Source organism: Arachis stenosperma, chromosome 3 (genome assembly GCF_014773155.1).
Source record: "Arachis stenosperma cultivar V10309 chromosome 3, arast.V10309.gnm1.PFL2, whole genome shotgun sequence".
Lineage (NCBI taxonomy): Eukaryota > Viridiplantae > Streptophyta > Magnoliopsida > Fabales > Fabaceae > Arachis > Arachis stenosperma.
Genome location: NC_080379.1, coordinates 143,054,249 through 143,115,196, shown reverse-complemented (window position 1 = coordinate 143,115,196; position 60,948 = coordinate 143,054,249). Strand labels below are relative to the sequence as shown.

General features: G+C 35.0%; 1 protein-coding gene and 1 non-coding gene across 2 annotated transcripts; one reads left to right on the top strand and one right to left on the bottom strand.

Moving 5' to 3' along the window:
* Positions 1 to 10,299: 10,299 nt before the first annotated feature.
* LOC130970359 (oxysterol-binding protein-related protein 1B-like) lies at positions 10,300 to 14,105 on the bottom strand. The gene is made up of 10 exons (XM_057896426.1): positions 13,675 to 14,105; positions 13,272 to 13,601; positions 13,089 to 13,188; positions 12,552 to 12,877; positions 12,288 to 12,443; positions 11,908 to 12,075; positions 11,655 to 11,795; positions 11,229 to 11,465; positions 11,013 to 11,120; positions 10,300 to 10,698 (listed from the first exon to the last, which is right to left on the bottom strand). Exons 1-10 carry the CDS (start codon positions 14,068 to 14,070, stop codon positions 10,519 to 10,521), a joined length of 2,142 nt encoding a protein of 713 aa, XP_057752409.1. The 5' UTR covers positions 14,071 to 14,105; the 3' UTR covers positions 10,300 to 10,518.
* A 19,669-nt stretch (positions 14,106 to 33,774) lies between these two features.
* LOC130971658 (small nucleolar RNA R71) lies at positions 33,775 to 33,882 on the top strand. The gene has a single exon (XR_009082868.1). It is a non-coding gene; the product is annotated as a small nucleolar RNA R71 (small nucleolar RNA).
* The last annotated feature ends 27,066 nt before the right edge of the window (positions 33,883 to 60,948 follow it).

Below are 60,948 nucleotides of genomic sequence, written 5' to 3'. Positions count from 1 at the left end.
GGAGTAAGTCGGGTTTGGCACCGACTTCTTAGTGTGAAGGTTGGTGCTTAGTAAGGCTCAATCCTCTGGACTAGGCCTTTTATTTGGACCTGGGCCTTTATTATTGGGCCAGGGTATGAACAATAATATATAATGGAAATATAGAAAAGAGTTGGTATATAAATTCTTTTTCTTAAAATATCATCTATTATATATAATTCATAAAAACTTAATTGTACTGCTTGATCAGAATGGAACTCCTTAAATTCCCAGACCCAGGTTCTGAATCTAATGGCCAAGTAGAAGAGCTGGTGATCTGGGTCTTCCTGATGGCTATTTTGTAATGTCTGATTAAGAGGGTATTATGTTCTAGTGGAAAATATAAAATATAAAATAAAAATAAAAATTACTATATAAATAATAATATCATCGTACCATATTTTGGGTCAATGATTTCTGGGCCAGATGGTGATCTCAAACGACAATAATCCAAATCATCCACCAGCCGAATTCCAAAGATAACAAATTTGTGTTCTTTTTTTATTTCCCAGGAATTTTGTTTCTATTATATATTTGTTAGCTATCACATGGGTATTACTACTAATAGGTTTAATATATAACTTTCTTGAGATTTTATAATAGCTTAGCCCTTTGATCCGAATTGGAAGAAGAAATCGTTGTTCCATACTTCCATAAATACTTTATTTTTGCCTCTTATACCAAATAACATGCTTGATTGCTTCATAATACATGTTTTTATATTTGCGTAAGAGAATTATATTATCCTTGTTCAAATTAGACGATTATGAAAGTTATAAAAATTATATTTTAATCAGAAATATTTTCCCATATAGCATAAATTAATATAATTTGTAATGATTTATGTCGTTTAAAGTCATTGTTAGATGAGTGCTAAGAACTATTTTTAGTCTGTTGCATATCTTTATAAAACATATTTAAATATAATTGTGGTTACTTTATTGGTTGTATTTCGTGATCAACGGAGTAAAATTTTAAACATTTTTAAACATAGTATATTACTATATATTAGATTATTACATGCATTATACGGTGATATAGCATATCGTTGAATAGATCATCATCATCATCCTTTGTTCTTTGCTATGAACACAACTAAAGTAATTACAACTAGACTTAATTAAATAAAAAATCTCTGGGTGTCACGGGGAGAACCACACAATTTTCTGGCCTCTAGTACATGGAAGCCACTCTTATTCTTCTTAATGGAGTTGATGCTAATTAAATATTTTTCACCTACTCCGTACTAACTAATAATAATACCATATTTCCTTCAATTGTAACTTGAATGCAAACAAGATTCTAGTCAATGGAAGAGGTTTCCTCTTTAAAAACAAATTAGAGTTGGATCAATGTGGAGTCCCTCTTCTATGCATTCTCGGGTGCTACTGTGCTAGTATCTATTTTATATATCAAGAAATTAAATACAACAAGTTGGAATTAGTGCGTGATAAATTAAGATAATCCAGGTTATATAAATCTAATTAAAATTATTAAGATTTACTTAATATGCATCCTAACAGTACAAGTTAAGATTATTATTATTAGAAAATTTTTTAAATTTTTTATTTTAATAAATGCATAATAATTACATCAGGAATTAAATTTTATGCATATTTTTTATAATAAATTTTTTATTAATAATTTTAATTTATATCTTTAAGACATATATTAGCTAAATTTAAATTATTAATATGCAACTGTGTTATAATTTGTACTATTCTGTGATGTAAGGACACTGATACAGATACAAGACACGATATAATACGAGACATGTTGATACGTGAATTTTAAAATCTTATAAGATACGGAAACACGTATACATATAAAATATAAAGTATTTTTTAGATAAATTGTAATGATATTTTGATATTTTATTAATATTAAAATATAAATTAATTTTTTAATTATTTTTTTATTATACCAAGTATTTAAAATATTTTTTATTTTAATAAATAATAATATATACTATATCTAAATTTATTTAAAAAATATATATTAAAAATAAGACTGAAAATACTGACATGTGATGATATTTAAGTGTATCTAAATGTATTTAAAAAATAAATTTTTATTTTTTATTAAGAGCAAACATGCATGTTGGACGAATATTAGTGAGTATCATATCTAAAATATATTCAATACATAAATACGATAACTCAGCGAAGTATGCGTGTTTCATAAATACTATCTAATTTTATTATGTTAATTAGTGCATACTATAATATCCTGCTTTGAGATATATGTATATACGTGGTGTGTCCCACTTCTAAAATTTTTCGAACTTTATACTTTCGAAAAATATAATTATATCATCAGTATTTGATAAATAAAAAAATATATTTTTATATATGTAGGTTTAAAAGTTAACATTGTTTAAAAAAATTATTTATAAAATTAATTTATGCATTAAATTAAAATATTTAATATAATTTTTTATACTAATAAATACTTATATTTTGTGTTTTTATGATGTTTACATTTAAATTTAAAAAAAAATTATTAAAAAAATATTGTGAATTGTATTTATTAAAAGTCAATTTTATTTTTGTTTATGTACCAAACATAGTTACTATTTTTTTTTTAATTGAACACTCAATATGATTATTGTCCAATTTTAATTTATTTGTAATATATGTGTTTTTAATTCTCATAAATTATTAATAAATTTATTTTTAAAAATTTGGTAATGATTTGGTAGAGAAGGATCATTCTAAAAGTGATGTTGCAAAAGAAAAAAGTAAGTAAAATAAAAAGATCTTTTAAAAAGGAAAAAAATGTCAAACAAAAAAATAAGAAAAAAAAATTGTATGTTAGTGATGACAAAGAAGATAATAATAGTAACAAAGTAAGTGACATAACAAAAACAGTAAAAATATATAGAAGTTATATTATCCAATTTTTTTTTTGAAGAATAGCATTATCTTTGGTATAAATAGACGAGAACTAAATTGAGTATTCAATCTTTTAAAAATTATAAAAGAGAAAATTTTCTGGTACTAACGCTGGCATAGTAAGAAAGTGACGCGTGAAAATCGAAAAGTGACTACTGATACGTGAGTCATGTTTAACCATTTTTTAATTTATTTATTAACTATGTTTACAAAATTTAAATATTTTCAACCCTATTCTTAAAATATTTATTTCATTGTACCTCTATTACTTCAATTTGAATTTTAAATCCTAATGTTCTTAAAATTTTTTCCACCACCATCTGCTAATACTTGTGCTTAACCAATCTTTTTTTAATCAATTTGTTAACAAAGTTAACGGAAATTTAACATATTTTAACCCTAATCTCAAGTATTTTTAAATTTATTGAATCTTTAGTGGTACATTTTAATTTTAAATTTTTAAACTTAATTTCCAAAAAAAAAATTTTAGCACAATCTATTTTCATATGGCTTCTTATGACGTTAGAGAATTGGCACATAAATTGTAATACATAGTATTTTATTAACATCAAATATAATCTAATTACAACATAAAATTCAGCAAAATACACATAACATCCGCTTCTAATAAGCACATTAGCCACCTAAACTCCTAGACTATTATTATAACCCGCAAACTCATTAACTAGCAGTGCTAAGAACAGTCTATTTATATGAGAAAGAATTAGCTAATCATAAATCTACTCTTATCATGAAGAACCATTTTTTTAAATTTTTTTCACTCACCTAATAAATCATTACTACTCCAAACTTTAGTCCAAAAATACACCTAAGGTAGTGATTGTCAAAAATAAATGCTCAATATTTTTTATTTTTTATTATTTTAAAAAATATTTCTTGCATTCTCGACCTCTAATCATATCTATTTTGTATTACAAAACAATAAATATCATCATCGAGCTCATAGGAAACAAATGCCCAAAATTCACCTATTCTTAACCAACACTTAACTCTGACCCAATATCAAGCTACCTTCCACATGTCACCTTCTCATTGACACACCTTAAAAGCATACCATACTGATAACCAGCGTCAGCACCAGAGAATCATCCTTATAAAAGTTACCTTCAATAGCTTAATGCTGAGTGCTTCTTACATGTCATTGTAAAGCTATATTTCTACCGAATAGAGCTTCTAGGGGGTGTCGTTGGAGAGAATATAAGTATATTTTTAGAAATTTTGAGATATGATGTCTTATTCTTATGTTTGGTTTAAGATTTAAAAAATTATTTTTGGGTATATTTTATTTTAAGGAATTAAATTGCCACCAATTTAATTCTCATTTCTCTCCTGATTATCTTTAATTCCAATGGAAATAGAATGTAAATAATAAAATAAAAAGACTAAATTATTCCTATTGTTTAATACTAGATTTCACCTTCTTCTTTATTTTTCTTTAAAGAACAAAACCTTAGCAGAGCGTCCCCCATCTCCCCCCCCCAAAATCAGTGAGTTTCATCACCAATGTCACTGCTACCGGAGTCGGCACCGACGTCGCCGTTACTCTAAACAGAAGATTTGTCTCCTTCTCTTCTCCGATTCATGTTCGCACTGCTTCTTTCTGTGAATTTTCTTCCAATCTCATGTTAAGGTTTGAATTTTTCTCCAAATCAGTGGAGGTTTCACCAACGCCACGGCCATTGGAGTTGCGGCGGCGCCAACGTTACCCTAAACAGAAGACTGGTCTCCTTCTCTTTTTCGAGTTCATGTTCGCATTGCTTCTCTTTGCGAATTCTTTTTGAATCTCTCATTAAGGTTTGGGTTTTTTTATACTTTCTACATCATATTACACTAATTTTCTGTAATAGACTGCTAATTTGATTAATTAATTTTTTATTTTGTTTGATTTCTTATATGCTCTCTGTGATTATGTTGTATGTAAACAACATGTTTGATGATTTACCTCAATAAAGAGTTCAAACTTATGGTTTCTTTTCTTGAATCTGACAAAAATATATTTTTACATGCTTAATTTGTCTTGAATAACTGCTCAATCTTCTTCGTTTCCCCTTTATTTACTACTCTGTTGCCTCCTCTATCTGTTTAAGGCTTTACTTGTTTTCTCATTTAGAATCTTCTTATATAATTTGCAAAGCATTTTATTTCATTCTTATCTTGTTGCATGTTAAGGATCTTGTTTAGTTTTATGTTGGTTGAAATGAAGTAGTTGTAGCTTAGGAACTTATGATATTAGCATAATAATAGTAGTAGTAAAGTTTCTAATTGCTACTTCGTTTTTATTTATGCCTGAAATTAATCTTTTTAAAAGCATGCTAATTTTTGTTTCGTTTTTCTTCCTTCTTTTATTATTATCTTTAATTTTAGATATAAGATAATTACTTTATTGTTACTTGCTAAATGGCTAAGCTCGTAAACTTTTTTTAAAAGCAAACAGGGCGCTGAAAAAATTGAGTTATTTTCATTTTAAAATGAAAGGGAAGGGAGTTCATTTCATTTCAAACAATAATAATGATAATGAGTTGCATTCATTTCAAGGAACTAGAATCAATAAGCTATTAACTTCTAATTTTGGGTGCTGCATCTGACTACTAATAATATGTATTGTATACTTGAATTGATTTACAAAATTTAAATGTCTTCTAGCTAAATATAGTTGTTGTTTGAATTGATACATTATAATTCATTTTTTATGACATATAGATGCTAATTTATTTTTTAGTGACAATATTTGTTTAACTCTGTGGTTTGAATTATGTTTATTTTATTTCTCAAATAAATTATTTAACTCTATGGGTTAAACTCTATTTTTTTTTTGGCTAAAACTTTGGTTTAAATTATATTTATTTTATTTTTTAAATAAATTGAGGATTTTTTAATTGAGTGCATTAAAAACGATTTTAGTAGAAAGACCCATCTTTTAAATCTCCTTATTTAATAATTTTTCCTCATTTTAAATAGATTGGTACATTCACTTTTTTCCACAAAAACTAGAATTTAAAGGCCGAGGAGTGGTTAATTCCACAATTAGAGAGACTTCATATTTGTCCAGCATCATCGATATGTATCTCTTCATACTAGATTTTTGTTCTTTTTAACCTATTCTGTTATTCCATATGCACACTATATATATACCACTAACAACATTTATTTTTCTCTTAATAATTTTATTTTTAATTCAATTTCGATATTATTAGACCCACCAAATGGTTGTTATTATCAGGCATTTTGTATGTTACATAATAATAAAATATGTATTTTTGACTTAATGTCATAATAAAAAATACATGTTTATAACTAATAACAACTAATAACAATCATTTGGTAGGTTCAATAATATAGGAATTGAATTAAAAAATAAAATTATTAAGAGAAAAATAAATGTTGTTAGTGGTATATATGTGGTTTGCATATGAAATAATAGAGTAGGCTAAAAAAACAGAACAAAAGTCTAATATGAAGGAATACATACCGATAATGTTGGAAGAATATGAAGTCTCTCTAATTGTGGAATGTAACCACTCCTGGGTCTTTAAATTCTGGTTATTGTGGAAAAAATGATTGTATCAATCTATTTAAAGTGAAGAAAAATTATTAAATAAAGAGATTTAAAAGATAGGTCCTTCTACTAAAATTGTTTTTAATGCACTCAATTAAAAAATCCTCAATTTATTTGAAAAATAAAATAAACATAGTTCAAACTAGAATTTCAACAAAAAAAAATAAACAGAGTTCAACCCACAGAGTTAAACAATTTATTTGAAAAATAAAATAAACATAGTTCAAACCACACAGTTAAGCAAATATTGTCACTGTAAAAACAAATCAGTATCTATATGTCATGAAAAAAGAATTAGAATGTATCAATTAAAACAACAATCATATTTAACTAGAAGACATTCAAATTTTGCAAATCAATTCAAGTATGCAATACATATTATTAGTAGTGAGATGCAGCAGCCAAAAATCAGAAGTTAATAGCTTATTGATTTTAGTTTCTTGAAATGAATGCAACTCATCATCATCATTATTGTTTGAAATGAAATGAACTCCCTTTCCTTTTATTTTAAAATGAAAATAACTCAATTTTTTCAGTGTCCTGTTTACTTTTAAAAAAAGTTCACGAACTTAGCCATTTAGCAAGTAACAGAGAAATAATGATCCTATATCTAAAATTAAAGATAATAATAAAAGAAGGCAGAGAAACGGAACAAAAATTAGCATGTCTTTAAAGAAATTGATTTCAGGCATCAATGAAAACGAAGTAGCAATTAGGAACTTTACTACTACTACTACTATTATGCTAATATCATAAGTTCCTAAGCTACAACTACTTCATTTCAACCAACATAAAATCGAACAAGATCCTTAATATGCAATAAGATAAGAAATGAAATTAAATGCTCTGCAAATTATATAAGAAGATTCTAAATGAAAAAAGAAGTGAAACCTTAAACAGAGGAGGCAGTAGAGCAACAAACAAAGGGGAGATGAGGAAGATTGAGCAGTCATTCAAGCCAAATTAAGCATGTAAAAATATGTTTTTGTCAGATTCAAGAAAAGAAACCATAAGCTTAAACTCTTCATTGAGACAAATTAAACATGTAAAAATATGTTTATATCATATTCAAGCCAAATTAAGCATGTAAAAATATGTCACAAGTTTAAACTTTTTATTGAGACAAATCATCAAACACGTTATTTGCAGGCAACATAATCCCAGAGAGCACATAAGAAATCAAGCAAAATAAAAAACTAACTAATCAAATTAGCAGTCTATTGCAGAAAATTAGTGTAATATGATGTAGAAAGCATAAAAAATTCAAACATTAATGAGAGATTCGAAAAGAATTCGCAGGAAAAAGCAATGCGAACATGAACTTGAAGAAGAGAAGGAGACCAGTCTTCTGTTTAGGGCAATGTTGGCGCCAGCACAGTTCCAATGGCGGTGGCGTTGGTGAAGCCTCCACTTGATTTAGGAAAAAACTCAAACCTTAACGTGAAATTGGAAGAAAATTCATAGAGAGAAACAGTGCGAACATGAATTGGAAAAGAAAAAGAGACAAATCTTCTATTTAGAGTAACGGGGGCTCCGGTGCCGACTCCGGTAGAGGTGGCATTGGTGAAGCTCACTGATTTGGAGGAAAAAACGCTCTGTTAGGATTTCGTTCTTTAGAGAAAAATAAAAAAAGGTAAAATTTAGTATTAAATAACAGAAATAATTTAATCTTTTTATTTCATTATTTACATTTCATTTTCATTTGAATTAAAGATAAATAGGAGAGAAATAAAAATTAAATTAGTAGTAATTTAATTTTTTAAAATAAAATATACTCAAAAATAATTTTTTAAATCTTAAACCAAACATAAAAATAAAATATTTCTATCTTAAAATTCATGAGAATTCACTTATATTCCCTCCAACCACATACTCCTAAGACAATCAAGATTCATGTTAATCCAGTTTCTTATTGGACAGGTTTACATATAATAAGAGAAAATAAAACAAAAATGCTTGATTCATGAACGTCAAGTCTTTGGATTTTCTTCGTTGTTATTTATTTACGTGTATACTTTGATCCCTATTATTTTTGTTCATATTAGTTGCCTAACTTGTCATATTCAATGTTTTTAATGTATGGTGATTCTTAATCATAATAAAACTATTAAATGGTGACGTATCGATTATTATTACATTTGGATTCCATTTTCTTTTAGATTTCGATGTTTAATTTTTTGGATAAATATACCTACGCATTTTTTTTGACTGACTGTATACGTGACTAATTTTTTTTGTTATGGAAGTAGAAGTGGTGATATACTTTAACATTGTAATTTTTGGTGTTTTTTAAAACTGTGAAAGTACAGAAATCGGAGGGTCCGATTTCTGTACCTTAAAATTTTTTTTTTACCACAAATCGGACGGTCCGATTTTTGCACCTCCCACAAATCGGACGTTCCGATTTCTGTACCTCTACAAATCGGACGGTCCGATTTCTGCATCTCCCGCAAATCGGACGGTCCGATTTCTGCACCTCTACAAATCGAACGGTCCGATTTCTGCTTCTCTAATTAAACGATCCCACATTTAAGTATAACACCCCAACAATCCACATTTTAAAAAAACACCACTACCACTCCAATATTAAAAATAAAAAATTCTGTATACGTACGCCTTTAACTCCAAAGTCCAAACTAACTTTATCGTTATATATGTGAGGGTAGAGACTCTGACAAAAATATTTAAAAAGTTTTTAAATAAAAAACATTTACTCTTATTTATTGAATAAATTATTATATTAAATTTTTGACCCATAATATATATTAAAAATATTGTTATATTCTTAAAATTGTTAATTTAATTTTAATACTAATTTTTAATTTATTTAAAATTTAAATTTTTAACCAAAAATATATCAGAAAATTATTTTATTTTTATTAATTTTATAAATTTTATAATATTATTTTTCTTCTTTCATTTCATTATCATTTTAATACTTTTTTTCATTTTACGAATTTTAATTTTTTTTATGAATTGGGTTTTTATTTATAATTCTTTTAATATTTTTTATTTTTAAAGATCTATATTTTAATCTACCAATTTTTATTAATAATTGTTCTATTTTTAGTTTAATAATTCTTATTTATTTTTAAGTTCTTTGAATAAAATTTATCCTAAAATTGAGATTTTAAAAAATTATTTTATATTAATTTAAAAAATTTGAATTAATATTAGTTATAATTATTAATATAATTATTTTTTTCTCTTACATATTTAATTTTATTCATACTTTATATTTTATTTGTTAATTTATGTTTTTAGAGTATGTTTTTTAATTGTGACTAAATAAATAACTTTTTTAAAAAAATATTTTTGTCATTTTTATATGAGTGGTGTCCATTCCGAGGACGTGTTAATCGGCTTCAATAAGCATAAGGCAACATAAATATATGAATGAATAGAAAAATGTTCTGAACCCAGGTATAGATAAAAAGATTGAGTGGAGTTTTATTCTATTGAAGAAACTGAAAAGGCGCATCTATGTTAAAATGACAAGAGTAAGGATTATAATAAATACAATCATTAAATAAATTTTACATTTATCAATCATCAACCACTTCCAATCTTGCACCGAAAGGTAAAACTTTAATAATGAAAGACCACCCCATATATTACGTTTCGCCCAACAAAACTTCAGAAACAGATCACTTCCATGGCTCATTAGAATAAACATTAAGAAAAGAAAGATAAAAAAAAGTGCATATATACGTTAGATTCTCCTTTAATTTCCTACAAGGTATATCTAGCTTTATCTTGGTTAAATACTGTGTTTCTCCAAGTTAAACTCAATCCAAAACCCAACTTTGATTTGAGCTTTTGACTGCGAAAAAAGTTGCAGTTGGAATTGATTAGCCACTATATATATGTGCACTCAAAATTACCTATATTCATAGCTAGGCATTAATCAATCATGCCTCTTTAAATTACTAAAGCAATGATTATAAATATGCCTAGGATTAAGGAAGGTAGAGTAGGGAAGGATCACAGGAAAATTGACTTGGGAATTAGTGTTTCGGGTCATGATTATCACTTATCAATATCAGTATCAGTATCATTAGTAGGTAGTTGGCCAAAAATGTCATGGCATGCTTCCCAGTTGCCCTTTTCTCTAGCTTCCCAGTATCCACCAACATAACAGTATGTATGGCTATTTTTGTCCATAGCAAACCACCTTGGCTTCCAACCCTTTTCTTGCACCTTCCTTGCCTGCCAATACAGTAGTGACGCTTTTGTTACTCAACTATCAAAAACCACCAAATTCATCTCATTCACTACATATATTAAAGATATATAGATATTATATTAGAATGTTTGCTAGATATTTCCGAAACTAATCACCATATTTACCATCCTATATAAAAGCATAATTCAATTGTAATCAGCCGTTTCCACTATTTAGCAAATTTTTTAATTCTTGATTTTTCTCTCAGCTATATTTTATTCACAAACCACCATGATTCTCAACAGTGTGATCCAATGAGTTTCAAATATTTGATTTGATTAAGTTGCACCAATGATACCTGCCGTTGTCTTTGTTCCAAACGCAACTTCTCAGCATTGGCCTTTTCATACTCTCCGTTCTCCAAACACCTTTGGTCAGGTCTTAATCTTGAATCGGTTGGTGGCAACTTCTCCTGTTTGTCAACTCGAATGTAATTAAGCACTAATCATCAATGAGGATTTGTTCTAGGATTTTTTCAACGAAAGAGAATATTACATAGAATCACATTGTTTACCTTTAGTTCAGGTGTGATTTCATTTAGTGTAATAGCAAACTTGGTAAGGTTATATCTTGTTTGGTACTCGGAAGGCTCACTCTTCTTCCATATTAGATGTGATTTTGATGACTCATTAGACCCTTCTACTTCTCCTTTTCTAGAATTCTCTAAAATTTCATACTGCAAGCTTTCATTCCATTTTCCATACACAGTTGCCACTTTTTTGCCTTCCTTATCTTCCACTACTCCTCGTACCTGCAGCAAAACTTAATTACAAAGCATGAGAAATATTACATGTCTACGGACTATGAACTAGAACAAAAGTTATTCAACTCATCATTTTGTGAGAAATAAAATCTGCATACATCAACCCTTCCATATGGTTGCTAGGGGTAAAACCAAAAGCATTACTGTTGCTACCACATAAATATATAGAAGAAGCACCTGGTGCGGGTTTCTCTCAATGATTGATTGCTCCTTGAATTTAAGCATACAAGAATAATCGCGGTTCCCCTTTATCCTCATTGTACCATAATGGTCACAATAGAGTTTTCCTAATATGAGGTTGTAAATTGCTGTTGTTACCTGATGGTAGAAATGTTGAAGTAAATATCTTAAACAGAAAACTGGCAATCTTTTGGAAGAGACATTGTTAAACTAACAGTAACAAATGCACATCAATCAAATCCACATATACCTTGCTCCACTGAAAGACGTCACCATCATCAAACTGCAAAGTTATTACACCAACAGGATCAAGATGAATTGAACGACCCCAAAATTTACTTTTTAAATTGCTGTCACCCCAAATTGTCCATCCTCTTCCCTCACAATGGCATGCTAATATCATTGGGTGATGACTGACCTATCTCAACATGAGCACCGTAAGTATTTTATTTCCAGCCACCAGTTATTTTCAAAACTAGGGGGAAAAAAATGCCTTTAGCATGATGTTGAGACAATGATATATCCTTGCAAATGAACTTTTAACAATAAGATATAGAGTATATACACATATCCAGTACGTATAACTACAATGCAGTACTAATTGTTAATGCCAAAGTGAGTATAGGATACCTTCTCAGATATAAAGCGAATGCCTTTTTCTGGGTACAATGCCTCATATGTCTCACCCAAGAGTGGATTGAATGGTTTGCAAGTCCTGCCATCAGTGCAAGCATACCCTGAAACCGCAAATGCAGCCACACATATCATCCTCATGACATTGTTACCCTGTATACCATGTAGAATGGTAATAAGAATCAGTTATAGACAACAATTGCCCCCAAGAGAATTTTGTATTAACTATGTCTATGGCATATCTTGCAAGAAGGAAATAACCATTTTGCCCCAAGCATATGCTTGGTCTAGAAGGTAAGAATACTCCAAATCTTCAAGACATTTCTGCAATGAAGAGAGGGGTTCATTGAAATAAACCGGCAGACAGATTCTTGTAAGGTCCTTCCCGATATTATCCTTTATTATTGACCACAAACTGACTCCTTTATCTTTTTCAACAGGATCAGGTAACTTCTTTCGTCGACTAACATCCTCATGTTCCAAATCAAGGCTGAATCTATAAGGCCGAAATCCAGTGCTACTCTCAGAACATGTTGAAAGAATATCAAACGTATCAAAGAATGCATCACGGTCACTAACACTTCCTTCTGTAATATATCAAAACAGTTAAAAAAATTTAAAACCTGCTGTATGGATCCTAGAGAGATCAACATGATAGCTTGATCAATTTAGAATAACAAGGACCTGGCCATATACTAAATCAGAAAGAATGTCACTATTCTCAACTAAAAGCATTATCATTACCAACACTTTACAGTCATAAGTATATTGTACAGCTAATTCAAGATATATACGCACCACTGTTATTGTCATATGTGGTTCGATAGGAATTGGCATCATCCCTTGAGTTCTGACTTTTGCTTTTAATGTGTGGGTTTTCCAAGTCAATATCTTCTGTCTAGAAAAGACACAGGTGGTTGAAGTGAATACAATAGTACACACTAATTGATGGTTAACATAATCAGAAATAATGACATGTACCGTGTCCAATACATGCAAGTGATTGTTATTGAGAACATGTGATAGCTCAGTTCTCATAATGTCCTCACTGTCCTGGATAGCAGCCTCAGTAAGACCCTCCTCCAAGAGGCGCTGCCTCAACCTGTGGGTGGTAACCACCACTGACGAAGAAGAACGAGGAGAAAAAAAAGTATTACTATTATGAATGGTGCTGTTCTTGACGACCTGCAGGGCCTCGAGCCAGGTTGCACGGTCCTCCTTGTTTTCTGCCTTCAAATGGATCTTTTTCTTTGTCCCCGTGTACACACAAAACCTCTTCCCATCTGATTTGTTCTCTCGTGCCGTACACACCTGCATCATTATGAACAATTTTCATGTAACGATATAGTATATTCTTGCAAGAGAAATGCTGATAATAGCGTACCCTGAGATGGAACTGGCCAAGGGGTTGTTCCGGTTGGGGTTGGGATTGGCGGGAAGTGCAACGGATATCGGCGGGGAAGCGACGGAGAGACTCTTGGCCGACGATCTTGGCGGCGGAGGGGGTGAGAAGCAGGTTATGTGTCTCCATCTTGTAATAAGACAAGACACCATCCTCGAGAATGAACCACCGTGGCCTCCACCCTCGAGCGTAGTTCACCCATTTGTACAGCATTCCAGATATTGTTATTCCATTATCATAATTATTATTATTTTCAATGATCTCGCCCAAACGGTATTCATCGGCGGCTATCGTGTTGCTGCGGGAGAACCGCGCCGAATCGATGCGGTCGCTGCTGAAGCTGCCAAGGGATCGGAACGACGCCGTTGAGGTTTCCATGTGTCCGCTGATTGTGGATTGATGAAGCGTCGACCGTTAAAGGAGCAGAAGAAAAGAAACGAAAGCGATGCATAGCAGCAAAATGCAGTTGGACGCGCCAATGGGAGAGGAAGAGGAACATAACTAGCAGCTACTTCCTCCGCATCTATTTCATAGGGACAGCGTTCTTGGCGCCCTGCCATCAACTCTTTTTTGTTTCTCCTTTGAGTCATGCTCGTATTGACCAATAACAGATGGGCTTAGGACCAATATTAATAATTGGACTCCTTATGATTGCTGCTATATGCCCCAAAACGTTTCAAGACCAAAGCCCCCATGACCAAAGCCCCAATCCCCGCTTTGCGTATTCTTGACTTGTTGCGCCAGCTATTGCTGTTGACTTCCTGACAAAAAACAAATGATGTGACTTTAATGATTATTAGACCTGAGTGTATTTTTCGGTGTCTAAATGAGAGTTAAAGTTTATTTTCGCCCTTAAAATTTTACTTCAGCCTCAATTTTAATTCTGAAATTCTAAGTTATTTAATTGAAATTCTCAAATATTAAATTGTGACTCATATTTATTTTTATAGTGATCTTTGTTAATAGAATGCTGATATGACACATTAAGTTATTACATCAAAATTATCAAAATGGCACCTTTTTAAAAGTACGCTCAATTTTCACTAAAAATTATGTCGTTTTAGAGTTTGAAAGGTTAAATACATTTGGTCTACACTATGATAATCAAAACAAACTATATTTAACCCTTTTTCTTCTTCCACTCGCATGCGTAACTTTTACAAAGAAAAATCAGTCGCGACGAGTATTTATCTTTTTTCAAACTGTTCGAAGAGGTTGTTAAAGAACTAGTATCTACACGCGCACAACAACAAAAGCCGAAGAACAGGTTAGGAACAAAAAAATTTTATGATTTTTTTAAACTCTATTCTATGTTTATCTGTTGGTTTGAGATTTACATTATGTGTTGGTTTATGTTATAGTCTAGGTTAGGGTTTTGTTAATTTGTGGATTTTAAATATGTTAGGATTTTTTTTGCTGAACTTAAAAATGGTAATCATTGTTTAAATATTTTGTTTTATATTTCTATAGACAAGAAAAAAAAAATGGATAACAAACTTAAAGAAGATTGTATTTATTTTGTATAGGTATTATTTGTTCTTTGTTTTTAGCTCATACAAGTGAAGATATATATAGTACAAATTAGAAAAAGAAAAGCAGTGATTGTTATCATTGCTATATAAGTAAAAGCAGTTATTTTAAATTGTTTCTTATTATAACTACAAGCTCTTTAATTTTATTACTCTATCTTAAACAAAATATAAATCTAATTCGAAGTATTTGGTTTAGTTCAATTGTGTATTATTGGATTGTAGAGTATTAATATTATTGACATATGATTTAAAAATATAACTGATGTCACTGTCATTGATTTTGCATTACAGATGGATGAGGAATAACAATTATTTTTTTGTCATGGAAGACAATTTGAAACCAATCAAGATGAAAATGTGATTTATATCAGATACCACATTGATAACTTAGTTGGGCTGAATGAGGACACGATGGATATCTTCTCAATAAGGAATTACTACAAGGTGCTAGGACACGACAAGTTGAAAGAGTACTGGTGACTAGCTCCTAGGAGGTCATTAAAGAGTGGATTGAGAGCACTCTCAAGTGACAATGAACTATTTGAGTCTTTGAGATGTGCTTTTATGTCACGAATAAGTATGGAGTTGTGCATATCTATCTTGAGAATGGAGTATCTGAACCTGAGGCTGAAGAGGTTCCAGAATTGATTGAGATGACTCCCATTATAGAAGAATCTGAAATTGACTCCAACTTAAACACCTCATATATCCAAACACATCTCTTCCCTAAAACACCCACATATGCTGACCAATTCACATCCAATCCCCTATGGATCCCACCTTCACTTTTTCTGTCCAGCCTACCTCTGTGAATCCAGTCCAGCCCACAATTACACCTCCAGGTTCCAGTCCAACCCATACAATCACCTCCAACCCAGCCCTCTCTTAAACTCTAGCCCAGATCACCTCTTCACCACCAATTCAAACCACATTTAAACCCCATGATAAACACCCTACCAATCCAGCTTCTAAAGCAAAACCCAATCTTATTAAGAACTATACACCAACCACTATCACTATTAAAAATTTCACTCCAACTATAATTAAGAAATTTAAGTCCACTCCAAAAATAAGTGCCACAAAAAAAAACACTATATCACTACTTAAAAGAGTGACAAGATCAACTTCTAGATTTGTTCCGAAAAGGAAGAATGTTACTGGTGAGGTGGTTACAGTGACATACTCGAGTAGTGAGAGCAGTGATTCTTATGAGAGTGCAAAAAATGAGCTTTATAGGCTTGGACCCGAGGCTTTTGAGAACTCGAGTGACTATGATTCTGATTGTGAGGTGGCTATGACAAGGATTAGGAAGTGTAAAAATAAGAAAGGTGAGGAAAAATCCAAGTTATGCCTCGATAATTTCTATGATGAGGATGAGGTCATTGTGCAGAATTCAAATGACTCTTTCTAAGACTCTTATTGATAATGTTAAAGATGCTGTTACTAATGATGTTTCTAAAGATGCTGTCACTCCTTCAAAGATTGTGCTAACCTAACCACCTAACTCACAACCAGAAGATAGAGATCAAGCGATTTCACCCTAACTTCATTTCATTTGTATTTATGATTATATACTTGCTATATACTTGCTGTTGGTGTCGTTTTTTGGCAACAATTTTAATATCATTGCCATTTTGTAGTCGTCTAATACAACGATTTTAAAGCATTACCGTTGGTGTCGTCTTTTGGCAATGGTTTTAATACCATTGCCATTTTGTAATCGTCTTTGACAACGGTTTTAACACCATTGCCTTATGTGACTTTTGACGTTTTTTTGTAATATATAATTCTTTATTTGCAATAGTTTTCTTATGAATGAAATTAGTTCCAATTTTTTTATTTAGTGTTAATAAATAATTTAAACTATTTGAATCAAATTACTAAAGAAAAATAATTGAATATTTCCCATCAAATTTGACTTATAAAAATTATTGTAAGATCCACAATCACATTATATCATCATTGCAAGATAACATAATACTAATCTAGGTCATAACTACTTGTACTTATATCATCATCATTTTTCAAAATACCATAATACTATAGCCTAAGTCATGACAATCTCGAACTATATCATCTAATTTTGCAAAAAATATAATAACAAAAAAGAGTTGAAATAGCTAAGTAGCAAATAGGTTTATCACTATGTCCACAAGTTCATGACTTTTACTGTGTAACATTTGCTCTTAAAAATTTGACCTTAATTAAGTTCGATTTTTCCTTCAACATAGTTTTCCTGTAAAGAAAAAAAAATCAAATATAAAACTACACATCTCTAATACTAATAATGTTTACTAAAAATGTTTGAGAGAGAGAGAGGACAAAGATATATAATAATATTCTTCTATTTGGATACACAAAACAATTGAATTAACATCAACATAATCAACCATTATTTAAGATATGATAACTTATAGAAACTTTAACCATAAATAATACTTTCTCATTCGCATCATTGTTCGGATTACCTAAAGTGATTCCTAGTTGAGCAGCTAACATCTCAAGGTTCACTCCTTAGCTTTTTTGTTGCAGCATCATCTTAATAAGCGATTTTAATTCATCTACTTCATTTTGCATCACATCAATCTTACCCTCTAATGTTGCTTTCTCAGCTGCATGCTGCTACTTAAAGGTGGCAATTTCTTCATTTTTCTTCAACAAAGTTGATGTGGTGACTCTTCCGTGACATCGCACTCTCCCTGTCTTCTCTTTCCCAAATATAAATTGGAAAGCTCTAATTGCTTATTTTTTAGACTTTTTATTCTCAACTTGCAGATGTGCCTATAATAATAATAATAATAATAATAATAATAATAATAATAATAATAATAATAATAATAATAATAATAATAATAAAAAAAGAGTAACTACACAATTAGACTAAAAACATATATTATTTGACAACATCAAAGCAAATAATAGAAATTAAGAATAATATCAAGATTCTTTAACTCAATTGTAAGCATAAAAATAACAACAAGTGATGAAAAAATTGCTAAGACACAAGAAATACAAAACCTATTTTAACCAAATTAACACCCAATACTTACAATAACATCCAAAGTGTCTTCATCCAATGATTTTTCCTTTGTACTTTGGCGAGTCTCAACAAATATTTCTGCTTGAGTAGGTGGTTCATTATTTTCCTTAGAAACAGCCTGTAAGCCCAGTTCAAATAGCATTCATATAGAGTTAAAATAAGTTTATTTTCTAAAATCAACACATACTTGATACTCAAAGACACACACCACACGTACACATACAAATGCACAACGATTAAAAATTGTACTAACTTTGCACATATTCTTGCAAAATTTATTGGTCCCTTTTGATGCCTAAATTTTTGTTGTGTCCTATTTTTCTTATTATGCGCAGACATTTTTTACATAGCAAGAGACAAGTATTATCAAAAAGTCATTATATTTCACTCAATGTATATAATATAATTGCATAAACAATTACACTAAGTTTCACAAGTCTTACCTTAACTTTCTAAGTTCTTCAATAAGCAATTAACTTTTGAAAATGGCTCTCAGGTATGCTTTTAGAACGATTTTTTAGCATCTCATTCATACATTTGTGTGACAGAAAATGAGTTTGCTTGATTGTGGTCTTATACCGTCTCCAATTGTCATTGATACGAGCAACGACCATCATTTTTCCTTGATTTAGAATAATGAATTTAGCCTATAAAATACAAATATTATTTGCTAGTAAGAATAAATATATGTGTACGTTTCCTTAAGTTTCTAAAAGAAACAAGACTAATATTCTCACTTGAACATATTCCCAAATAGCCTCTTTATCTTTAATCCCCTTCTAGTTTGTGTAAATTAATAGATAAAATCTGAATTCCTTGCCACTGTGCCAAAAAATTTGCTCAAGTTGTTTACAGCTTCATCAGTAGGACCAATTGCCTCTCCTTCAATATCTAGAGTAATTTCACCTCTATCCTTCCAACTGTCTTGCATGAATCTTCAAGCACTATGTAGGTCCTCGTATTTTCTTCACTGTTGTCTCTATACAAAGAGACTAATTAAAATTACAACAATAATATATTCAAAAGAACTAAAATACCACAACATATTTAAAGAGACAAAATTTACCTTTCAATGAAGTATAAACAAGAGCTAAAACCTACTTCATGTATACTCTTCAGTTTGTAAAGAGTTTAAACAAAATTAACTAAAATATATTCTTTATAACCATATATACTAAATGATTGAGTGATCCAACTAAGAATTAATTTGATCGGTATTTAACATTCAACTTGAAACATCATCGTAATATAACCTTGACATACTTATAAACTATACATTATTGCATCGAATCCAACTCAATTATGTCATTTATTGCACCAAAATATGTTACGACTTTTATCATTGGGTTGTTGTCCTTGGCACTAGCAAAGCTTGGTGTTTCGCACACCAAAGTCACACCACTGTTTTGAGTTGTGTGGCTAGCATCATGTTCTTGAGTTTAAAATTTGTTGTTATTGATTACATAACTAGAAAATCATTTTGCAATTGTGTTTGGGCCTCTAGACAAATCTTTGAGTTGCTTCAGAACATTTTATGAGAGGCACGCTCTTTGAACCATTCATTAAAATCGTGGCTTAGAGTTTTTGCCTTCTTCCATTTTCTACCTTTAGTTTAACTGTAGACATGTTCCTCATACTCTCTAAAATAACTAAAAAGTGTGTTAGTTATATTTCCTAATAGAGAATTGGTAGTTAGAAAATATATAAGAAAAATACCTAATGTAGTCTTTAACTTTATCACAATTGAATAAGATGTAGCGATGAGCTTGGTTTTTTGAGTTGGTATCTAGAGAAAAAGGCTGCCCTTTCCTCTTCCTACCAATTGGTCGTCCCAAGCATGCAAAATAGCTATCATGACATACTTCGGCTTCACTGCAATGATAATAATTTTGTATCCTCCTACTCAGCCTTGTATCCACATCAGGACTTAAATACCTTGAGTAAAATGTCAAGCATTCCTCAACCAAATATCCTTCAGCAATTGAACCTTTAGGGCGACTCTTATTGCGAATATAAGACTTTAACCTAGACAAATATATCTGGATGGGGTACATCCACCTAAATTAAACTGGGCCACCCAACCTCAACCCGTTTACCAGATCAATAGACAAATGTACCATTATATCAAAGAAACTAAGAAGAAATATTCTTTCCAGTTGGCACAAAATTTCTCTAACATCTACTTTTAAATGATCTATTGTATCATTTTCAACAACTTCTTGGCACAAAGAACAAAAGAATGAACCTAGATAAATTAAAGGGCTTGCTACTTGATTCTGCATTGTGCATTTTATAGCTACTTGTAACAAATAATACAACATAAAATGAGCATCATGATTTTTCTAGCCTGATATCTTTTTTTCAGCAACATGAACACACTGAGAAATATTTGAAGCACTATCAGATGGTAATTTTACTGACTTCAAAATATCACAAAAAATATTTTTTTCTTGAGTAGTAAGGTTAAAACATGCCTTAGCAATTTTTGCTTTCTTGCCACCATCTATCTGCTTTGGTTGAAGTTTTTTTCTTATTCCCATGCCTTTGAGATCGTAACAAGCATTTGCATGATCTTTGGACATTTCTAGAATGTCTAATAAAGTCTCAATAATGTTATCACATATGTTTTTTCTCGATGTGCATAACATCAAGACAATGGCGTAATGTATTTTGCTTCCATTATGGCAACTAAAAGAAAATGGACCTTTTCTTCCATGGACCATCATTTTTTTTGCTTCTTTCCAAATACATGGTCAAAATATTTCAAGTCTTCAAAAATTTGTTTCCCATCTAATAAAGCTGGTAAAGACCTTAATTCAACATCGCCATTGAAAGATCTTTTATCCATCCTATATGGATGATCCATAACAAAAATTTTACGATGATCTATGTAGCACATCTTCTGACTATGTTTTAAATAACAAGAGGAGGTGTCATAATTACAGCAAGAACATGCTAACTTTCCCTTTATGCTCCAACCGGATAATATAGCATAAGTTGTAAAGTCACTTATGGTCCATTAAAGTGCTGCATATAGTTGAAAAGTCTTATTCTTTGAAGCATCATATGTTTCCACTCCAACTTCTCATAAAATCTTTAATTCTTCAACTAATGACTGAAGATACACATCAATGCTTTTTCCAGGCGAACATAGTCCAGGGATGAGCAAGGACATCATGACATACTCTGGTTTCATGCAACACCATAGAGGAAGATTGTATGCGACCAAAACTATCGGCCATGTACTATGGGAGAGGCTTATGGTTCTAAATGAATTAAATCCATCGCTAGCTAATCCTAGTCTTATGTTACGAGATTCTTTAGCAAAATCAGGATGAAGCCTATTAAATAAAGTCTTTCCATGATTGGCCATCAGCTGGATGTCTTAACTTTTCATCTTTTGAACGATGTTCATCGTGCCACCTTAATGATTCAGCTGTTTTTGAACACACGAACAGCTTTTTAAGCCTTGGAATCAAGGAAAAGTGCCTCAAAACCTTTGCATGCACAGGTTTTTTCTTCAACTTATCAACTTTCGTATCTACCTCAACATTTTCTATGTAACTGGAAGCTCCACAAACTAGACAAAATTCATCATCTTCATATGTATCCCGAAACAAAATACAATCGTTGAGACAAGCATGAATTTTATTATAACCAAGTCCTAAATCTTTTACCATGGCCTTGATTTTAATGAAAGAATCAAGAATAGTCAAATGAGGAATCACTTCTTTCAATAATTCAAGTAGAACAATAAAGGATGCGTTTCTCCAACCATTAAGAGTCTTCAACATATACATTCGGATAACAAATGATAATGGCGAAAATTTTTTACAACCATGATACAACTCTTGTTTTCCTTCTTCAAGCAATTTATAAAACTTTTTTGCATCTTTGTTTGGCCCATCACCATCTTTATCTCCTTCAAGAACATGCCTAAACGTCTCGTTTAGCAGCCCATCAATGTCGTCGACAAATCCTTGAAGGACTTAACCTCATCGGAATCACTATCCATGTGACTTATCCTTTCGCCATGATGAACCCACACGGTGTAACCTTTTTGAAATCCCTTACTTATTAGTTGATCATAAACTTCATCCCTTCGCCCCCAACTAAAATTGTTACATATAGAACAAGGACAAAGAATTTCTTGTCCTTGTGGTCTACCTTTAGAAAAGGCAAAATCCAAAAATGAATTAACACTATGTTGGTAACCCTCAGTATATCTTGGTAAACTAGTCCACCTTTTGTCCATTACTTTGTCAATTAAAATAAAAGACACGGACATATGTTTTAAACTAACGATAAGTGATTTTTTCAATCAAGAGCTTATTACTTCTTAAAGATTTCTAGAAGTCAACCACAGATTGTTCATAAGAGAACATCTCAACCAATCATAAAACTAACAATTTGTATCTAACAAACTATACAAAGAAGCTTAAGCAATCAATCAATCACTAAATATTCTTAACAATTAAATCTTCAAACGAATTCAAAAAGATAATATATTAAATGATTTACCTGTAGTGTAGTTCAATGTCTAAGATAGTGACAGCTACAGAGAGATGCACTATTTGATTCCCTTTTTCTGGTTTTAAAAAAGACAAACTACAACAGCAACAAAGAATAAAAATATAAGCAATTTATAACCATAATTCTAATACTAATGTTACTATCACTTCTATGACTACACACTAGCACTAGCACCTATAAATCAAACAAAACCCACCAAAGACACTAGTTACCACGTAACAAAAGCACCTTCAACCTATCTACCAGCACAAATAGACAAATTCACTATCTCTTAACAAGCCAATTAGAAACTCAACAATTATATACTTAGTGAACTAAAACACTTTTCTGATTTATGACATCCAAAAATTAACAACAAAATTAAACTTATTTGCATTGAACAGTTCAAAGAGACTGAAAATAATAGCACATGAGTAGAAGCCACCAAACTAAACAACCATATACAAATCTTCATAATTGTGGTAATAATTTTCTATTTTAAATCAATGGCCAAAATAGAGCAATGACCAAAATCAATATTAAAAACAAAACAAAATCAAAACAACATTTACAAAGAACTAATTACCAAATCAAAATCAGAATAGCACTATACCAAAACAATATTGAAATCAAAATAGCATTTTTAGAGAACCAGTTTTCAAATCAAAATTAGAACAGCATTAGACAAAATCAATATAAAATCAATATTAAAATAAAAAAATTAGAATAACATTTTTAGAGAACTAATTACCAAATCAAAATTATAATAGTACTATAACAAATTAATATTTCAAACCAAAATCAGAACAGCATTGCCAGAGAACCAATTACATACTAAATCAATATTAAAATCAAAATAAAATTACAACAGCATTTTCAAATAACCAGTTACCAAATCAACCTCAGAACAGTATTATACCAAATCAACATTAAAATCAATATTAGAAACAAAAAAAATCAGAGAAAAAGACCACTTTCCATAAATGACAACCTACAAATGGCCAAGGCAGCGAAGCAGAAGCAGTGAAGCATAACCCACAAACTACGAAGGCAGCGAAGCAGAAGCAGAACAGGGGAGAAGCATCGAAGTAGAAGCAGAACAAGGGAGAAGCAATGACGCTGCGGAGAGGGGAAAAGTAGCGACGCCACAGAGAGGAGAGAATCAGCAATGCTGCGGAGAGGGGAGAAATGGCCAGAGACACAGCGATGATTTAGAGATGCAAAACGGCGCACTGGGAACTCCTTCCTTCGACAGTGGGTTAGGGCTACATGGTGAGGCTGCGGTGTGATGATGGCTCTGAGTCTGATGAGTTGGTGTGGGTTAGGGTTGATGGTAGAGGGAGCAGGAAGAAAGACCGTGCGCGCTGATGTTGTTTTATTCTAAAGAGAGTTCCTTGGTTATATATGTTAGGGTTTAATTTAGAGGGGGATTTTCCAATAAATATATAACATTTATTCTAAATTTATTTTAATTTTATTTTTTATAATAATATTTGTTATATATTTATAATACAAATATATAATATTTATTATAAATTTATTTTAACTTTATTTTTTCTAAGAATAATATTTGTTATATATTTATAAAAAATATATAATATTTATTATAAATTTATTTTAATTTTATTTTTTTCAAAAATAATATTTGTTATATATTTATAACAATAGTTTTTAAGTATTTTATAAATTTAGTATTTATAGAAAAAAGTGTTTAAGTTTGTATGATTATTTAGAATTATTTTTATATGTATATTTTAATTTATATAATTATTTAAATAATATTAGAAAATTGTTGTTTGATAAACAATTGTTGTAATGATTATAAAACCGCTGTTTAAAATAGTCAAAGAGAATGGTTTTATTTTGTTGCTATAATGTAATAAAAAATTGAACTTCAACAGCAACACTGTAAAAATCATTGTCTAAGACCATCTAATAGAATAGTTTTAAAGTGTAGCATTTTGGCAATGGTTTTTATGCGTTTTTTGTACAATTATTTAAACAACAATAAAAAACCGTTGCATAAAAATAATTCATGGTAATGGTTATAAAACCGTTCTTTAAAATAGTCAAAGAGAATGGTTTTAATTTTTTGCTGTAAAATAATGAAAAATTGCATTCAACGGTAATACTATAAAAAATCGTTGTCTAAAACTATCTAAGAGAACAGTTTTAACGCGTTGCAAAATTTGGCGTTGCTAAAGACCATATTTGTTGTAGTGGAATCGAACTCCATTTCATGTTTGAATAAAACGTGATAAACATTCAATCAGCAAGGATAATATTTCTACATGCAAATGAACTCAACTGAACACTTAACAATAAAGTGAATGTAAATAACCAACTATAATGAACCGAATTCTATTCATGTTTGAATAATTTACAACAAAATATGTATGATGTAAATAACTTACAACAAATTTGTTCAGTTTAATTCTTGAATCAGGTATTTCATCTTTCTTTTTGTTGACAGGGTCAAGCACATAGAATGCCTTCTTCTTGACATAAAAAATCCACAACCACCAATATCCTCTGTTGTAAATCGGCACAAACAGTTGAAGTTTAAAAAATGATAGAATATTTCAGTCTAAATGATAGCAAATGACAACATTATCAAAGAAGTTGTAGAAATCACCACTTACAAATGGATGCAATGCCAATTTTCTTTTGTAAAAAAAAATGGAGGTAGTGCGCATATTGATTGATATCAATCCTGTAGGCCTTGTTGGTATTTGGATCAATGTATTTAACGCCATGGTTTTCCAACATAAAATTTTGCAAAATGTACCTTAGTTAAATCACAAATGAACCAAATTCCTCAGTTAAATTCCTCAAACCGGCGACATTTTCTGTCGTTGAGAATCATACACACTGCATTGACCACCTATAGGAAGAAAATTTATGAGATATACGGTATAAAAGTTTTTAGAAAAATCATTAATGTTAATGTAATAGGCAAAAAATTTACCGTGTTTTGTACATCTTGTCCGGGCATTAGACACAAGAAATGATGTTTAAGCCCCTCCAAATGCGCTTCATGGTTCAAGATGAATATGGTGTCAAATTCATTGGTAGTATCTTTGGTTTTCTTTACTCGTGTCATCCAATGATAACATTTCTTCTTCAACTCCTGCGTAATTTCTTTTTCTTTCTCTGGAGTTTTGTACCCTGCAGCAGTGGTCAAGCTCGGCTCAGCACTTGTTTCTTGAGCAAAATGTTCATGCTACTGCACTCCAGCAACCATCACCGCATCTGCCAGCACTTCAAGTTGCATCATTGTCGGTTGAGAGGCTGGGGGAGTTGGTTAAGATGTTGGGGACTTATCCCAAGGCTGAAGGAAGGAACATCATCTTCCCAGTTCCAAGGAGGAGCATCACTACAAGACGACAGATGAAAGACTTAAGTAATAATGAAAAAGTAGTATCATCTAATGTGAAAGCTAATAAAAATGATATTAATTAAAAATTACACATTCAACGGATGTTCTGGCTCCGTCTTCCTTGGGGAAGATTCCTTGCCGGCCTGCTTTTCGGGTTCTGGAGGGTAGCTATAACAAATAGAAGAGATAAAGAACACATCAAATTGATTTCTGGATTCAAATGAACCACAAGTAAACCATGTAATGAACTGAAATTACCCAAATTTAAACAAGTAGTAAAACTTACAAATCAAGTTGTGCTTCTTCTTCCGATTGCCCTGCCACCAAAGCTTCTTGGCACGGTTGCTGTTGTTCTTTCGGAGGGCTGCTGCATTAAACAGAAAAGAGTTTAATAACGACTCAAAATTATTATCCTATACCATTAAAACAAATAAAAATAATTCTAATTACAACTTACTCATTAACAGAAGCTTCTTCTGTTTGACTCTCTGAAGGGATATGGGTGAAGGTCTCTTAATGTTTTATTATCTCTTCTACAAGAGAACTCGAAAGAGACACCGCAATAGGAGCTCTAAGTAAGATAAACAAGGAAGAAGTTAATATTAAATTACCAAAATAGGTACTGAGAAACCAAAAGCTGCACATTGAAAAACTCACATATCGAGAGATTGAGAAGGAGTTTCTCCTCCAATAGCAATGATTTGGAGTTGAGGATCAGGTGTAGTACTACTGATAATTAAACGCAGATTCCATGTCATTAATTAAACAAAAATTATTACCTAAATCTAAAAGACCAACATAAATATTTCAACTTATATAGTTGGAGTTTGTAAACTTTGTTTTTGGTGGAGTTTCTTTCTTCTAAAAACTTTTACCAGGATTTTTGGGGTATTTTTCCTAATAACAAAGATACCAGATTAAAATTATCAACAAAGATTAAAAGTAGAGGATTAAAAATACATCAAATTTATTTTTGGAATTCAATGAATCTCAATTAAACCTAGAAATGAACCGAATTTACTTGGCATTGGCCGGTGCATTTACAGATGGCGTCGAGCTCGTCTGAGTTTGTAAAGGTTCGTTGCCCAAATTTACAGTCGGCAGTCAAAGCAAAAAAAAAATTATTCAGTAAATCCAGAGGAATTAAAAGAGTTTTAGGAAAAGCTAGCAAACAAAGAATAAGAACACGATATAAGAAACGGAATTTACATCTCGGATAAATCATTTTGCGCCTATGTCGAGTCAAAGTTATTCGGAGCAACATTTGTTTTTTGAGCTCCATCATTTTTTCTTTTTGATCTTTTTTCTCTTGATGGCTGCAATATTTCTCTTCTTTTTTCGGTAGCTGGTATGCGAAATTGTGATCACTACTTTTCACAACTCAAATAATCCCTAGTAATGGCCCCAAAGACTTGGTGCTCAATACCATGGCATAAACACAACTTCGCACAACTAACCAGCAAGTGCACTAGGTCGTCCAAGTAATAAACCTTACGCGAGTAAGGGTCGATCCCACGGAGATTGTTGGTATGAAGCAAGCTATGGTCACCTTGTAAATCTTAGTCAGGCAGACTCAAATGGTTATGGATGATATATGAATAAAACATAAAGATAAGGATAGAGATACTTATGCAATTCATTGGTGAGAACTTCAGATAAGCGAATGGAGATGCTTTGTCCCTTCCGTCTCTCTGCTTTCCTACTGTCTTCATCCAATCCTTCTTACTCCTTTCCATGGCAAGCTGTATGCAAGGGTTTCACCGTTGTCAGTGGCTACCTCCCATCCTCTCAGTGGAAATGTTCAACGCACCCTGTCACGGCACGGCTATCCAGCTGTCGGTTCTCGATCATGTCGGAATAGAATCCAGTGATTCTTTTGCGTCTGTCACTAACGCCCCACAATCGCGAGTTTGAAACTCGTCACAGTTATTCAATCATTGAATCCTACTCAGAATACCACAGATAAGGTTTAGACCTTCCGGATTCTCTTGAATGCAGTCATCAATTCTAGCTTATACCACGAAGATTCCGGTTAAAGAACCCAAGAGATATCTACCCAATCTAAGGTAGAACGGAGGTGATTGACGGTCACACGTTCATAGGTGAGAATGATGATGAGTGTCACGGATCATCACATTCATCAAGTTGAAGAACAAGTGATATCTTGGAATAAGAACAAGCTGAATTGAATAGAAGAACAATAGTACTTGCATTAATACTCGAGGTACAGCAGAGTTCCACACCTTAATCTATGGTGTGTAGAAACTCCACCGTTGAAAATACATAAGAACAAGGTCTAGGCATGGCCGAATGGCCAGCCTCCCAAAGAGGGTTCAATCATAAAAACATGATCAAAAGATGAAAATACAATAGTAAAAGGTCCTATTTATAGGGAACTAGTAGCTTAAGAATTACAAAGATGAGTAAAAGACATAAAAATCCACTTCCGGGCCCACTTGGTGTGTGCTTGGGTTGAGCATTGAAGCATTTTCGTGTAGAGACTCTTCTTGGAGTTAAACGCCAGCTTTTGTGCCAGTTTGGGCGTTTAACTCCCACTTTGGTGCCAGTTCCGGCGTTTAACGCTGGGAATTCTGAAGGTGACTTTGAACGCCGGTTTGGGCCATCAAATCTTGGACAAAGTATGGACTATCATATATTGCTGGAAAGCCCAGGATGTCTACTTTCCAACGCCGTTGAGAGCGCACCAATTGGGCTTCTGTAGCTCCAGAAAATCCACTTCGAGTGCAGGGAGGTCAGAATCCAACAGCATCTGCAGTCCTTTTTAGTCTCTGAATCAGATTTTTGCTCAGGTCCCTCAATTTCAGCCAGAAAATACCTGAAATCACAGAAAAACACACAAACTCATAGTAAAGTCCAGAAAAGTGAATTTTAACTAAAAACTAATAAAAATACACTAAAAACTAACTAAATCCTACTAGAAACATACTAAAAACAATGCCAAAAAGCGTACAAATTATCCGCTCATCACAACACCAAACTTAAATTGTTGCTTGTCCCCAAGCAACTGAAAATCAAATAGGATAAAAAGAAGAGAATATACTATGGACTCCAAATTATCAATGAAACTTAGCTCCAAATTAGATGAGCGGGACTAGTAGCTTTTTGCCTCCGAACAGTTTTGGCATCTCACTTTATCCTTTGAAATTCAGAATGATTGGCTTCTTTAGGAACTCAGAATCCAGATAGTGTTATTGATTCTCCTAGTTAAGTATGATGATTCTTTGAACACAGCTACTTTATGAGTCTTGGCTGTGGCCCAAAGCACTCTGTCCTCCAGTATTACCACCGGATACATACATGCCACAGACACATAATTGGGTGAACCTTTTCAGATTGTGACTCAGCTTTGCTAGAGTCCCTAATTAGAGGTGTCCAGGGTTCTTAAGCACACTCTTTTTGCCTTGGATCACAACTTTATTTTTTATTTTTTTTTCTTTTTTTTCTTTTTCTCTTCTCTTTTTTTTTTCGTTTTTCTCCCCTTTTTTTTTCTTTTTTTTGTATTCACTGCTTTTTCTTGCTTCAAGAATCATTTTTTATGATTTTTCAGATCCTCAGTAACATGTCTCCTTTTTCATCATTCTTTCAAGAGCCAACAATTTTAACATTCATGAACAACAAATTCAAAAGACATATGCACTGTTCAAGCATACATTCAGAAAACAAAAAGTATTGTCACCACATCAAACTAATTAAGCTAGTTTTAAATATGAATTCGAAATCCTGTACTTCTTATTCTTTTGTGATAAAAACAGTTTTCATTTAAGAAAGGTGATGGATTCATAGGACATTCATAACTTTAAGGCATAGACACTAAGACACTAATGATCATAAGACACAAACATGGTCAAACATAAGCCTTAAATTCGAAAAACAGATAAATAAAGAGCAAGGAGATTAAAGAACGGGTCCACCTTAGTGATGGCGGCTTGTTCTTCCTCTTGAAGGTCTTATGGAGTGCTTGAGCTCCTCAATGTCTCTTCCTTGCCTTTCTTGCTCCTCTCTCATGATTCTTTGATCTTCTCTAATTTCATGGAGGAGGATGGAATGTTCTTGGTGCTCCACCCTTAGTTGTCCCATGTTGGAACTCGATTCTCCTAGGGAGGTGTTGATTTGCTCCCAATAGTTTTGTGGAGGAAAGTGCATCCCTTGAGGTATCTCAGGGATTTCATGATGAGTAGGATCTCTTGTTTGCTCCATCCTTTTCTTAGTGATGGGCTTGTCCTCATCAATGAGAATGTCTCCTTCTATGTCAACTCCAACTGAATAACAGAGGTGACAAATGAGATGAGAAAAGGCTAACCTTGCCAAGGTAGAGGAATTGTCCGCCACCTTATAGAGTTCTTGGGCTATAACCTCATGAACTTCTACTTCTTCTCCAATCATGATGCTATGAATCATGATGGCCCGGTCTATAGTAACTTCGGACTGGTTGCTAGTGGGAATAATTGAGCGTTGGATAAACTCCAACCATCCTCTAGCTACGGGCTTGAGGTCATGCCTTCTCAATTGAACCGGCTTCCCTCTTGAATCTCTCTTCCATTGGGCGCCCTCTTCACAAATGTCTGTGAGGACTTGGTCCAACCTTTGATCAAAGTTGACCCTTCTAGTGTAAGGATGTTCATCTCCTTGCATCATGGGCAAGTTGAATGCTAACCTTACATTTTCCGGACTAAAATCTAAGTATTTCCCCCCGAACCATTGTAAGCCAATTCTTTGGGTCCGGGTTCACACTTTGATCATGGTTCTTGGTGATCCATGCATTGGCATAGAACTCTTGAACCATTAAGATTCCGACTTGTTGAATGGGGTTGGTAAGAACTTCCCAACCTCTTCTTCTAATCTCATGTCGGATCTCCGGATATTCACTATTTTTGAGTTTGAAAGGGACCTCAGGGATCACCTTCTTCAAGGCCACAACTTCATAGAAGTGGTCTTGATGCACCTTTGAGATGAATCTCTCCATCTCCCATGACTTGGAGGTGAAAGTTTTTGCCTTCCCTTTCCTCTTTCTAGAGGTTTCTCCGGCCTTGGATGCCATAAATGGTTATGGAAAAACAAAAAGTAATGCTTTTATCACACCAAACTTAAAAGGTTTGCTCGTCCTCGAGCAAAAGAAGAAAGAAGAGAGTAGAAGAAGAAGAAATGGAGGAGAGGGAGATGGCTTTGTGGTTCGGCCAAAGGGGGGAGAAGTAGTGTTTAGTGTGTGTGAAAATGAAGGAGTGAAGATTGGTTTATATAGGGGTGGAGAGAGGGGTAGGGTTCGGCCATTATGGGTGGGTTTGGGAGGGAAAGTGGTTTGAATTTGAATGGTGAGGTAGGTGGGGTTTTATGAAGGATGGATGTGAGTGGTGAAGAGAATATTGGGATTTGATAGGTGAGGGGTTTTTGGGGAAGAGGTATTGAGGTGATTGGTGAATGGGTAGAGAAGAAGAGAGAGGGTGGTGGGGTAGGTGGGGATCCTGTGGAGTCCACAGATCCTGAGGTGTCAAGGAAAATTCAACTCTGCACCAAGTGGCGTGCAAAAAATGCACCCTTTGCCAATTCTGGCGTTAAACGCCGGGCTGGTGCCCATTTCTGGCGTTTAACGCCAAGTGCTTGCCCTTTTCTGGCGTTTAACGCCAGTCTGGTGCCCCTTTCTGGCATTAAACGCCCAGAATGGTGCCAGACTGGGCGTTAAACGCCCAACTGCTACCCTTACTGGCGTTTAAATGCCAGCAAGACCTTCCTCCAGGGTGTGCTGTTTTTCTTCCTGTTTTTGCTTTTTCAATTGATTTTGTGACTTTCCCATGATCATCAACCTACAGAAAACATAAAATAACAAAGGAAAATAGATAAAATATAACATTGGGTTGCCTCCCAACAAGCGCTTCTTTAATGTTAGTAGCTTGACAGAGGGCTCTCATGGAGCCTCACAGATACTCAGAGCAATGTTGGAACCTCCCAACACCAAACTTAGAGTTTGAATGTGGGGGTTCAACACCAAACTTAGAGTTTGGTTGTGGCCTCCCAACACCAAACTTAGAGTTTGACTTTGGGGGCTCTGTTTGACTCTGTTTTGAGAGAAGCTCTTCATGCTTCCTCTCTATGGTGACAGAGGGATATCCTTGAGCCTTAAACACAAAGGATTCTTCATTCACTTGAATGATCAGTTCACCTCTATCAACATCAATCACAGCCTTTACTGTGGCTAGGAAGGGTCTGCCAAGGATGATGGATTCATCCTTGCACTTCCCAGTCTCTAGGACTATGAAATCAGCAGGGATGTAATGGTCTTCAATCTTCACCAGAACATCCTCTACAAGTCCATAAGCTTGTTTTCTTGAATTGTCTGCCATCTCTAGTGAGATTCTTGCAGCTTGTACCTCAAAGATCCCTAGCTTCTCCATTACAGAGAGAGGCATGAGGTTTATACTTGACCCTAAGTCACACAGAGCCTTCTTGAAGGTCATGGTGCCTATGGTGCAAGGTATTGAAAACTTCCCAGGATCTTGTCTCTTTTGAGGTAATTTCTGCCTAGACAAGTCATCCAGTTCTTTGGTGAGCAAAGGGGGTTCATCCTCCCAAGTCTCATTACCAAATAACTTGTCATTTAGCTTCATGATTGCTCCAAGGTATTTAGCAACTTGCTCTTCAGTGACATACTCATCCTCTTCAGAGGAAGAATACTCATCAGAGCTCATGAATGGCAGAAGTAAGTCTAATGGAATCTCTATGGTCTCAGTGTGAGACTCAGATTCCCATGGTTCCTCATTAGGGAACTCATTGGAGGTCAGTGCACGCCCATTGAGGTCTTCCTCAGTGGCGTTCACTGCCTCTTCCTCCTCTCCAAGTTCGGCCATGTTGATGGCCTTGCACTCTCCTTTTGGATTCTCTTCTGTATTGCTTGGAAGAGTACTAGGAGGGAGTTCAGTAATTTTCTTGCTGAGCTGACCCATTTGTGCCTCTAAATTCCTAATGGAGGACCTTGTTTCAGTCATGAAACTTTGAGTGGTTTTGATTAGATCAGAGACCATGGTTGCTAAGTCAGAGTGGTTCTGCTTAGAATTCTCTGTCTGTTGCTGAGAAGATGATGGAAAAGGCTTGCCATTGCTAAACCTGTTTCTTCCACCATTATTGTTGTTGAAACCTTGTTGAGGTCTCTGTTGATCCTTCCACGAGAGATTTGGATGATTTCTCCATGAAGAATTATAGGTGTTTCCATAGGGTTCTACCATGTAATTCACCTCTTCCATTGAAGGGTTCTCAGGATCATAAGCTTCTTCTTCAGATGAAGCATCCTTAGTACTGCTTGGTGCATTTTGCATTCCAGACAGACTTTGAGAAATCAAATTGACTTGCTGAGTCAATATCTTGTTCTGAGCCAGTATGGCATTCAGAGTATCAATCTCAAGAACTCCTTTCTTCTGATTTGTCCCTTTGTTCACAGGATTCCTTTCAGAAGTGTACATGAATTGGTTATTTGCAACCATTTCAATGAGCTCTTGAGCTTCTGTAGGCGTCTTCTTCAGATGAAGAGATCCTCCAGCAGAGCTATCCAAAGACATCTTGGACAGTTCAGACAGACCATCATAGAAAATACCTATGATGCTCCACTCAGAAAGCATGTCAGAAGGGCACTTTCTGATTAATTGTTTGTATCTTTCCCAAGCTTCATAGAGGGATTCTCCTTCCTTCTGTCTGAAGGTTTGGACTTCCACTCTAAGCTTACTCAATTTTTGAGGTGGAAAGAACTTTGCCAAGAAGGCATTGACTAGCTTTTCCCAAGAGTTCAGGCTTTCTTTAGGTTTTGAGTCCAACCATATCCTAGCTCTATCTCTTACAGCAAAAGGGAATAGCATAAGTCTGTAGACCTCAGTGTCAACCCTATTAGTCTTGACAGTGTCACAGATTTGCAAGAACTCAGCTAAAAACAGATGAGGATCTTCCAATGGAAGTCCATGGAACTTGCAATTCTGTTGCATTAGAGAAACTAATTGAGGCTTAAGCTCAAAGTTGTTTGCTCCAATGGCAGGGATAGAGATGCTTCTCCCATAGAAGTCGGGAGTAGGTGCAGTAAAGTCACCCAGCACCTTCCTTGCATTGTTTGCATTGTTGTTGTTTTCGGCTGCCATGGGTTCTTCTTCTTTGAAGATTTCTGTTAGGTCCTCTACAGAGAGTTGTGCCTTAGCTTCTCTTAGCTTTCGCTTCAAGGTCCTTTCAGGTTCAGGGTCAGCCTCAACAAGAATGCTTTTGTCTTTGCTCCTGCTCATATGAAAGAGAAGAGAACAAGAAAATGTGGAATCTTCTATGTCACAGTATAGAGATTCCTTGAGGTGTCAGAGGAACAGAAAAATAGAAAGAAGAGGTAGAAGAATTCGAACTTAGTGAGATAGAGTTCGAATTGTGCATTGAGGAGGAGTGGTACTCCATAAATAGAAGGATGTGAGAAGAGGGGAAGAGATTTTTCGAAAATTAAGTAAAAGAAAAAAAAACATTTTGAAAAAGATTTTGAAGAAGATATGATTGAAAACTTTTTTGAAAAAGATGTGATTGAGAAGATATGATTTGAAAAACAATTTAAAAAGATTTGATTTTTTTTAAAAAAATTAATGACTTGGCTAACAAGAAAAGATATGATTCAAACATTAAACCTTTCTCAACACATACTTGAAATGTTCAATCAAATCATTAATTGTTAGCAAGTATCTTTGAAAAAGGAAAGAAATTGATTTTGAAAAAGATTTGATTGAAAAGATATGATTTGAAAAAGATTTGATTTTGAAAAACTTTGAAAACTTGAAAAAAATTGCATTAAAAACAAAATCTTCCCTCTTGTGCCATCCTGGCGTTAAACGCCCAGAATGGTGCACATTCTGGCGTTTAACGCCCAAAGTTCTACCCTTTTGGGCGTTAAACGCCCAGCCAGGCACCTTGGCTGGCGTTTAAACGCCAGTTTTTCCTTCTTCAGTGGGCATTTTGAACGCCCAGCTTTTTTTGTATAATTCCTCTGCTGCATGTACTGAATCTTCAGTTCCCTGTATTATTGACTTGAAAACAGAACCAAGATCAAATAAACAATGCATGCAAGACACCAAACTTAAAATGAGACTCTAGACTCAACAAGAAACATAAAGTATTTTTGGTTTTTATGATTTTGTAATTTTTTTTTGGTTTTTTCGAAAATTAAGTGGAAAAGAAAATAAAGGTATCAAAATTCTTAATGAGAATTCCAGGAATCATTGCAATGCTAGTCTAAGACTTCGGTCCAGGAATTAGACATGGCTTCACAGCCAGCCAAGCTTTCAAAGAAAGCTCCGGTCCAAAACACTAGACATGGCCAATGGCCAGCCAAGCCTTAGCAGATCATTGCTCCAACAGCAAGATTGATAGAAATCAACAAGCTATTGTGATGATAAGTTGAAACCTCGGTCCAATAAGATTAGACATGGCTTCACAGCCAGCCAGATTTCAACAGATCATCATGAAACTCTAGAATTCATTCTTAAAGAAATTCTGAAAAAAAATACCTAATCTAAGCAACAAGATGAACCGTCAGTTGTCCAAACTCGAAACAATCCCCGGCAACGGCGCCAAAAACTTGGTATGCGAAATTGTGATCACTACTTTTCACAACTCAAATAATCCCTAGTAATGGCCCCAAAGACTTGGTGCTCAATACCATGGCATAAACACAACTTCGCACAACTAACCAGCAAATGCACTGGGTCGTCCAAGTAATAAACCTTACGCGAGTAAGGGTCGATCCCACGGAGATTGTTGGTATGAAGCAAGCTATGGTCACCTTGTAAATCTTAGTCAGGCAGACTCAAATGGTTATGGATGATATATGAATAAAACATAAAGATAAGGATAGAGATACTTATGCAATTCATTGGTGAGAACTTCAGATAAGCGAATGGAGATGCTTTGTCCCTTCCGTCTCTCTGCTTTCCTACTGTCTTCATCCAATCCTTCTTACTCCTTTCCATGGCAAGCTGTATGCAAGGGTTTCACCGTTGTCAGTGGCTACCTCCCATCCTCTCAGTGGAAATGTTCAACGCACCCTGTCACGGCACGGCTATCCAGCTGTCGGTTCTCGATCATGTCGGAATAGAATCCAGTGATTCTTTTGCGTCTGTTACTAACGCCCCACAATCGCGAGTTTGAAGCTCGTCACAGTCATTCAATCATTGAATCCTACTCAGAATACCACAGTCAAGGTTTAGACCTTCCGGATTCTCTTGAATGCAGTCATCAATTCTAGCTTATACCACGAAGATTCCGGTTAAAGAACCCAAGAGATATCTACCCAATCTAAGGTAGAACGGAGGTGATTGACGGTCACACGTTCATAGGTGAGAATGATGATGAATGTCACGGATCATCACATTCATCAAGTTGAAGAACAAGTGATATCTTGGAATAAGAACAAGCTGAATTGAATAGAAGAACAATAGTACTTGCATTAATACTCGAGGTACAACAGAGCTCCACACCTTAATCTATGGTGTGTAGAAACTCCACCGTTGAAAATACATAAGAACAAGGTCTAGGCATGGCCGAATGGCCAGCCTCCCAAAGAGGGTTCAATCATAAAAACATGATCAAAAGATGAAAATACAATAGTAAAAGGTCCTATTTATAGGGAACTAGTAGCTTAAGAATTACAAAGATGAGTAAAAGACATAAAAATCCACTTCCGGGCCCACATGGTGTGTGCTTGGGCTGAGCATTGAAGCATTTTCGTGTAGAGACTCTTCTTGGAGTTAAACACCAGCTTTTGTGCCAGTTTGGGCGTTTAACTCCCACTTTGGTGCCAGTTCTGGCGTTTAACGCTGGGAATTCTGAAGGTGACTTTGAACGCCGGTTTGGGCCATCAAATCTTGGGCAAAGTATGGACTATCATATATTGCTGGAAAGCTCAGAATGTCTACTTTCCAACGCCGTTGAGAGCGCGCCAATTGGGCTTCTGTAGCTCTAGAAAATCCACTTCGAGTGCAGGGAGGTCAGAATCCAACAGCATCTGCAGTCCTTTTTAGTCTCTGAATCAGATTTTTGCTCAGGTCCCTCAATTTCAGCCAGAAAATACCTGAAATCACAGAAAAACACACAAACTCATAGTAAAGTCCAGAAAAGTGAATTTTAACTAAAAACTAATAAAAATACACTAAAAACTAACTAAATCCTACTAGAAACATACTAAAAACAATGCCAAAAAGCGTACAAATTATCCGCTCATCAGTAGCCTTGACCTTTACTTGTTCACTTCTAAAAATTTATAAAATAAGTATCAAAGAACCTAAAATAAAAGTATCAATGAACTGAAAATATCATTTCAGAAAATTACTCCTTTTCAGATTTAGTTTTGTTTTCTAAATCTATCAGAACAAGCTTCCTTTATTGGATACAAATACCAGAGCTGTAATTAACTTAACAAGCACCTAAGAACAATTTTCAGAAAATATAAGCAAAACTAAACCAAATGAACATCAAACAAACATAGCAATGAACCAAAAATATATTTCCCAAACTTACTGATTTTCTGATTCACTTGTGGTTTCCAAATCCGTCGGAACAATCTTTTGTTTTTTCACCAACCTCTGTTGTTGTGCTCTTTTGGTTGGCGGTGTTTTCTCAGATTCACATTCGGATTCAGAAAAACTGTCTTCTTCTGAAGAAGAATCCAGAACAACAATTTTCTTTTTTTCTTTCTTTTGTTTTTCCTTCTCTTCCCCTGTCAGAACAACTATTTTCGACACCTTCTTTTTTGCTGTCTTTCTCTCCTTTAATTTTGCTCTATACTGAAGTTCCTAAAACACAAAGTTATTTAGTTAGTAGAGTATTTTAGATGTATCTGAATCGAATTTTCAAGGAGATTTTTTTGTTTAATTTACCATTGTATCAGTTGCTTCGTTAGCAATCTGGTTGAGAAGTTTACTTTGTGTACAATAGGCCACCCATGGTGGCCCGGGAGTTTTAGGTGCTTCCAGTCGAGGGAACTCGATTCGTGGAAATATATTATCATCAAAACAAAGACGCAGCCGTCAACGGACTGTTTCTTTCCTTATCTCTAGGCTTCAATTCCCTTCCTCAAGAAGCTCAGCATATGAGTTGCCCAATCCCATTAACGGATGTTGTTCACTTAAAGGGCAGGCGACTTATAGATCGGGGAGGCCGTGCTCACTATCGTCGGCAACAAGAAGCACTTCTAGACAATGACGACAAAAGTCTTCTTGAATTTCTGCCAGTTTTCCTCCCCTTCAACACTCATATCAAGCATATATTTTGTCAAAGATGCCAATGTAGCACTTTTGAAACTGTCAATTATTTGCTTGTTTTCCTCACTGAGTTTGCTGTACTCAACTTTTCAGGAAAATGCTCTCCTACAATATTTTAATAGCAATAAATCAGTAAAAAAGGCTCGGTTCAAAAATGAATGTAAATTAAAGCAATCAATGAACCAAAATAAGCTCAAGGTGGAAAGTATATTACCGCTGTAATTTATGCCCATCGCATCTGCTATCTTGTCAAGTGTTGTGTATATTCTGCCATAGAAAGTGTCCAAGTATCCATGATAGTCAGCATAGCAACCAATCGATTCCCTCAAGAGCTTGTGAGAGACATTCATTTCCAGGACATGTATCCCATTTATTCGAAAATATCTTTTTTTTGCTGACTCATTGCCTTGAAAACCCTTGCTATTGCTTTTGTCTGGCATATGAGATCATGAGTTTTCTGCAAGGTTTTTGATGGTTATCAGTGGCTAAGAGAAGGGGGGTTGAATCTTAGCCCCTTTTTCTGAGTTATGCTTTCTGCCCTTTGATAAACCACTATTTTATGGTTTATATTGTGTTTAATTGAGTGGTTTTTATCAAATTCTTGCCCACTTATTCATATGATTTGCATGAATTTACAATTCCTTCCCAAAACTGTTCCATGATTGAAAACTTGCTTCATAGAGATCTTTTTATTGTGTATTTTAATTCTCCTTTATACCATTCGATGCCGTGATCCGTGTGTTAAGTGTTTCAGGCTTCATAGGGTAGGAATGACTTAGAGAATGGAGAGGAAGCTTGCAAAAAGGGAAGGAGCACAAGAAATAAAGGAGACAACTAGCGAACAGCGACGTGCATGCATGGCTGACACGTGCGCGCGATTTGGGCAAAATCACAACAACGCGGACGCGTGCCTGACGCGTACGCGTGGATTGGAGTTCGCGCAAGCGATGCAAGCGCGTGCCTGATGCGCACGCGTGGAGAGGAAAATCGTCAAATGACGCGTACGCGTGATTGACGCATACGCGTGACCTGCGCGATCTGTAAAAATTACAGAATACGTTGGAGACAGTTTTGGGCCGCATTTTGACCCAGATTTCGGCCTAGAAACACAAATTAAAGTCAGGGAACATGCAGAGACTCAAGATATGAGATCACACAACATACATTCATACATATTTTTAGGATTTAGATGTAGTTTTTAGAGAGAGAGGTTCTCTCCTCTCTCTTAGAATTTAGAATTAGGATTCCTCTTAAAGGAATTAAGATTTATTCTTCTCAATTTTCAGGTTCAATGTTTCTTTTATTTATTTTCTCAATTTAACTTATGAGCTTTTCTATGTTGGATGTGATTTCTTTTATTAATAATTGAGGTATTTCAGACATATGATTTTTATTTAGTTTCTTATATTCTTGGCTTTAGTTGATTAATTGGTGACTCTTCAGTTATCAAACTCATCGTGATTGATAATTGTATCTTTGCTGATTGATTTAGATTCCTATAACTCTAGTCTTTCCTCAGGAGTTGACTAGGACTTTAGGTGTTAAATTGATTTGTCCACTTGACTTACCTTCATAGTTAGAGGTTGACTTAGTGGGAGCAAAAATATAATTCTCATCACCATTGATAAGGATAACTAGGATAGGACTTCTAATTTTCATACCTTGCCAAGATTTTTATTAGCTATTGATTTATTAATTCCTGCAATTTATTTCTCTTGTTCAAACCTTTTTCAAAAACCCAAAAATACTGTTTTCCATAACCAATAATAAAACACACCTCCCTGCAATTCCTTGAGAAGACGACCCGATGTTTGAATACTTCGGTTTATAAATTTTATTGGGTTTGTTACTTGTGACAACCAAACGTTTGTACAAAAGGATTTTCTGTTGGTTTAGAAGCTATACTCACAACGCGATTATATTTTTGTATTTCTTTACCAACAGGAAATCCGATCGTCAAAATGGCGCCGTTGCCGGGGAATTGCAAACTTGTGCCTTATTATTGGTTATTGCAAATATTTAAAAAAAATTTCATCTTATCTTATCTTAGTTTTAAATTTCAAAATTCAAAATTTTTTTAAAAAAAATCTTTTTCAAAATCTTATCTTATCCTTTTTCAAAATCTTATCTTATCTTTTTTTCAAAAATCATATATTTTTCAAAATATTTTCTTTTTGTTAGTTTTTGTTTCTATTTTTTTCTACTACTATGAACTCTCACCTCTTTGGCTCTGAGTCTGGTTACAATTATGTTGCAGGAAGAGGAGATTACAATGAGAACATGCATCAAGGATGGAACAATCAAAGATGGGAGGAGCCACAAGGATTTGATCAACCCTCATGCAACAACCACCTCCAATAGACTATCAACAACCATTCTGTGATGCATACCAAGATAACGGCTATGGTGAGCACTCTTTTGATTATCAACAACCACCACCAGATGCCTATGAACCCCCTCATCAACATAGCCTTGGACCACCATACTCACAAGCCCCGTACAACCATTCACCTCCATATGACCCTAACCCATATCCACCATACCAACCACCCTATGAACCGTATGAACCATATATAGAACCACCCCAATTCCACCCCAATTACTCCCAAGAACTACCACCGCAATATACACCATCTCCATATCCATCAATCCAAGAGCATTATGATCCTACTTATGATAGCCGAGCATAACAAGAATCAAGGGATCGTCTCAAGGAAACAGTAGAAAAATTTCATGCAACCCTTCGCCAACTGAACCAAGCAATAAATCGATTACCTTCTCGACGTTCGGACATTCAAGGAACCCCATGGCTTCATGTGGAGAATCTACTGAAGAACGTGGCATGAAGGAGAAGTTAGAAACTCCGGTGGATAGTGAGCAGCACGATTTGGTATTGGAACAATTGGAAGAAGCTATGCCTGCCATTGAAGAGGAAGAAGTGGTTGAAGACTTAGGAGATGCTAAACCTCCTTTGGAAAGTCAAGTTATAGAGCCTCCTTCAAGGACGTTTGAAATTGATGTTGAGGAGGGTGTACAACCTCCAAGGCATCTCATGATTGAAAACTTTGAAAGGGATGATCTTGAGATGGATTCAATCATTAATGAATTCTTATCTACATTTGAATCCTCTCCCATTGAACTTGACATGAAGATTAAAGAAGAAGAATCACAACCTCCCATGCCCTTGGTGAGCAATGAAGAAGAGATTGAATTGGAAGAAAGCTACCAAGAGGAAGAGGTTGATATTGAAGAAGCTTGCAAAGAGGTGGAAGATGTCAAAGAAGAGCACAAGGGAGTGGAGATTGCGCATTCATTAGAAGTACCTCTCCCAAGGCCATTACCGTCCAACACAACGTTCAAGTGGGTAAAACTTCTATCCTTATCCTTTACTTTCCCACTTGAATATGGGCTACTGGAGACAGATGGTCAACTTAGAGCTCTTTATGGCATTAAGAGTAGGAGGAAGATGGTTAGTGGTTAGGGTTGTCAAGCAAGGTTCAACATGGTTTGCGTGCTCAAAGTTTAAACGCAAAGGTTGGTGTAGAGCTCAATTGAATAGGTCTAGGATGTTGTTTGGCCGCTTCAGTGAGAATTCAGACTACTTGCCACCCGGATGGAACAATATTGCTCAACAAGAAGACGGGTGCAAAAGCAAGATTTGGGACCCCATAATTTATTCTAGCAATCAACACTCTCAAGGCCTTGTCACTCACTTCAGATTGCTTGATGGCTGTGTGCGCCTAGTTTGGGATCCCGGAGGCTATTGGAAGTACAAACATTGGTGGGGATTCCTGGATCGGTACAAGCATAAGCCACCATGACAAGGAGCTCACCAAATGTCCAACTTAAGGACTTTAACTAAAAGTGCTAGGTGGGAGACAACTCACCATGGTATGATCGTTCCTTTTTCAGTTTTAATTTTAGTCTATTTTGTTTGTTTTTGAGTTTTGATTGAACCTGGAATCATGCATAACATTCATATTAGCATTGCATTCTGCATTTTATATATTTAAGAAAAAAACGCACGCGACGCGACAGCGTTGCTGATGCGTCTGCGTCAAATGTGCGTTGGGAAGAAAATAAGATTGAACAGAGAGTCACGCGAAAGTGTGGCTGGAGGCGTGCCTTTGGCACAATTTGACCCACGCAACTGCGTCGCTGATGCGTTCGCGTCATGTGGAAAAAATGCCTCCCACGCGTCCGCGTCACCCACGCAAACGCGTGGCCCTGTAAAATCGACGTAAACGGGTGTATGTCAGCAAGTTGTGATAGAGTGGTGCTGGAATGGTGCTGGAAGCACAAACCCCATCATGCAAACGCGTCCGCGTCACTTACAAATCGCGCCAACAGCGCAAACGCGTGCTCCACGCGTCCGCATCACCTGCGCTGCACAGCTTATCCAAATCACCGCCAACTATCTCATATTTTCTTTCCCAAATCTAAATCTTTTCTTTCCCTTCTTTTTCTTTTTTTTCTTTTTCTTTTAATTGGTGTTGGAAATTTATTTGGGTCATTATTTTGCTTGTGGATTATTAAGGAATTGTTTGACAATTATATATGATTTTTTATAGGGTTGCGTGCATGTTCAATTTAATACTTTCAATAACTTATTTACCATGCATGCTAAGTGTTTGTGAAAAAGCCCGTATGGCATCACGCACTACTTTTCTGTTATCCTACTTTCATGCCTGTTTTTCACAAAACCCTTTTTATATTTTATTAATTATTTATAATTATCCATACAAACATATTGTTAGTTTGAAAGGCTTGGTAATCTAAGTTGGACATTGAATGCTTGATCTATGCTACTCATGTCTTTGCCGACATGCCAATAAATACCTTGCATTTAACTGTCATCACATGCACTTGCTATATTTCCATTGATGACTTTTCACATGTAGTCATGACTATGTGTTAACATCTTTCTTCTTTACTGTGCATTGATTACCACCTTTTCCGTTCTCTTCCTTGCTCTAACCCTTAGCTTTAAAAGTTACTTTCTTTTTCCCTTTTCAGGATGGCCACCAAGAAGGGTAGAGAGAAAGCTACTCCCAAACCACCGGCAAGGAAAGGAACAAAAAGAGCACCAGCTGAGGAACTACAACCCCCATCCACTTGCACATCTTAGCATGCACCGAGGACGGTGCAATCTTTAAGTGTGGGGAGGTCGATACCGACTTCCGTGGGTTAGTTACCTTCTTTTCAACACCAATACTCTATTTTCTTTGTTTGTTCATTGTTGCATTTGGATATTTGATTGCATGTTTGTTTGATTTTATGCATATTCTACTTGGTTGAAAAATAATAAGTTTCTTCTAAAGACCCTATTTTTGAAAATTTTCACTAATTTAAAATCAAAATTTTTGTGTTAAACTTGTTTGAAGTTGTATTTGGAACATGGTCTTTGAGCCAAAGAACACACAACCTGTGAGATTTTGAGCTTATTTATATGGTTACATTATTTAACCATAAATTTTTATTCTTGTGTGTTTTTTTTCTCTATAATTACAATATTTGCTTTGTTCCATTCTATATGTCTATTATTTAGTGTATTTACGTGCTTGCATATGATTGAGGCCATTACTTATTTTTGCTCACTTATCCCAAATAGCCTACCCTTTCAATCACCTTTGTTAGCCCCCTTGAGCTTTTTAATCCCTTTCTGTTTTATAACCATATTACTAGCCTTAAGCAGAAAAATAAATTAAAAATCCCAAGTTGATTCCTTGGTTAGCTTAAGATAGATATTGTGTATAATTTAAGTATGGGGAATTTTATGGGAACATGGGATGATAGGAAAAAAGGGAATTAAATTGAATAAATTATTTCAAAATTTGGGAAGCATGCTCATGTGAAATCAAAATAATTAAATTACCATGTGCATTGAGATTGAAAAATAAAATAAAATAAAATAAAATAAATAAAAAATTAAAAAATTTTAAGTAATTAAATAAGGGGATACAAAAATTACCCCAATGCAAAATAAAAAGAACCAATGCACATGGGACAAAATTCAAAAATAAATTTATTGCATGAGCATGTAATACAAAAGTGAGAAAATTTGGGTAGCTAGGTAAAGAACTTTGAAATTATATAAAGTGTGTATGTTAGGTGAGATCTTAGACTAATCAAGGATTCACTTTGTTAGCTCACTTAGCCTTATATATACATTCTTACCTTTACCTCAGTCCCATTACAACCTTGAAAAGACCTCATGATGTTTGCATTGGTACATTAAATATTTGTTGATTGGTTAGATGAAGGACAAAGTTTAGAAAGCATGATTAGAGAAGAGTAGAGTGATTGACCCTAGACACTTGAGAGTTAGAGTGATATACACTACCAGAAAGGGTTCAATGCTTGATTCTATGTTCCCTACTTTTATGAGCTATCTTCTTACAAGTTTACTCGTCTCTTATTGTGTGATTTAAATTAGTGGAATTTGATTCATATTTGTCTTGGAGAACTTATTTACTTTTAACCAAGTAGGAAGAAACATTTTGCATGTAGTTGCATTCACATAGATAGGTTGCATTGCATACTCTCTATCATTCCTCTTCACTCCTTTATAGCTTCTCTTGAGCTTAGCATGAGGACATGCTAATGTTTAAGTGTGGGAAGGTTGATAAACCCTACTTCATGGTTTATCTTGTGCTCAATTGAGTGGTTTTTATCAATCTTTCATACACTTATTCATACTAATTGCATGAGTTTACGTTTTCCTTCCAAATTTTGTGCTATGATTGAAAACATGCTTCTTTGGGCTTTAAATTTGCTATGTTTAATCCTCTCTTATTACCATTCGATGCCTTGATATGTGTGTTAAGTGATTTCAGAGATTACAGGACAAGAATGGCTTAGAGGATGGAAAGGAAGCATGTAAAAGTGGAAGGAATACAAGAAAGTGAAGAAATTGCCAAAGCTGTCAGCCTGACCTCTTCGCATTCAAACGGTCGTAACTTGAGCTACAGAGGTCCAAATGATGCGGTTCTAGTTGCGTTGGAAAGCTAACATCCAAGAGTTCGATTTGATATATAATTTGCCATAGTGGCCGTACAGCTAGATGACGCGAACACGTGCTCCATGCAGACGCATCGCAGTGACGAAAATCAGCGTGTTTGATTTCATAACAAGCAAATTCTGGGCTGTTTTTTACCCAGTTCTTGACCCAGAAAACACATTTTAGAAGCTATAAAGTGGAAGAATGCATCCATTCACAAGGGGAACAATTGATGGATGACTCATAATTCACTTTTCATAATTTAGATGTAGTTTTAGAGAGAGAGGCTCTCTCCTCTCTCTTAGGATTAGGATTCCTCTTAAAGGATTTAGGATTTATTTCTTCTTCATTCCAGGTTCAATGTTCCTTTAATTTATTTTCTACTTTTATTTATTCTATTACTTTAATTGTTATTTATCTTTTCAATTTGGCTTATGAACTCCATGTTAAAATTGATTTCTTTATTTAATATAATTTGAGGTATTTCAGACTTATGATTGCTTTCTTTTATTTATTATATAAATAATTTGGATTTTTTCCTTTTGGCTTTGGTTGAGTAATTGGTGACACTTGAGTTATCAAACTCAGTAGTTGATTAATATTTGAAGTTTGCTGGTTGATTTGGATCCCTCTAAAACTAGTCTTTCCTTAGGAGTTGACTAGGACTTGAGGAATCAAATTAATTGGTCCACTTGACTTTCCTTTATTTAGTAAGGGTTAACTAAGTGGGAGCAACGGACAATACTTATCACACCTGATAAGGACAACTAGGATAGGATTTTCAGTTCTCATACCTTGCCAAGAGCTTTTCTAGTTATTAGTTTATTCCTTTTGCCATTTACTATTCTTGCTTTTTATTTTATACATTAAAAAACCCCCAAAAACATACCTTTTTCCATAACCAATAATAAATCATACCTCCCTGCAATTTCTTGAGAAGACGACCCGAGGTTTAAATACTTCGGTTATCAATTTCAAAGGGGTTTGTTACTTGTGACAACCAAAACTTTTGTACGAAAGGATTTTCTGTTGGTTTAGAAACTATACTTACAATGCGATTATATTTGTGAATTTCTTTACGCTATTTTGCATAAAAAAGGGGGTAAACGACGCGCACACGCCATTTGTGTAGCGAAATTGAACAGAGAGTTGCTCAAGAGACGCGCGGGAGTGGTGCGTGGCGCACAAGCCACACCACGCGTACGCGTGCCACACGCGTACGCGACCCCTGCAAAAAGTTCAACCCACGCGTAAGCGTTACTGACGCGTCCGCGTGGGTGTGTAAATTGGCGTTATTGGGGTTTCGCACAGAAAGTTGTGCGGGAGTGCGGATGGCCTCGTGCGTTTTGCACGATCCCTAATCGCGCGTGCGCGTAAGGGACGCTCTCCCGTCCCTCCTCTATACGCTCACCCACGCGTCCGCGTGTGTGACGCGTTCGCGCCATTAGCGCCGTGCGCCTTGCACGCAGTGCGCCGCCTAATCAGTTTTCTTTTCTTCTCTTTTCAAATCCTATTTCTTTCTTCTATTCCTCCCTCTTCTCTTCTTCATTCTTCTTCTACCTTTTGCACTTTTCTCCCCTCCATTCTCATCCCTATTCTCTTTCACTTTCCTCTACTTAATTTATTTGCATACTTTCATTCATCTTTTAATTACTGCATTTAATTATTTTTTTTTAAATTTTCTTTTTACTATAATTATTTAGGGTCTCTTCTTCTTTCTTCTTCATGCATTTTTATGTTGGTGTTGGAACTTTATTTAGATCTTCCACTATTGCCTGTGGATTATTATGGAGTTGTTTGACAATTCATATTAATTGTTTTCGGAATGCTTGCATGTTCTAATTTCATTCTCCCCTATCATATTAAACATGCATACTAAGTGTTTGTGAAAAAGCCCGTATGGCATTGTGCATTCTTCATTATTCTATCCTTCTACTCTAATGCCTGTTTTTTTCACAAAATCCTTTCCATATTTTATTAATTAATTATAATTGTCAATACCAACGTAATTGTCGGTTTGTTACGAGTAATAATACATTTTTAATTTTTGATGCTTGATCTATGCTACTCATGTCTTTGCCGGCATGCTAATAAACATCTTGCATCCAAATCTTACCATGCCTTGCTATATTTCCATTGATGAACTGATCACATGGAATCGCGACCATGTCTTTCGTTCACTATTTTCCTTACCTGGGCATCGATTATTACTTGCACTGTCCTCTTCCTTGGACTCACATGCTACTACTCTTTTTCCTTTCAGGATGGCCACCAAAACAGGTAAAGAGAAAGCCTCTAACAAGCCACCGGCGAAGAGCAGGATGAAAGGACCACCGGCTGAGGAACCACAACCCCCGCCCACCTGCACATCCTTGCATGCACTGAGGACGGTGCAATCTTTAAGTGTGGGGAGGTCGATACCGATCTCCGTGGGTTAGTACCTTCCTGTCTCAACACCAATGTTTAAATTCTCTTTGTTAAATTAGTTGTTACATTTACATGTTTGATTGCATATTTTCTTGACTTTGTGCATATTTTAGCACTTGGTTGAAGTAACATTTTCTTTTTCAAGAAAATTTTTATAGCATTTCACTAATTGGAATTAAACTTTTTGAAAAACTTGTTTGAAGAAATTTTATTTTAGAACATGGTTTTAGAGCTCGAACACACAAAACCCGTGAGATTTTGAGCCTATTTGATTGGTTGCATTTTATCAACCAATATTTTATTTTTGGTGTGTGTTTTTCTCTGAAAAAATTGTGATATTTGTCTTGCTTAATTCTATATTTCCATTATTTGATGTATGCATGCACTTATATGATTGAGGCCTTGTTTCACTGAGCTTACATACCCATATGGCCTTACCCTTTTATTATCCTTTGCAAACTAATATTGAGCCTGTTTTACCCCTTTGTTCTTTACTTTAGCTCATCACTAACTCTAAGCGGAAAACAATAATATCCTTAATTTGAATCCTTAATTAGCTTAGACTAGTGAGAGTGCTCATGAATTAAGTGTGGGGAAAGTGGGCTTGGAAACGTTTGGTTTGGGAATTGAGTATGTTAGACTTTGTGTGAAAATGTGAAAAATGTTAAGAACATGTTTACGCATTTAATACTTTAATCATATGCATTGAAAAAGGAAAGAAAAAAAATATAGATTAAGAAAAGAAAAATAGAAAAAAAATAAAAAAAAGAGAGAAAAAGAAAAGAAAAAAAGCAAATAATAAAAAGGGGACAAAATACCCCAAGTTAAGTAATAATATCAATGCATATGAGTTGTAACTAAATTTGGGATGCATGAATGTGTGGTAAACACAGTTAATGGGTAGTTATTGATTTTATGTTATGATTATATGGATTGTCCTAAGTTAGGTGGAAAGTTTAAGTTAATTAAGGATTCAGATTTTAGTCCACTTAATCAAATACAATCCTACCTTGACCTTGACCCCATTACAACCCTTAAAAGACCTCTTGATTTGTGTATTTGTGCATTAAACTTTTGTTGATTGGTAGAAAAAGAGCAAGCCTTAGAAAACAAGGTTAGTAGAGAATTGAGAGAATCGAACCTTATACACCTGGGCGATTAGAGTGCATACACTTCTAGTAATGGTTCGATGCTTGATTCCTTATTCCCTGCTTTCATGAGCTATTTTCTTCTTGCAAGTTATTTGTACTTTATTTTGTGATTTGATGAATTAGTGAAATCCAGTTCATATTTATTCTTGAAAGATTTATTTACTTTTTCACCAAGTAGGTAGAATCATTTTAGCATGTAAGTTGCATTCACATTCATAGGTTGCATTGCATGAGTCTTGCTTTTCCCTACTCATTTGTTTTATCTCCTTAAGCTAAGCATGAGGACATGCTAATGTTTAAGTGTGGAGAGGTTGATAAACCACTATTTTATGGTTTATATTGTGTTTAATTGAGTGGTTTTTATCAAATTTTTGCCCACTTATTCATATGATTTACATGAATTTACAATTCCTTCCCAAAACTGTTCCATGATTGAAAACTTGCTTCCTAGAGATCTTTTTATTGTGTATTTTAATTTTCCTTTATACCATTCGATGCCGTGATCTGTGTGTTAAGTGTTTCAGGCTTCATAGGGCAGGAATGACTTAGAGAATGGAGAAGAAGCATACAAAAAGGGAAGGAGCACAAGAAATAAAGGAGACAACCAACGAACAGCGACGCGCACGCATGGCTGACGCGTACGCGCGATTTGGGCAAAATCACAGCAACGCATACGCGTGCTTGACGCGTACGCGTGGATTGGAGTTCGCGCAAGCGACTGATAAACCCCATTTGTAGGACTTATCTTATGCTTGATTTAGGGGATTTTATAACCCTTTACCCACATTTATGCAATGAAATAGCATGGTTTTGTATATTCTCCTTTAATTGTGCTTAAGAGTGAAAACATGCTTTTTAGGTCTTAAAATAAATAAATTTAATTCACCTTGATTCCATTAGATGCCTTGATATGTTTGTTAACTGATTTAAGGTTTAGGAGGCAAAGATTGGATCAAGGGAATGAAGAAAGAAGCATGAAAAGTTGGAGAACTCATGAAGAAATGAAAGAACCGGAAAGCTGTCAAGCCGACCTCTTCGCACTTAAACGACCATAACTTGAGCTACAGAGATCCAAATGATGCGGTTCCAGTTGAGTTAGAAAGCTAACATCCGGGGCTTCGAAACGATATAAGATTTGCCATAGTAGTGTAGATTTACTTTTCTTGTAATTTTACTATGCTTTCCTTTTATGCCTTCCAAGTGTTTGATGAAATGCTTGGTTGGATTTTAGAGTAGAATTTTATACTCTTGGCTTGGAAAGGTAACTTAGGAACTCTTGAATTACTAATGTCCAAGTAATTGATGATTGGGAGCCATTTACTCTAGTTCTCACTAATTGAATTAGTGGAGAGTTAGGACTTATGGACTAGGATTGATATAGCTCATTTGACTTTCCTTTACTACTAGTTAGAGGATGATTTAATGAGATTAATCCTTGCCAATTCTCATATTGTGGTTAGTGATTAGGATAGAGATCCTTGACCACCAACCCTTGTCAATACCTTTTTAGCCATTAGTTTACTTTCTTGCCATTTATCTTTCATGTCTCTTATCAAAACCCCAAAAATAACTCACAACCAATAACAAGACACTTTATTGTAATTCCTAGGGAGAACGACCCGAGGTTTAAATACTTCGGTTTATAGATTTTAGGGGTTTGTTACTTGTGACAAACAAATTTTTGTATGAAAGGATTAGTGTTGGTTTAGAAACTATACTTGCAACGAGATTTCATTTGAAAAATTCTAAACCGTCAAAAATCCAATCATCAAAATGGCGCCGTTGCCGGGGATTTGCAATGGTGTTGTGTTATTGGTTATTGTACATATGTGAATAGTGTAAATAGTTTGTCTTTTGCTTGTTTACTAGATTTTGTTAGTTTTATTTTGTTTTTCCATAATGAATTCTCACTTTGGCTATGAGTTCGGCTCTAATTGTGTTGTAGGGAATGTGAACTTCAATGCTAACATGTACCAAGGATGGAACACTCTAAGATGGGAGGAGCCTCAAGAAATTGATCACTCCTATTGGCATCAACCTCCGGACACTTATAGGTATAATTCTCATCCTAATGCATGTCAATTCAATGGTTATGGTGATTCCTTTTATGACAATCAACCACCACCATATGCCTATGAATCTTATCCTCAACATGATGCTCAACCATACTCACAAGCCCCTTTCTACCAAGTACCTTTATGTGACCCTTATCCATCATATAACCAATCATCCATACCACATCCTTGTGATTATTATGAGCAAGAACCTTTAGAACCACCACAACCCTATCAAGATTACTACCATGAACCACCTCAATACACACAATCTCCACAACCTTACCAAGAAGAACCACATTCCTACTATGAACCCTCTCTCCAAAATGATGAACCCTCTTATCTACCCCAAGCCCCAATAGATGATTCTCTTACCTTGCTACTTCAAGGACAAGCGGATATGCAAAGGAACACCTTAGAGTTTGTGACTAACTTGACCAAGGTAATGCATACTTTAGCCTACAAATATTTGAACACTCAAGGTGCTTCCATAGCCACATATGGAGAATTAATTGAAGAGCGTAGCATGAAGGAGAGATTGGAAAATCCGGTGGGGGATGAGGGATGCTATTTTGTGTTGGAACAATTAGAGGAGCCTTTGATCATTGAAGAAAAGGAAGAGGTTGTTAAAGATTTAGGAGATGTTGAAAGTCCATGGGAATGTAGCATCATGGACGACTCTTCCAAGAAGCTTGATATCGATGTTGAGGAGGGTGCGCAACCTCCAAGGCATATCATCGTTGGAGACTTGGAAGAGGCTTATCAAGAAATGGATTCAATCATGGATGAATTTCTCTTTATAATAGAATCCTCTCCCATTGGACATGGAGTTGAAATTATAGAAGAGTGTGCACAACCTCCCATACCCTTGGTGAGCAATGAGAGAGAGAGCTACCAAGAGGAAAAAGTTGGCATGGTGTATATTGAAATTGAAGAATATGAAGAGGTTGATCAAGAGATGGATTCATTCATCAATGAATTCCTATCCAAAATTGAATCACCTCCCATTGGGCAAGATGAAGTTCTTAAAGACAACACCAAGCCAAGTGAAAAAGGGGAAAAGGTTGAAATTGAAGAAGCTTGTGAAGAGGTGGAAACAACTAAAGAAGAGCCTAAAGAAGTAGACCTTGCATTGTCTAAGTGTAGGGAGGCCTCCCTCCCCAAGTCACCATCCAACACAACATTCAAGTGGGTAAAACTCTTATCCCTAAGCCTGACTTTCTCACTTGAATATGGTTTAATTGAAAATGATGGTCAACTTAGAGCTCTTTGTGGAGTCAAAAGTATAAGAGAGTTGTGTAGTGGTTGGAAACATCATTTTAAGCTCATGACGGTTGTAAGCTCAAAATTCAAGAGCAATGGTTGGTGTGGAACCAAATGGCATGGGTCTAGGAAGTTGTTTGGAAGCTTCTTTGAGAATTCCAAGGCCATACCACCCGGATGGAATAATGACGATCAATCTAAGGACGGGTGTCAAAACAAAGTGTGGGATCCCGGATCGCACAATGAAAATCAAATTTGGGAGCTCATGGTTTGTGGAGAACTCCATCTAAGCTTGAAGATATTGAAATTGAAGAATGGAGCTTATTGGAGATTCAAGCATTGGTGGAAGTTCCAAGATGAGTACAAGCACAAGCCACCTTGAGAGGAGCCCCCCATAAGTCCAACTTAGGGACAATAAACAAAAGTGCTAGGTGGGAGACACCCCACGATGGTAACATCTTTTCATTTTCTTTCTTTGTAAATATTGGTAGAATTAGTTTAATTTCATGTTTTTATTAGTTTGTTAAGTTTAATTAGAAGTATAATATGATAAATAAGGTTTTAGGGTGTTTTGGTAGCTGTTTGGAGGATTGAAAGGCTTGGATTGGTGCAAGAACTTAGAAAATTTTTTTTTTTGAAAAACAGAACACCATCCACGCGTGTGCGCACATAACGCGTACGCGCACCCGAGCATTTTTCGACCATCCACGCGGACGCGCACTGTACGTGTACGCGTGGATGCAAAATTTCACCTTCAGCCAAAAAACCCGAGAGTTAGGCCTGCACTGTGCGAACATTGGGCCTAAGGCACAAGTCTATGCACGCGTGCGCACACTTGGCGCGTACGCGCATATGATCTTAAATTGGCAATGCACATGCACACACACTGTGCGCGCGCGCGTCGATTGCACGATCCACACTCCTGGTACTTTTACCCGAGAGTTGTGCTAGACTTGGGCCGACATTATGCCTCCGGCCTAACTCGATGCACGCGTGCGCGCACCTGGCGCGTACGCGTCCTTCAACCAATATGCACATCGACGCGTAAGCACGCATGACGCGCACGCGTCGGTAAAAAAAAAAGAGTTTTTTTTCTCATCTTCCATTTTCTTTTGTTCACTGCATTCGCATACTTCTACTCTTTCCATTTTCATTTTGTTTCTATAGCATGTTTTCAGTTTTTTTTCTAAGTGTCATTTCAATAATGGTGTTGGATTCTTACACTCAATTGTTGAGAAATTCTTGCATTATTTTGGTGCTTCTTGACTTGTTTGATATTGTTGGGTGATGAAACTTTTAAATCAATGCTTCATCTTGTATGACTCTTATGTCTTTGTGCATTGATATGACCTCATATTATCTTTCATGACCCACTTCTTCTTATGTGAACTTGATGTGCCATATGCTCTTCATGCTTCGATTTTACTCTTGCATCAGGTATTAGTTAATATGCCATTAGCTTATATTATTTTCTCACCTACATGCGTAGCTAACATGTAGTGAGAACCTTACTCTTATTTGGCATTAGCCCAGGCATACGTTATACTTGTTTTGATATCTTTGTTGTAGGCCTAATTGTCGTTCTTCTTTCCTCCCCTTTTAGGTTGGCCACCAAAAAGGGAGAAATGAATACCTTTAAATGGGGCAACAAATAAGTCATCCGCACTACCATTTAAGGAGCTCATCAATTGTAGCAACCCATCCACTCTGCTCTTCTTTGCGTGCACCGAGGACGGTGCAATCTTCAAGTGTGGGGAGGTCGTTCGACCGATCTCCATGGGTAACAATTTTCTTTTTCAACACCAATGTTAGTTAGTTATTGCATTTGCATGATAGGTTGCATGTTAGATAGAATTTGTACATATTTTACTACCTTCTTCTTATTAGGACTACTTGGTTAGGGTGATGATTTCTTTCCCAAGAAACCGTTTTAGGGCACCCTACCAATTTGAAAATTTTTTGTTGAACTTGCTTGAAAGAATGTATTTTGGAACATGGTTTTTGAGCTAAGAACACAAGCTTGCGAGATTCGAGCCTAATGGTGTGGTTACATCTTATAACCACTTATTCCTCCTTCTTGTGTGCATTATTCTCTTCCTATGATTGTAATCTTTGATTTGTTTGATTCTTTATGTCCATTATTTTGTGTATTCATGCATTTATATGATTGAGGCCATCATTTCATTAGCTCACTTACCCAAATGGCCTTACCTTTTATCTTCCTTTGTTAGCCAACTTTGAGCCTACGCTTAACCCACTTATTCTTATTTTAGCACATTACAAGCCTTAAAGCGGAAAATAATGAATGTCCTTTATTTGGATCTTTGATTGGCTTAGGCTAGTGAGTGTGAGTGTCATCCAAGAGTGGGAAAACTTTGGGACATTGGTTGGGATAAAAGGGTGTTTGTGTTTTGTATTTTTATATTGGAGAATTGGTACATACTCATGTATTGATTAAATGTATAGACCTTATGCATTGATGTTCTTGTGTATTGTTTGAAAGAAAAAAAAATGAAAAGAAAAAGAAATAAAAGTGAAAAAGAAAAAGAAAAGAAAAGAAAAGAAAAAAAATGTATATAGAAAAAGAAAGAAAAAAAAGAAGAGCAATAAAGGGGACAAAATGCCCCAAAGTGAAGCTCAATAAGAATCAATGCATAAGTGTTGTGAAATGAAAAGAAAATGCATGAGTATGTGAAAAAGTGAGGAATGGGTAGTTAGATTAGTACTTAATTGTATAGGTCATTATATAGGTTAGGTGGGAAAGTTTCAGTTAATCAAAGATTCAAATCCTAAGTCCACTAGCCATATATGATCCTACCTTGACCCTAGCCCCATTACAACCTAAAGAAAAGACCTCATGATACATGTATGCGTGCATTGAATAATTGTTGATTGTTAGATGAAAAACAAATCTTGGAAAGCATGATTAGGGGAGAATTGAGTAAATCAACCCCAAACACCGAGTGACTAGAGTGCAAACACTTCCGGTGATGGTTCGATGCTCAATTCCTTGATTCCCGGCTTTCACGAGCGTTCTTCTTGCAAGTCTATTTGAACTTCAATTTTTATATTTGAATTGGTAGGATTAATGAATTGTTATATGATCTTGACCCTACTTGTGTATGTATGACTTGGAGGATTGATTTATTTTTAACCAAGTAGGTACAACCATTTTGCATCTAGTTGCATTCATGTAGATAGGATGCATATAGATAGGTTACATTGAATAAATGTTGATGCCCTTTGCTTTCTCTTGGCTTAAGCATGAGGACATGCTTGGTTTAAGTGTGGGGAGGTTGATAAACCCCATTTGTAGGGCTTATCTTATGCTTGATTTAGGGGATTTTATAACCCTTTACCCACATTTATGCAATGAAATAGCATGGTTTTGTATATTCTCCTTTAATTGTGCTTAAGAGTGAAAACATGCTTTTTAGGTCTTAAAATAAATAAATTTAATTCACCTTGATTCCATTAGATGCCTTGATATGTTTGTTAACTGATTTAAGGTTTAGGAGGCAAAGATTGGATCAAGGGAATGAAGAAAGAAGCATGAAAAGTTGGAGAACTCATGAAGAAATGAAAGAACCAGAAAGCTGTCAAGCCGACCTCTTCGCACTTAAACGACCATAACTTGAGCTACAGAGGTCCAAATGATGCGGTTCTAGTTGAGTTAGAAAGCTAACATCCGGGGCTTCGAAACGATATAAGATTTGCCATAGTTGCTACACGTATGGTGGCGCGCACGCGCAAAGTACGCGCACGCGCCGTTGCTGCCACCTGGTTCACTTAAAGCAAAACGTGGCCAGCGAATTCTAAAGCCTTGTGGGCCCAATCCAACTCATTTCTGATGCTATTTAACCCAAGGAGTGAAGAGGGAAACGTTAGTTAGTTACCATTAGTTTAGGATTAGTTTAGAAGTAGTTTCTAGAGAGAGAAGCTCTCACTTCTCTCTAGGATTAGGATTAGGATTAGTTCTTAGATCTAGGTTTTAATCTTTGCTTTCTTCTACTTCTATCCTCTTAATTCCTTGTTGTTACATTCATCTTCCTCTATTCTTTTGTTGTAATTTCCTTTATGTTGTTCTTATACTTTGTTGTAGATCTACTTTTGTTCCTCCTATTCTCTTTCAATTCAATTAGAGGTAATTCATAATAATTGTGTTCATTTGATTTGTTGTTGTTTAATTCCTTGCAATTGAGTAGTGTAGATTTACTTTTCTTGTAATTTTACTATGCTTTCCTTTTATGCCTTCTAAGTGTTTGATGAAATGCTTGGTTGGATTTTAGAGTAGAATTTTATACTCTTGGCTTGGAAAGGTAACTTAGGAACTCTTGAATTACTAATGTCCAAGTAATTGATGATTGGGAGCCATTTACTCTACTTTACAATCATCAATTACTTGGACATTAGTAATTCAAGAGTTCCTAAGTTACCTTTCCAAGCCAAGAGTATAAAATTCTACTCTAAAATCCAACCAAGCATTTCATCAAACACTTGGAAGGCATAAAAGGAAAGCATAGTAAAATTACAAGAAAAGTAAATCTACACTACTCAATTGCAAGGAATTAAACAACAACAAATCAAATGAACACAATTATTATGAATTACCTCTAATTGAATTGAAAGAGAATAGGAGGAACAAAAGTAGATCTACAACAAAGTATAAGAACAACATAAAGGAAATTACAACAAAAGAATAGAGGAAGATGAATGTAACAACAAGGAATTAAGAGGATAGAAGTAAAAGAAAGCAAAGATTAAAACCTAGATCTAAGAACTAATCCTAATCCTAATCCTAGATAGAAGTGAGAGCTTCTCTCTCTAGAAACTACTTCTAAACTAATCCTAAACTAATGGTAACTAACTAACATTTCCCTCTTCACTCCTTGGGTTAAATAGCATCAGAAATGAGTTGGATTGGGCCCACAAGGCTTTAGAATTCGCTGGCCACGTTTTGCTTTAAGTGAACCAGGTGGCAGCAACGGTGCGTGCGCGTACTTTGCGCGTGCGCGCCACCATACGTGTAGCAACTATGGCAAATCTTATATCGTTTCGAAGCCCCGGATGTTAGCTTTCTAACCCATCTTGGACCTCTGTAGCTCAAGTTATGGTCGTTTAAGTGCGAAGAGGTCGGCTTGACAGCTTTCCGGTTCTTTCATTTCTTCATGAGTTCTCCAACTTTTCATGCTTCTTTCTTCATTCCCTTGATCCAATCTTTGCCTCCTAAACCTTAAATCAGTTAACAAACATATCAAGGCATATAATGGAATCAAGGTGAATTAAATTTATTTATTTTAAGACCTAAAAAGCATGTTTTCACTCTTAAGCACAATTAAAGGAGAATATACAAAACCATGCTATTTCATTGCATAAATGTGGGTAAAGGGTTATAAAATCCCCTAAATCAAGCATAAGATAAGCCCTACAAATGGGGTTTATCAACCTCCCCACACTTAAACCAAGCATGTCCTCATGCTTAAGCCAAGAGAAAGCAAAGGGCATCAACATTTATTCAATGTAACCTATCTATATGCATCCTATCTACATGAATGCAACTAGATGCAAAATGGTTGTACCTCCTTGGTTAAAAATAAATCAATCCTCCAAGTCATACATGCACAAGTAGGGTCAAGATCATATAACGATTCATGAATCCTACCAATTCAAATATAAAAATTGAAGTTCAAATAGACTTGCAAGAAGAACGCTCGTGAAAGCCGGGAATCAAGAAATTGAGCATCGAACCGTCACCGGAAGTGTTTGCACTCTAGTCACTCGGTGTTTGGGGTTGATTCACTCAATTCTTCCCTAATCATGCTTTCCAAGATTTGTTTTTCATCTAACAATCAACAATTATTCAATGCACGCATACATGTATCATGAGGTCTTTTCTTTAGGTTGTAATGGGGCTAGGGTCAAGGTAGGATCATATATGGCTAGTGGACTTAGGATTTGAATCTTTGATTAACTGAAACTTTCCCACTTAACCTATATAATGACCTATACAATTAAGTACTAATCTAACTACCCATTCCTCACTTTTTCACATACTCATGCATTTTCTTTTCATTTCACAATACTTATGCATTGATTCTTATTGAGCTTCACTTTGGGGCATTTTGTCCCCTTTATTGCTCTTCTTTTTTTTCTTTCTTTTTCTATATACATTTTTTTCTTTTCTTTTCTTTTTTTTTCCTTTTCACTTTTATTTCTTTTTCTTTTCATTTTTCTTTTTCTTTCAAACTATACACAAGAACATCAATGCATAAGGTCTATACATTTAATCAATACATGAGTATGTACCAATTCCCCAATATAAAAATACAAAACACAAACATCCTTTTATCCCAACCAATGTCCCAAAGTTTTTCCACTCTTGGATGACACTCACATTCACTAGCCTAAGCCAATCAAAGATCCAAATAAAGGACATTCATTGTTTTCCGCTTTAAAGCTTGTAATGTGCTAAAATAAGAACAAGTGGGTTAAGCGTAGGCTCAAAATCGGCTAACAAAGGAGAGTAAAAGGTAAGGCTATCTGGATAAGTGAGCTAATGAAATGATGGCCTCAATCATATAAATGCATGAATACAAGGAATAATGGGACATATAGATTCAAACAAATCAAAGATTACAATCATAGAAAGAGAACAATTACATGCAAGAAGGAAAATAAGTGGTTATAAGATGTAACCACACCATTAGGCTCAAATCTCACAAGCTTGTGTTCTTAGCTCAAAAACCATGTTCCAAAATACATTCTTTCAAGCAAGTTCAACAAAAAATTTGTTTTAATTGGTAGGGTGCCCTAAAATAGTTTCTCGGAAGAGAATTCATCACTTTAACCAAGTAGTCCTAATAAGAAAGGAGTAGTAAAAATATGTATAAATTCTAACTAAAATGCAGCCTATCATGCAAATGTAATTGGTGTTGAAGAAGAAAATTGTTACCCATGGAGATCGGTCGACGACCTCCCCACACTTGAAGATTGCACCGTCCTCGGTGCATGCAAAGAAGAGCAGGGTGGACGGGTTGCTACAATTGATGAGCTCCTCAAATGGTTGTGCGGATGACTTGTTTGTTGCCCCATTTAACAGCTTTTGCTTTCTCCCTTCTTGGTGGCCAACCTAAAAGGAAAGAAAAAGAAAGAAAGTTAAGCCTATAACAAAGATATCAAAGCAAATAGAACATAGGCGGGGGCTAATGCCAAATAAAGGTATGGTTCTTTACTACATGGTAGCTACACATGTAAGTGAAAAAAAACAATATAAGCTAATGGCATATCAATGATACTTGATGCAAGAGTAAAGTTAAAGCATGAAAAACATTTTGAGCATCAAGATCAAATAAGAATTGACACAAACAAGATTAGTGATAAGCATGAGGGCATTTGGTCCCAACCTAACTCAATGATGATGAAGCACAAAAACAAAGGACAATGAGTTAGGAAGGACTAAAGCACTACCTTGTGTGTGGAACAAAATATTTCAATTAATGTTAAACAGGTCACAAAGCACCAAGATAAAGCAAGAGAGTCTCAATAACTGAGTATAAGAATTCAACACCATTATTGAAAGGACACTTAGAAAAAAACTGAAAACATGCTATAGAAACAAAATGAAAATGGAAAGAGTAGAAGTATGTGAATGTAATGAACAAAAGAAAATGGAAGATGAGAGAAAAAAGTTTACCGACGCATGCGCGTCATGCACGTTTATGCGTCGATGGGTATACTGGTCGAAGGACGCGTACGCGCCAGGTGCGCGCACGCGTGCATTGAGTTAGGCCGGAGGCATAATGTCGGCCCAAGTCTGGCACAACTCTCGGGTAAAAGTACCAGGAGTGTGGATCGTGCAATCGACGCGCGCGCGCACAATGTGCGTGCGCGTGCATTGCCAATTTAAGATCATGTGCGCGTACGCGCCAAGTGCGCGCACGCGTGCATAGACTTGTACCTTAAGCCCAATGTTCGCACAGTGCAGGCCTAACTCTCGGGTTTTTTGGCTGGAGGTGAAATTTTGCATCCACGCGTACGCGTACAGTGCGCGTCCGCGTGGATGGTCGAAAAATGCTCGGGTGCGCGTACGCGTTATGTGCGCGCACGCGTGGATGGTGTTCTGTTTTTCAAAATTTTTTTTTCTAAGTTCTTGCACCAATCCAAGCCTTTCAATCCTCCAAACAGCTACCAAAACACCCTAAAACCTTATTTATCATATTATACTTCTCACTAAACTTAACAAACTAATAAAAACATGAAATTAAACTAATTCTACCAATATTTACAAAGAAAGAAAATGAAAAGATGTTACCATGGTGGGGTGTCTCCCACCTAGCACTTTTGTTTATTGTCCTTAAGTTGGACTTATGGGGGGCTCCTCTTAAGGTGGCTTGTGCTTGTACTCATCTTGGAACTTCCACCAATGCTTGAATCTCCAATAAGCTCCATTCTTCAATTTCAATATCTTCAAGCTTAGATGGAGTTCTCCACAAACCATGAGCTCCCAAATTTGATTTTCATTGTGCGATCCGGGATCCCACACTTTGTTTTGACACCTGTCCTTAGATTGATCGTCATTATTCCATCCGGGTGGTATGGCCTTGGAATTCTCAAAGAAGCT

Coding starts and splice junctions, on each gene's coding strand:
- LOC130970359 (XM_057896426.1), bottom strand. CDS start 14,070: ATGGAAACCTCAACGGCGTCGTTCCGATCCCTTGGCAGCTTCAGCAGC. Junction 12,878..13,088: donor CACATATGACAATAACAGTG/GTGCGTATATAT, acceptor GATATATTACAG/AAGGAAGTGTTAGTGACCGT. Junction 11,466..11,654: donor TTGAGAGAAACCCGCACCAG/GTGCTTCTTCTA, acceptor GTTTTGCTGCAG/GTACGAGGAGTAGTGGAAGA.